General features: G+C 44.1%; 1 protein-coding gene across 3 annotated transcripts; it reads left to right on the forward strand.

The window, feature by feature from the left end:
• The first annotated feature begins 12,615 nt into the window (after positions 1-12,615).
• DNAJC10 (DnaJ heat shock protein family (Hsp40) member C10) lies at positions 12,616-52,378 on the forward strand. 3 transcript variants are annotated; one of them, XM_084815289.1, is made up of 23 exons: positions 12,979-13,348; positions 17,556-17,917; positions 19,192-19,357; positions 20,429-20,479; positions 23,450-23,532; positions 23,832-23,963; positions 24,823-24,916; positions 25,223-25,300; positions 26,581-26,624; positions 26,976-27,113; positions 28,861-28,950; positions 31,420-31,533; positions 32,996-33,110; positions 34,087-34,214; positions 34,878-34,994; positions 36,238-36,339; positions 40,338-40,493; positions 42,614-42,747; positions 44,030-44,083; positions 45,186-45,333; positions 45,476-45,595; positions 46,516-46,629; positions 47,526-52,378. In XM_084815289.1, exons 2-23 carry the CDS (start codon positions 17,711-17,713, stop codon positions 47,535-47,537), a joined length of 2,397 nt encoding a protein of 798 aa, XP_084671415.1. In that variant the 5' UTR covers positions 12,979-13,348; positions 17,556-17,710; the 3' UTR covers positions 47,538-52,378. The 3 variants fall into 3 exon arrangements, with proteins under 3 accessions (XP_084671406.1, XP_084671415.1, XP_084671398.1); XM_084815280.1 differs by lacking the exons at positions 12,979-13,348; positions 47,526-52,378 and adding an exon at positions 12,616-12,860 and having other exon boundaries at positions 46,516-46,695; XM_084815272.1 differs by lacking the exon at positions 47,526-52,378 and having other exon boundaries at positions 13,081-13,348; positions 46,516-46,695.
• Positions 52,379-72,089: the final 19,711 nt, after the last annotated feature.

A 72,089-nucleotide genomic window follows, 5' to 3' on the forward strand; every position in this document is an offset into this window, starting at 1 on the left:
CCCCTGGCTTAGCAAGAGAAGGGCTGTTATTAGGGAGAGGGTGAGCCAAGAACCAGTAGACAGTAGAAAAAGAAAAAAAGTGAGGTGAATTTTACTTCTCTAGTCGATCCAACCTCAAATCTTAGGCTGTGGAACTATCCCGCTGCCACCTCTGAATTTCCTTGATACTTTGAGATACCTGGTTCCAGATGGTTTTCACCCATGTGACATATGCTTCCTAGCATGATGACAACTGATCTTCCTAACAGCATTTCATGTGACACTTTAAACATAAGTAAAGATGGACAAAACTGTCATGTCTGATTCCACTCAGTTTCTCTTTTTTCCTACCATAGATTCATTCCATCCCATTTCCATACCAGTTTGCATTTTTTTTAAAGTCTGCACAAAAATTCATACTTCTGTATGCATTTTCCAAATATACAGACTTTTCTAAGCATACACATTTTTTTGCAATCAATATTCCCTAATATAATGTGGTTGTGTGCACTTTCTCCTATTGTATGTATTTTGTGTCCATTTCCCCCTATTATACACATTTTTGTGCACATTATTTGCAAGCTGCCTTGCAAAATTCAGGCAAGTGCAAATATCTTCATAGCACTGCATTTTGGATCATGCACAGGTTCAAGAAGTGTAAATTTGGTAAGCTCACATTAAAATGCGAACCTAACTAATTTCTCACCCATCCCTAAAAAGAGATTTAGGGTGCAATCCTATGCATGTTTAGACAGGAAAAGGCCCTACAACCGTCTGGGGAATGCTGGGAGTTGTATGACTTTTTTCTATCTAAACATGAATAGGATTGCAACTTTAACATGCATTCATAATCAAGTGTTCCCATAGTGTTTTAAAACATGTTCTGTTAACTACTCTTTTCAGGAAGAAAAATGTAGAGATTGCCATCCATATACTGCAACTCTTCAATTGCAATAAGATTTAGGTATAAACATGTACACACAAAAGTGCACTCCCTTACTACCTAGGCTAATCGATGTTACCAAATTACAAATAGAGAAACATGAAGGATTTTATCACAACTGTCTGATGGGAGGAACCTATTTGTCAATATCTCAAATGTATCCAATGCATTTGATGAAATTACTCATTCAGTCTGTACTTCATAAAAATGGTTTTCTTCTTCATTGGGGAAAAAAATGTGAATAGACCGCCCTCTTGTGTCTAAGCACTGACGCCATGTAATATAGAAGACTGTATTTCCCAGCAAGATGTCACAACTAAGATCAATTCTTATCTGCATATTTGTTTCAAAAAAATGCAGTGCAATTTGGTCTGGAGTTGAAAAGCAGGAGAGACTCAGGCGTTGAGAAGGGAAGCTTGGACAGGGAACAAAGGAAGCTGCTTTAAACAGAGTTAGACTATTGGTCCATCTAGCTCCATATTGCCTACACTGATGAGCAGAAGATCTCCAAATGCATGTGTGTGTAATGCAGGAGTAAACAGAATTTAAAGTTTAACAGAATTTAAATTATACATATATGTGAAATAACTTTTTTGGAACAGGGAAGGCAAAAGAGAGCACGTTTATGCATCTATGCCAGGGATAGAAATGTTGGAGAAATCCATTTGGAAGGTAGAGTTCGACAAGTTTTCCAACCTCGATCCCCCCAGAGTTTGTTTCAGTTCCCACTGCAGTGCCCAACTTGATCTGCAGCAAGTCGGGTCAGTTTGTGGATTTTCCAGGAATTTTGCGTGGGGGGGGGGTTCTGCAATTTGCACAAATTTCTGAGCAATTTGCACAAATGACAGAAAAATTCATGCAAATTGTGCAAATGACAGTCAAATTTGGCAATTTGCACAGATTTGGCCATTTGTGCATGTATGCCTTTAATTTGCACAAATAGCTCAGAAAGTTGCACAAATTGCCGAAGCTTCAGAAAAGATGTGCAAAAAAGTTCCTGAAGTTCAGAGAACAGCCCACAGCTAACCTCGCAGACGCAAAATGGGCTGTACAAACCACGGAACTCCACTGAGCCAAAAAAAATAACCAGCTGTCCCTGCAATGGACATCCCTAGCCAGGGGTGGGGAACATTTTTCATCCCAAGGGCTGCATCAATTCCAGGGAAGCATGCTGGGGGTCATATGCCAGCTGACAGCAGGGTCAGAACCCTTCATACCACACACACACACACACACACACACACACACACAGAGAGAGAGAGTTCCCAACAGCTGACTGAGCTGGCTTAGCTCAACTCTCACTTTTCCTGTCAGGAAAGGCAAGGGGCAAGTGGAGCCTGCAAGAACTGCCACTTCAGACACCTTGCAGTGGTTGCTCCCAACTGAGTTGGCTTCAGAGAGAGGCAAGGGCCTCAGTGGGCCAGATCGGGGTGGGAAGACTGGCAGGCTGAATCCAGCCTACGGGCCAGAAGTTCCCCACTCTGATCTATGCCTTCTATGAGCAATAATAAACCTGTAACATTCTTTTGTTTAATGCAGGTGGTCTGAGTAATCCTGTAAAGACACACTGACTCTTTCATGCTTTGTTATTTATTTGTGTATTTATTTTTGTTTATTTAAAGCATTTATAGGCCACTTTTTAGAGCATAAAAGTGCACAAGGCGGCATACGATCAGAAAAAAATCGGGAAAACCCCATTTTTATTTTTGCAAATTTTCCATTAGTTCTTTCAGGGAGTGGGCGGGAGTTTCCCCTCCCTTTTTTCTTCCCACCCTCCCAATTTTCCCCCCAGGGCCTATACAACTCTAGTCGTGCTCAATGCCTTATTAGCTTAAGCAGCAGGGTAAGAGTTATGAGTACAGATGTCAAGTCCTCTCCAGGAGTGTGCATGGGAAAGTGTGCTTGGTGGCTGGAGAGAGGGCAGCTTTCCTCTGCTTTATTGCTTTGCCCAAACAGGAGTAGCTTGTTGTGCAAAGGAGAATTTTAGCCAAGTATCTCTTCCCAGTAGCGGCACTTACAGCAACAGACTGGGACACAGAATTCCTTCCCTGTTTCCCTCCCTTTCGCAGTTTACCTATTGAAGGCTGCTTCCTTCCTCTGGCTATACCACTTGGAAAGTGGGATAAGAAAAAGGCAGGGTGTGTGTTTTTGTTTTGTTTGCAAAAGTTTTGTTTGCTGCTCTGCAATGCCAGGTCTGTTACCCAGAAAACCTCCCTCATCCATGACATGATCCTGGATGAGGGTGCAGACCTGGCATGTATTACGGAGACCTGGCTGGCCGAGGCTGCTGCTCCAACCCTTGCAGCCATGTGTCCAGCTGGATTTTCGTATGCACAGCAGCCGAGGGCTGGGGATCGGGGAGGGGGAGTGGCTGTTATCTACCGAGAGTCCTTGGTCTTCACCAGACCCCCTCTCCGGGAGACCAAGGTTGCTGAGTGCATGTACTGGAGGTTGGGCCCGAAGGGCAGTCTGGGGATTCTGCTCGTGTACCGTCCACCCCGCTGCACGACTGACTCCCTGGCCGAGGTGCTTGAGGTGGTCTCTGATGTGTGTGTACAGTCCCCTAACTTACTGGTGTTGGGGGACTTCAACGTACATTCGGAGGCCATCCTCACAGGAGCACCTCGGGACTTCATGGAGACCATGGCCTCCTGGGAGCTGCACCATATTCTAACTGGGCCCACCCATGTAGCTGGTCATGCACTAGACCTTGTGTTTGTTTCTGGAGAAGCGGGGAGTGATCTGGAAGTCGGGGGTATATCCACCACCCCCTTATCATGGTCAGATCACTATCTGGTGACGTTGGACTTCTCGGTTCCACAACCCCTCCGCAGGGGTGGAGGACCCATTAAAATGGTCCGCCCCAGGCGTCTTATGGATCCAAATGGATTCCTGAATGCGCTTGGGGATTCTCTGGGGCATGCCAACGGCCACTCGGTCAAGACCCTGGTGGGTGGCTGGAATGCCGCAATCACTGGGGCATTAGATCGGGTGGCTCTGAAACGCCCTCTCCCCCTGAACAGGGCTCGGACTGCACCATGGCTCAATCCGCAGTTACGAGCTCTGAAACAGGAGGTGAGACAGCTAGAGCGCCGGTGGCGGAAGTCTTGCTCCAAAGACGATCAGACACAGGCTAGAGCTGTATCTTCAGCCTATCACGTGGCGGTGAAGGCAGCAAAAAAGGAATATTATGCTGCCTCCATCGCGTCTGCAGAGTGCTGCCCCAGGAGGCTGTTCCAAGTGGTCCGGAGCCTGGTCGGTCCTGTGGCTCCGGAACCACTGGAGCATTCTAAGGCCTCCTGTGAGGCTTTGGCAAGGCACTTTGCAGATAAAATTGATCAGATTAGGTGTGTTACTCTGCACACTGTGGATACAGTTAGTGAGCAAGAGGCGGCCTGTGGCAAACCAGTTTTGTGGGATCGGTTCCAGCTTCTTCCTCCTGATGAAGTGGACAAGGTGCTTTCATCTGTAAGGCCGACCACCTGCTTACTTGATCCTTGCCCATCTTGGCTCATTATGAGCTGCAGAGAGAGACTGGGTGAGGGGATCAAGGCGGTGGTGAACGCCTCCCTTGAGGAGGGAGTGATGCCATCAGCCCTCAAGGAGGCAGTGATAAGACTGCTCTTAAAGAAGCCCTCCTTGGATCCTCAAGTTCTGAACAACTTTCGCCCAGTCTCAAATCTGCCATTTTTGGGCAAGGTGATTGAGCGGGTGGTGGCGGTGCAGTTGAAGGCACACTTGGAAGAAACTGATTATCTAGACCCATTTCAGTCGGGCTTCAGGCCTGGGCATGGGACAGAATCGGCCTTGGTCGCTTTGGTGGATATGAGGAGGGCTCTGGATAGGGGTGAATGCTCCTTCCTTGTTCTCCTCGACCTCTCAGCAGCTTTTGATACCGTTGACCACGGTATCCTCCTGGACCGCCTGGAGGGGTTGGGCATTGGAGACACTGTATTGTGGTGGTTCCGGTCCTTCCTCTCCGGCAGGTACCAGAGGGTAGCACTGGGAGAGGAGGTTTCGGACCCGTGGCCACTTACTTGTGGGGTGCCACAGGGTTCCATCCTCTCCCCGATGCTATTTAACATCTATGTGAAGCCGCTGGGGGCTATCATCAGGAGGTTTGGGGTGCAGTGTCATCAATATGCGGATGACACGCAGCTCTACTTCTCATTCAAATCTTCACCAAGGTTGGCCGTAGAATCCCTGTCCAAATGTCTGGAGATGGTGAGTGGCTGGATGGGGAGGAATAAGCTGAAGCTGAACCCTGACAAGACCGAGGTACTTTTGGTGGGAGACAAGAGGAGGCTGGGGGATGTTGACCTGGTGTTGAATGGGGTACGGCTACCCTTGAAAGACCAGGTCCGCAGCCTGGGGGTCATTTTGGACTGTCCATGGAGGCTCAGGTGTCAGATGTGAGCCGGACAGCGCTGTATCAACTCCATCTGATACGGCGGCTGCGCCCCTTCCTTCCCAACCATCTGCTCCCATCGGTAGTACATGCCCTGGTCTCCTCTCGTTTAGACTACTGTAATGCGCTCTACGTGGGGTTACCCTTGAAGACGGTTCGGAAGCTGCAGCTGGTACAAAATGCGGCAGCTCGCCTGATTAAAGGCAGCCGCCGGCGAGATCACATCACTCCAGTGCTGAAGGAGTTGCACTGGTTACCAGTTGTTTTCCGGGCCAAATTCAAGGTGTTGGTTTTGACCTTTAAAACCCTATATGGTTCCGGCCCAGCCTATCTTAAGGAGCGACTCCAGCAACACCAGACAGGCCACTTAACAAGATCAGCCTCGGATGGCCTTCTCTCTGTCCCATCATCCAGGACAGCTAGACTGGTGGGGACGAGGGAGAGGGCCTTTTCTGTGGTGGCCCCCACTCTGTGGAACTCCCTCCCTAGGGAACTCCGTCATGCCCCCTCTTTAATGAGCTTCCGTCGTGCATTAAAAACGTGGTTGTTCAGGCAGGCATTTGGGGTGGGTTAGGGTATTTAAAAAAAAATGTTTATGGTAAAATTTTGTTTTAAATTGTTTTATGGTGGGTTGTACATCGCCCAGAGTGGCTGGGTGACCAGTCAGATGGGCGATTAATAAATTTAATAAATAAATAAAGGAAGGAATCCTCCAGCTATTTAAATTACATTAAGTGAGAGGGGCAGCTGATATTCCTGGGGTCACTGCTGCCTGAGCTGTGATGGCCATGGTAGCTAGCTGTGCCTCCCTTTCCTGGGGTGAAGAAATTTATGGCGCTACTGTGAAAGAAACGGGAGCAGCAGTGTCCCTAGGGTTGGACCCTGGGGCTGAAGTCCAGGGCCCCACAGCTCAGGGGGGGCCCAAATGACCCCGCAGAGAGCAGCAGGTGATGGGGACATGGGCTAACAGGCCCAGCATCAACACCTGTGCCACAAAGGGCCCTCTGGGACTTACACTATTTGCTATAGCATCCTTTCTTCTTATTTTTAAAAACATTTTTTAGTCAGAGGGAGGACGGCAAGGCACATCTATGGTTACATATGCTCATTTTATTTTCATTTAGAAGATACATCCTTTTCTACAACAAAATGGTGCTTATCCCCAAACAAGGGCATAATGCTATGCATGTCTGAACAGAAAAAAAAGTCCTACAAGTCTCAGAATGCCCCATCTAGCATGGCTGCCTGGGGAATGCCAGGAGTGATAGGACTTGTTTCTGTCCAAACATGCATAGGATTGCAGCCTAAATGTATTTAGCATCAGGGCAGCAGAAGCAAACTCCATTTTATTCCTGTAGACATTATAGTGCTATGATTTCAGTGAGATTAAAATGCAAAATTGCACATTCTCAAAGGATTTATTCTGTCAAGATTTTGACAAACAGTTTTGTTGCTGTTGTTTGCTCTTACATATAGAAGCAGTTGTAAAGAATGGGGGAGGGTGTCCCAGACTTTTAAGAAATAGCTGGTTTCACTTTATTGGACTTGCTGGGAAGGCTACTGAGAAATTGCTAATTCACCTCTCTTAATATTTAAGTGGCATAAAAAACCATTGTCAAGAGGATCTGGATGGTATCCAAAGAGAAAATGCTGAGGTAAAGCCTTTTTACTTGAGCCAAAGAGTTGAGTAATTAACAGATGTAAGCCTGTATTATTCCAGGGCTGTGTTTCCACCAGCGATTTACTCCAGCCTGGCTGCACGGTAAGGTCTCTTGTGTTTCCATAACATCATGGCCAGTCAGCACCAGCCCCACATTTTATCGCGGAAAAACCACTTCTTCTGAGACTAGCTATAGTCCGACTTTTCCAGCTTACTTCGGCTCCATGACTGACCTGTTTCCACAACCGCACTGGGTTCGCTATCATAATCCTGCCCGTGGGGCGTGTAGCCCAGCTCTTGTGAGTGTGTCGCTCACCTGCCCATGACCTCAGTGCCCCAATCCTTTCCCTCTGCCTGTTTTCCAGAAGTTTCATTGCCGTTTTGGAGCAGGATGCCGAGGGACCAATTTTTGAAACATCATTGAAAATAAGCACTAGAACACTAGCGTGTATAACCCTGCTATCACAGGAAAGCAAGTAACCCCACTACAGCCTGAAAATCAGGTTTATCTCGTCGTCTTCCATCAATATGCATACCCTCTATGTCAGTATCTTCCTATGACTCTATGATTCAATCACAAAATAGCACTAACATGCATTTGTGCTATCACACGATAGCGCAATTGTGCACTAGTGCATTTTCCGGAACAAGCCTCCTTGACCTCAACAGGAGTTAGCAAGCACCCCTGGACTAATGCGCTATTGCACAATAGCACAAATGCATGTTAGCGCTATTTCGCAATTGAGTGCTAGCAAGATACTGACATGGAGGGTATGCGTATTAGAGGGAAAGGAAAAAAATGGGTGGAATCTGGCATAAGTCCAGGAAGTCTACTCAGAAGTAACTCCTGTTGTGGTCAATGAGGCTTGTTCCCAAGATTGCCCTTAAGGGGGGTAGAGCCTGGAGGGGGCAGCCTCTCTGTTTGGTTGAGCAGCCCCTGCCAGTCTGATAACATTCACTTCTAATCCCCCCACCCCACCCGGAAGTATGTTGCTGTCAGCAACTTATAATGGTGCGGAGAAGTCGTAACTGGAGTGGCACACTACAGGAACAATGGGAAGGAGTTGTAGGGCTTTTTCCTGTCTAAACATGCATAGGATTGCATCCTTATAGACTTGAATTTAATTAGCAATTTCTCAAAGGTATGATTTAGAATTGATCTTATCTAGCCTGAAAGGTGCATGTATAAACCTTTTTGCTATGTATTATTTTTCAGGCAAGTTTAGTAACAATGAGATAATTAAGACTATGTGCCCTAATTTATTGTACGGTAGATAACATTTTATGAAAAGAAAATCCGATGCTGTAAAGAACAATATTGTTTAGGAACCTGGAATGTCAGATCAATGAATCAAGGTAAGCTGGAGGTGGTCAAACATGAGATGGCAAGATTGAACATCGACATCTTGGGAATCAGCGAACTAAAATGGACAGGCATGGGCGAATTTAATTCAGGTGACCATCATATCTACTATTGTGGGCAAGAATCCCTTAGAAGAAATGGAGTAGCACTCATAGTCAACAAAAGGGTGGGAAAAGCAGTACTGGGGTACAATCTTAAAAATGATAGAATGATCTCAGTACGAATCCAAGGCAAACCATTCAACATCACAGTAATTCAAGTCTATGCCCCAACCACTGAGGCCGAAGAAGCTGAGGTTGATCGGTTCTATGAAGACCTACAACACCTTCTAGAACTAACACCAAAAAAAGATGTCCCCTTCATTATAGGGGATTGGAATGCTAAAGTAGGAAGTCAAGAAATCACCGGGATAACAGGCAGGCATGGCCTTGGTGTACAAAATGAAGCAGGACAAAAGCTAATAGAGTTTTGCCAAGAGAACATGCTGATCATAGCAAACACTCTTTTCCAACAGCACAAGAGGCGACTCTACACATGGACGTCACCAGATGGTCAATATCGAAATCAGATTGATTATGTCCTTTGCAGCCAAAGATGGAGAAGCTCCATACAGTCAGTAAAAACAAGACCTGGAGTTGACTGTGGCTCAGATCATGAGCTTCTTCTTGCAAAATTTCGGCTTAAATTGAAGAACGTCGGGAAAACCACTAAACCGTTCAGGTATGACCTAAATCATATCCCTTATGAATATACAGTGGAGGTGAGGAATAGATTTCAGGGATTAGACCTGATGGACAGAGTGCCTGAGGAACTATGGACGGAAGTCCGTAACATTGTTCAGGAAGCAGCAACGAAATCCATCCCAAAGAAAAAGAAATGCAAGAAAGCAAAGTGGCTGTCTGATGAGGCTTTACAAGTAGCTCACGAAAGAAGGGAAGCGAAAAGCAAGGGAGAAAGGGGAAGATATACCCAACTGAATGCAGAGTTCCAGAGAATAGCAAGGAGAGACAAGAAGGCCTTCTTAAATGAACAATGCAAAGAAATTGAGGAAAACAACAGAATGGGAAAGACTAGAGATCTCTTCAAGAAAATTGGAGATCTCAAGGGAACGTTTTGTGCAAAGACGGGCATGATCAAGGACAAAGAAGGCAGGGACCTAACAGAAGCAGATGAGATTAAGAAGAGGTGGCAAGAATACACAGAAGAACTATACAGGAAAGATCTGAATGTCCCTGATAGCCATAATAGTGCGGTCACTGAACTTGAGCCGGACATCCTCGAGAGTGAAGTCAAGTGGGCCTTAGGAAGCATTAGTAACAACAAAGCTAGCGGAGATGACAGTATTCCAGCCGAGCTATTTAAAATCCTAAAAGATGATGCTGTTAAAGTGCTGCACTCAATATGCCAACAAATCTGGAACACTCAACAGTGGCCACAAGACTGGAAAAGGTCAGTTTACATTCCAATTCCAAAGAAGGGCAACGCCAAAGAGTGTTCAAACTACCGCACAATTGCGCTCATTTCACATGCCAGCAAGGTGATGCTCAAAATCCTACAAGCTAGGCTTCAGCAGTATGCGAACCGAGAACTACCGGAAGTACAAGCTGGGTTTCGAAGAGGCAGAGGAACTAGAGATCAAATCGCCAACATTCGCTGCATCATGGAGAAAGCAAGAGAATTCCAGAAAAACATCTATTTCTGCTTCATTGACTACGCTAAAGCCTTTGATTGTGTGGATCACAACAAACTGTGGCAAATTCTTAAAGTGATGGGAGTACCAGACCACCTTACCTGTCTCCTGAGAAACCTGTACGAGGATCAAGAAGCAACAGTAAGAACCAGACATGGAACAACCGATTGGTTCAAAATTGGGAAAGGAGTACGACAAGGCTGCATATTGTCACCCTGCTTATTTAACTTATATGCAGAGTACATCATGAGAAATGCCGGGTTGGATGAATCAGAGGTCGGAATTAAGATTGCTGGGAGAATTATCAACAACCTCCGATATGCAGACGATACCACCCTAATGGCAGAAAGCGAAGAGGATCTCAAGAGCCTCTTGTTGAGGGTGAAAGAGGAGAGTGCAAAAGCTGGTTTGAAACTCAACATTAAAAAAACGAAGATCATGGCATCTGGCCCCATCACTTCCTGGCATATAGAAGGGAAAGAAATGGAAGCAGTGACAGATTTTACTTTCTTGGGCTCCAAGATCACCGCAGACGGTGACTGTAGCCATGAAATTAAAAGACGCTTGCTCCTTGGGAGGGAAGCTATGGCCAACCTAGACAGCATAGTAAGAAGCAGAGACATCACCTTGCCGACAAAGGTCCGTCTAATCAAAGCTATGGTTTTCCCAGTAGTAATGTATGGCTGTGAGAGCTGGACTATAAGGAAGGCTGAGCGCCGAAGAATTGATGCTTTCGAACTGTGGTGCTGGAGAAGACTCTTACGAGTCCCCTGGACTGCAAGGAGGTCAAATCAGTCCATCCTAAAGGAAATCAACCCTGAGTGCTCATTGGAAGGACAGATAATGAAGCTGAAGCTCAAATATTTTGGCCACCTAATGTGAAGAGAAAACTCCCTGGAAAAGACCCTGATGCTGGGAAAGACTGAAGGCAAAAGGAGAAGGGGACGGCAGAGGATGAGATGGCTAGATAGCATCACGGATGCAATGAATATGAACTTGAGCACGCTCCGGGAGAGAGCGCAGGACAGGAAGGCCTGGCGTGCTATGGTCCATGGGGTCACGAAGAGTCGGACACGACTGAACGACTGAACAACAACAACAACAGATAACATTAGCTATGAGGAAATCTTTACAAAAAGCTATAAGCATGCACTGATTTTGGAGTAAGTAGCTCAGGGATGGGGAACCTGTGGCCTTTCACATGTTGGGGTAAAATTTTGTGGGGAGGGAATCGTGCAGAGAGAAGGTATAATCTTCCCCTCCCAGAGCACAGTGGTCCCAATCCAAATCAGGGCCACATGCATTTACACAAGAGTAAATAAAACTATCAGTCTCAGCTACATGCTGCGCACTCAGTGTAATGTGTAGCTTGACCCCAAGAAGGCGGTTCCAACTCTACTTCTAGATTATGCTTAGGGATGTCAGAGAATTCCACCATGGATCCAGTGAATTCAGACCCCCGGAATCCGTGGCGGAACGGAGCAACCCGCCCCACCACCCCGCGGAAGCCCCCCGGAACGGAGCCTACCTGGCGGTGGCGGCTCCAGCCACTGCCGGGCTGCAAATGGCAGCCGCTACACCGGCTGCCATTTGCGTCTCTTCACTGAGCCACGATAGGCTATGTAAACATTTACGTAGCCTATCACGGCAAAGAGCGGGGACGCAAATGGTGTCCACTACGCCATTTGCATCCCCGCTCTTTGCCATGATAGGCTACGTAAATATTTACGTAGCCTATCACAGCTCAGCGAAGGGATGCAAATGGCAGCCGCTACGCCGGCTGCCATTTGCATCCGCAGACCTGCCACAGCCAGATGTCTGGCTGCGGCTGCACCTGGCCGGTGGCTCTGTGGAGTTGCCGCGGAGCGGAGCCGGCTAGGGAGGATTCCGGGGGGAGGGACGGAGCGCCTCCCCCCACACTGCGGATGCCACTTAAGAAACAGGTAAGTGGTTTTGTACATCCCTAATTACGCTTTCACTGTGCAATGGCCTGCGTCATTCATGGAATTTTACAGCGGGCCCAGACATTCCTTCGTAACCCTCTCATGTTTCCCCACCACTTCTACCATCTTTTTTTTTAAAAAAACCATGAAAAAAGTCCGCTAAGGAGGGAAAGACGTTAGAGCTGATTGGCAGTGCATCGATCAAGCTGTCTGTCTGGAAGCACCCCAAGCGGATAAATCTGGCAGCCCTGCCAGCTTCTCTCCTTTGGGTGTGGGCGTGATGAACAGCTGTGTGGGACGTTAATGAGTGAGCTTGAGAAAACGACCAGAACTCTGCATCTCTCCCACCACTCTAACTTGACAGCATTGCTCTGGTAAATAATAGGGGGGGGGGGCCGACACTAAAATTTCAGCCCTTCTGTGTGCGTGTGTGACGCTCTCCCTCAGATCCATATGAGAACACCTGCTGTGGCCTGCAAACACAAACAGAAGGGACACACGCTTTCAGAGTTTCTTGCCAACGTTTAACGTAACAGCAATGCAAAAGCAAAAAAAAAAAGCAACAAGAACGCGAGAAAGGGGTGGCCAGCCGCAAAAGAGGAGACGGGGCTCTTGCCCCTTCGTCAGTTGTGGAGAAGAGGAGCAGCCACCTGCTGCACTTCCTTATCTATAGCTACACAGCTCCTGACGGAGCAGGAGCCGTGTCCTCTCTCGCATCTGGCCACTCCAAACAAAAGCAAATTCGGCCGCCAAATGCTCGTGGCATCACTAGCTTGGGCCCGTCCCGCATCGAGCTGCAGGCTTGCTTCGGAGTAAACCCCACTGGAGGCAACAGAAGTTACTTCGGCGTGAACGAACACACGATCGGGCTGTGGTGAGGCTCCAAGCTTACTGGGGACGAAACCCCATTGAAAGAGTGGGGCTTACTTCCGAGCACAGGAGCGACAGGGATCGGGGCGGGCGCGGGGGGCGCTCTGCCCCAGTCACCCCTTTCTGCCGCGGTATTTGCGGCGCAGGCGGCTTCGGCCAGGCCTCGGCAGGCGGGCGGGGAGGCGCAACGAAGGCCTCACGCCGCTGGCTGCCGAAGGCCGGCTGCCCTCAACAAGCTGCCTCCGCCCCAGCGAATTGCTGCGAGTCCCTCTCGGGCGACCCGGCTCCAGGAGCTGCGGCCACGTCAGCCTTCCCCCGAACCACGCCGCGACTCCGCCCGCCGCCGCCGCCGCCTACTCCGGTTCAGAGCCGGATCCGCCGCGGCTCTTCCTCCCGTCGCCGCCCCATGCTCCTCCGCGCGCGCCGGCCCGGCCCGGCCCTGGCGGCCGCTCCTCCTCGCCGGCCACGCGCGGCGGGGATCCCGAACACCCGGTAAGGCTCGGCGTGCTGCCGCCGCCGCCGATTCCCCGCCCGAGCTGGAGCGGCCTGCGCCGGACGAGGAAGGCGGTAGCCAGGCAGGCGCCGCTCCCCGCCCCCTCTCCAAGCCTCCTCCCGCTCCTGGCGGCTCCCAGTTCCCCGGGCTGCTCTTCTGCCCCATAACGTGAGGGGCTTCCCTTCTCCCCCCCCCCCCAGCACCGCCACCACCACCACCACCAGCATCAGCTTTTCCGGGGTCAGCCCGCCTGAGCACCCGAGCTCGCACATGCTCGCTCCCCCGCCCCGCACGCATCTCTCTCTCCCTCTTTCTAAACCCCCCTCCGCGGTGTCGCCGCCCGCTCCCGCTCCTTCTTCCGCGCGGCCCTCGGCGCTCCCAGCCTCCCTCGCCTTGGCTGGCCGCGTTCCGCTCCCTCCCCGCTCCTCGCGTTCCGGGGCTAGCGAAAGCCGCCCTCGCAGCGTGTACAACGCTCTGCCGTTGTAGTGTCGTTCCGGCGGGGCTCAAGGGGAGAGGGGAAGGCCTCCCGGAGGCGGGGCCGTACCCGAAAAGTGCATTAAAAACGGGGCGTTCTGTGTGTGTGTCCCCCCCCCAGTTATTTTGAAAAACCAAAAAAAGGCTGTTGGGGGGGAAAACATGGGGGGTGCCCCCCAGCCCCAAGTTCTCCCATTTTTCCCCAGGCCTTCACATCCTGCCTATTGGGGGAGCCCCTCAACCCCTCTTGTGTGTTGAAAGAACCTGTGAGGGGCTGTGCGGCATGGCCCCTCCCTCAACAGCTAGGTGAGGAGGCCCTAAGTGCATTGTGCTCTTCCACATGGGGCAGCGGGGGGGGGGGGGTGTTGTCATGCTTGGGCCAGGATTCCCCATTTTGTGGAGGGGTCCTGCACGATTACATATGTGAAGGATTACATATGTGAAGGAGCTCATAGGGCTCCTTCACATGTGTGGCCGGGGGGGGGGGCAGAGCAGGGCAGCACAACGTGATCCCCTCACATATTCTTTCAGCGTGTGTCTGGGGGATTGAGTGAGCCCCACTCCTTTCATCTGGGTATGTTTAGCCTTGAGAAGAGGAAGGGAAATAAGACAGCACTTTTAAAGTACCTAAAGGGCTGCAACCTGTTCTCTATCATCCCAAGTCTAGGATGTGAAATAATGGGCTTAAGTTACAGGAAGGCAGATTTCGGTTGAACAGAGGAGTCGGGCAATGGAACCAACTGCCTAGGGGAGGTGGTGGGCTCTCCATCACTGGAGGTATTCAATCAAAGTCTGGACAGCCATCTGTCAGGGATGCTTTAAACTGGATTCCTGCAGTGAACATAGAGTGGACTTGATGGCCTAAACGGCTCCTTTCAACACTATGATCTTACATGTTGGGACATCTGCCCTATCTTCCATGTATTTATTTCATTCATTCTAAATTCCCTGATAGAATGTGGATTCTCAGATAATCTCCCATCCAGGCTTTGACTGGACTCAGATCTACTGAGCTTCAGCAAGGTGGTCTCATCATTTGCCTTCAGACCATGCCTTGGCACAGTGTTTTAATGTTGCTCCACTCTTCCACCTCCCTTGTCACAACTTATTCCACTATGTGCCCTAAGCTTTCTTTAGCACTTGTTCTTTTCACTTATGATACAAGTGAAATGATATTATGTTCTTTCACTTTCTTTAGTACTTATTCTTTTCACTTTTTCCTTATTCCACTGTGTGTCCTAAGCTTTCCTTGGTACTTATTGTTTTCATTCGTTCTACTGGTCCTTTTCTTACAGGACCAATTCTGTGCAAGTCTAACTGGTCACTTCCTGCAGCCAACACTTCATCCAGACTCACTCTTGTAGGATTGCCTACTGCCTTTGCTGCTTCCGTGTGTCCTTCAACAGACAGATCTTTCCTCCACAGCTGCATCTCCATGTTGGGAAATGCTTCAATTTTTTTTCTTTTTAATTTTTTTATTGACAACCAGCCCTTTCTTGAGGTCCTGTCTTGTGCCTCAAATCTTGCACCATACACCTGAGGCATTGCTACTATGTGTGTGTGAACTGCCCTGCATGTGTATTGAGTAAGATATACATTTATTACAGCAAACTGTGAATTTCTGTATTTTCTAGCTGGTAGGGGACAATATTTTGAAGTTAAGGTTTGTTTGTTTTTACAGTGTCAACAATCTTCCAGCCTTGCCCCACCTAAGAAGCAATTTATAACATAGGAACATAGGAAGCTGCCTTACATTGAGTCAGAATCTTGGTCAGACAATCTAACCCAATATTGTTGACAATGACTGCCAGCAGCTCGCCAGGCTTTCAGGCAGAAATTTTTCCATTCCTACGTGGAGATGCTGGGGTTTGAACCTGGAACCTTCTGCAGGCAAAGCAGGTGCTCTACCACTGAGCAGTGCTTCCCATATTTACTCTTTCTCTCTTTTTCCACTTTTGAAGCACTTTCTCACAATAGACAAGGACCCTTCTACTCAGGTGTGATAGTTAAAGACCCTGATTTCAAGAAGGGTGGAATACAAATATATTAAATAATATTTATTTATTACATTTCTATACCGCCCAATAGCCATAGCTCTCTGGACAGTTCACAGAAATTAAAACCACAAAGCGCAGCATAAAACAATATAAAATATGAAAGCTTAAAACCACAATATAACAGTATGACCAGAATAAAACCTAGCAGCAATGCAGAGATTTAAAATACAGATTTAAAACACCAAAGCTAAAAGACTAGGAAGCTAAAATACTGGGAGAATGTAATAATATATAAAATAATATATTTTGAAGACCATACAACTATTGTTATGAGAAGACCAGAAACGTTTAGCAGAGCATAGTGACATTTGAGAGAGTAGACATGTGACCACTGTGAGATTTTTTTTTTCCAGATAGTGTTCCTGTGCCTTTAACAGCAGTGCAAGAAATGAGTTGTTTTTTAAATGAGAGTAACCCAAATGTGTAAGTGAAAGCAGAAGATTGTACACCATAAAGGTAATAGGTCTAAATGCTGATTGGTAAAATTAGGGAGAAAAAGCCTATCCATTTGCAAAGAAAGGTAATAATTATTGGTGCTGAACTTGTATGAATAGGAAATAAAAATATTAGTTACAAAGGGTTGGATCCAGAATCTGTCTTTTGCAGGCTGGAGGGCTCCTTCTGTCTGTGGGAGGCTTCTGGTCCAGCAGAGGAATCCTGCTGGCAGAATAGAGGAGGCAGAGATCTTTGATTCCTCCTTGCTGTCCCATGTGCACCCCCCAAAATCTGCTCCAGAGAGTTGGGGGGGACACAAAAACAGTAGGGCAAGGATGCTGGGGGCTGCAGAGGGAGGGGAAAATTGGTAGAGATTGCCTCCCCCACCTTCCCTCCCACTCTCTTCTGCCATCCTTTTGGAATATTCTAGGAAATGCTTCCACAAGTGGAAAGGAAACTAGATCCAACCAAAAGTAAATTCAATTTTTTCTGTATGTATTATACATTTTTATTATTATTATTATTATTATTATTATTATTATTATTATTATTAACAGCTCTCATTCTTAATTCTGTTGTCCTGTGGATTGAAATGTTTTTTAAATGTTATTTTATACTATCTTGAGAATCAAACGTGATACAGAAAAGCTTTTAATTAAAAACATAATTATTAATATTTAGCTAATATCAATGGGCATAGCGCTGTATGAGAGGACAGGTCCCTGCCTGGAGGAGCTTAGCATTTATGACAGAGCAAGGGAGTGGTGGGAGAGGAAAATGGAGAACAAATATGTTCTTGTTTCACGGACATGTACTTGGCCTTGACTGCAAGCTTAGTTGCAGGGATTGGCAACTTGTGGCTCTCCAGATGCTTTGGCTTACAATTCCCATGATCCTTCACCATAGGCTGTGCTGGCTAAGGCTGATGGGAGTTGTAGGCCAAAACTTCAGTAGGGGCACAAGTTGTCCACCCCTGCAGCAGAGCATGGAAACCTGGGGGATGTGCCAATGGCTTCGCAGAAAAGGTAAGATTTCAGGAGGACTTTGGATGAAGTAAGAGAGGTAGCATCACCCAGGTATTCTGGGAGGCTGTTCCATAAGCATCAGCAGAGAAGAAAAGGTGGGGTTGTCTGAGGAAGCAAGTGACATTTGGGTAGCAGAGGAGGAGTGTGTCGTGGCTAACGCCATGCAGTTACTGTATAGCACAGAGAATCTGAAAGCTTTTGTCTTTTTTTTATAGGCTCTGTCTCCTTGAGAAACACAAGTGACTATCTCTGGATTATGCCCCCCCAAGTCCTACAAGAAGCCTCTTCAGAAATATATGCAGTTCCTTTGATTACAACATTGTGAAACCTATTGGTCTGCTCTTAAGTGTGCTTGACTCAGACACTTGTAATGGAGCCCTCCTTACCCAAAGGAAAATGTATCAGGGACTCTAAGAGAATCGTCTTGTTGTGTTTAGTTTTAATGTGTCTGGTAGTATTTGTTTTCCCTGATCAAAACTACTACAGTTTACTTGGAATATCCAAAGAAGCAACAAGTAGAGAAATAAGGCAGGCTTTCAAAAAATTGGCATTAAAGTTGCATCCTGATAAGAATCAGGTAAGTAGCCCTGTCAGTAATGCTTTTTCCAATTAAATAAGAACCAGGTTTGCTTTTCTTTTTTCCCTTTTAAATGTAAATTTGCTTTTCTAAAGGCTTGCAGGTTCTAAATTCTTTTAATTTCTAAAAAATGTTACATTAATGTGTCATGGACTATATAGCGATAAATAGACTTAATGAGTCATTGGTAGAATTGTTTAGAAAAGCAGCATTTATTTCATTTCATGTGTGAAATCTGTTAATGTTTACAACTCTGTTTTAACTGTCACTTCTTCTGCAATTAGTGTTGTTGTTTTCTAGGAAAGCATGTATATAATTGGGTTGTATAATAGTAGATCCATCACATTTAGTGCAGCCTGCCAGAGAGATTCTTGACTACCCCTTGTTTTTACAGGCCAAAGCAGGCAGCATTAACAGGTGGTTGTTGAATGTACACACCCCACAGGCAATTCTATATGACGGGCAGCCCATGTTCAGCTTGGCAGGTCACACATTCAGGCCCTGCTCTATATTGTGACAGCCCTAACTTACACGATAGTCCAACACTGGGGTGTATCTATCTTAGAACTGCATGGATTATAATAGCTTCTGCTCTTAGGCTTGGATCCTGAGATGTGCTGGTGGAAGGCAGCGGGCAAAACCGCTTAGAGATATTTTGAAATATGGTAAGTGGTATATAAATGAATTAAATAAAAATAAAACATTAATAGCCTGCCCCTCCTCTCCTGGCACACACTCCCCCCAAGCCCTGTGAAAAGCCTCTCCCGAGGGTTTGGGGGAACCCTCCAGAATGGCTTGGGCTATGGTACAGGGCACTTAGGGGAAGAGGTAGAATTGCTGAAAATCAAATGGAGGCACCTTCCATGAGTGGAACTTCTGCTCAGAGAAGGTGCCTCCACCCAATTTTCAGTGATCCCCCACACCACAGCCTCTCCTTCTTAGAAGGGTCCCCCAGCCCCCAGAAGAGGCTTTTGGGGTGACTGCCATCAGGAGGATGGGGGAAAGCCCCCTTCCGCCCACCCCCTTCCATCACTTCTTAGGATCCATGCTATTGACTTCATACATGGCTATGAAGTCAGCAAAGATGTGGGAGGTTTCTGACAACTTTTAAAACTGATCTGGCCACAAGGGCCCAAATGTATATGAATAGTTAAAACAGAAGTTAACGGAATGGGAGGGACACTCTTAAACATCTTCAGGATTGACATGAGTTGGGTTACAATATTTTCACCTATCAATATTCCGTTAACACCAGGAGTTTCTCTCTGCTTCAGAACAATCCAGAAGCACATGAAAACTTCTTGAAAATAAACAGAGCATATGAAGTATTAAAAGATGAAGATCTGCGGAAGAAATATGACAAATACGGTGAGAAAGGTCTGGAGGATCACCAGGAAGGAGGTCGATATGAAAGCTGGCATTACTATCGCTATGATTTTGGTAAGATCCATGCTTGTGAGTGGAGTGGAATTATTATGTTCTGTTCCCCTCAGTACAGGGGACTTGTATACCTTAGATAGTAGCTTCAGAGGAACACAGTGCCCACAATCAACACAGTTAAAGGGGTTTAGGAGCCCTTAACTCTATGTTGGACTGTGGCTATGTTGGACTTGGCTATCTTAATTACTCTTAATTCTTGGGAACAGAACATCCTTGATTCCATTATATTAACTGAATGTCTGTTTGCAATCAGTGTTATAGTCCTGGTTCTTGGACCCTCTCCTGAATGAGTTGCTTTTAATACCTGTATAATGGTGTCTTCCCAGATGGTTTCCAGATCAGGAAACCATAACTAGCTTTCTCATTCAAACTGTCTTTTTAATGTTTTGAGGCAGGGGTGGCCAACTGGCAGCCCATTGGCACTAGTCAGCCTGCAAGATTTTCTCTGGACCACGAGAATCCTTATAATAGGGCAGGGTTCACAGCCCTGGGTTCTGTGGAGTCGAGCAGGGGAGGTCCACACCCTACAAGTTCCTGTTCCAACACCAAGCCTGCCTGTCTCCTTGCATAACACAGGTGTGTTAAACTCACTCCATTTTATTTATTTATTTTTTATCCTGCCCTTCCTCACAAAGAGCCCAAGTCAGCTAACAACCTACCTAAAGCACAGTACAACACATAAGCAACACCATTAAGACCATAACTCTAAAATCACAAAATTACAATAAAATACAATAAAACTCTTGGCTCAATCGATAACAACAAAACAAATAAACCACTTGCCTATTATTCCAAAAGCTTGCACAAGTAAATACATTTTCAGCTGGCACCTAAATGACAGCAGTGTGGAGGATTCTCTACCAAAAAGAAGTTCCTCAGCTGAGGTGCCACCACTGAGAGTTCCCTGCCACATGTGGTAGCCCCAGGGGCCACATTCCTCTGTAAGGATTAATGTGTTTTACCATATTTACACACAATGAAGTAGTAACTGCTTTTGAAACATTTTGAATTCAAATGTTATACGGATGTTTTTATTTGTTTTTAAATGTTGTTTGGCTATTTCTTTGCCAGGTATTTATGATGACGATCCTGAAATCATAACACTAGACAGAGGAGAATTTGGTAAGTCATTGCAGTCACATGGTTTCCTGGTGCCTCTACTTTAATTTATTCAAAGTGCAGCGTAGTTGTGTTACATAATCTCTTCCTGGGAGAAGGTGTTACACAGATTGAAAACATGTCAACCAGAATGAATACAAGCCGAGTGTTAAAGAGAGTACCTTATTTGTTCCCTGTGAGTCATCTGACTATAAAAACTTTAGCGCAATTGTCTCTTCAGCCTCAGTGGAAAGCTAGCGACACCTTCAAGAAGGGAAAATAAAATGCTGTCTTAAATCCTGCTTTTCCAAAGTTTCATTTTGCAGACTTGGGTCTCTTTGTCCTGCCTGCTAACAGAAATCTCCCATGCGAAGAATTAGTCATCTAAATAAAATACTGGAATTATTTCCACTTACTGATTATTTTGCTTTTCAAAACTGATTATTTTGAGTAAGTTTTTTCTGTAGAACCCAAGTTCGGAGGGAAAAAGTTTAGTTCTGGTCCTAAATTGTGATCCTACCGTGATATTTTTAGGAAAAGGAAACTATGTTTACCTTAGCTCTCCTCATAGGGGAAACAGCTCACACAGGTATTATGTGTTGGTATGTGTTTGCATTTGCTGTTCATATTTAACCTGGGTATTTACAGAACATAACGTGTTTACCATGCATGATAACAGCTTGCCTGTGGATACAGCAAGGGTCCTCCCACCACTGGCATTTGAAAAGGTGATAGCTTTTATACTTTTTACAATGCCAACATTTTATGGTAGTCATATGCAGCATCTGCTATCGCATAAATAATAATGTTTAAACTGAAACCACCCTATTGTAATGATAAGAATTTGTTGCTAAAGTATTTTTGGCTGACTTCTTTTTCTTTCATTCATTTATTACAATGTTCTCCTGCTCTTCCTCCAAGGAGATGAGGTAGCATAGTTGTGCCCCCTCCATTTTGTCGTTACAACAACCCTTTGAGCTAACGTTAAGAGGGAGTGATGGGCCCAATGAGCCTCATGGCTGAAAGGGGATTCGAACCCCCACCACTACCACCTTGACAACCAAATATGATATGCATTTGAAATTGTTTTTAAGATACAAGTGCATATGCATTCAAAATATTGGTTATGTTGGTATGATGATATGTGTTGGCATGAGCTGGGATGCAGAACCGTTCCCTGCTGCTGGGCGACGAGAAACTGAGACGGCAGTCATTCCCTGTATACAACTTACTCAGGTCTCTGGATCTAGGCCAGTCTTTTCCAACCTGGTGTGCTCTGGATGTGTTGGACTGCAACCCCCATAATGCCCAGCCAGCATGGCCAATGGTTGAGGTGATCAAAGCTGTAGTCCAACACATCTGGTGGGCACCATGTTGGGGAAGGCCGATTTATGCAGCTATAGCAGCAAGGACCAGAATTCCCCATACTCCCAAAAGTCCTCCAGTTGTCCTCCACAGCCAGTCTTGTTGATGCTGCTTCTATAAAGCAGGGGTGTCCAGAAGGTCGATTCAGATCTCCTGGTAGACCTCTGGGTGATTTGCCAAGGGCTTTTGGCTCCCAATTGTTTAGCAATAGCAACACCACAAAGGCCTCATGTGCGCACATGCGCAGCTCTGGAGGAAAACCAGGAGTGGATTTTTGAACTGTGAGTTCAGTTCTGGTACTGAAAACAAATCCCTGGGCTGAGCACATACTCAGGCATCCTTGTTCCTCAATTCTAACAGTGTGTTTCCCTCCTCCCCACTATTCTGCACCCTGCTCCAGTTGGTGGATCTCAGGGTTCTAATAAAAAACAAAGTTGATTCTGCAAGTCTGAAGTCTGCCCAGCTGTGATTTAGAGGATGATGAGAGGAAAGGAGCCTCTTCTGTGATGGCTCCTCCTTGGAAATGTTGGGTGTCTTGCCTTTTCTTTTGAGATGATAATATCAGACACAGTGTTCAGCTGGCATTCTACTTACGTAAAATCATAAGAATCACTTACTGGACCACATAAAATCATAAAAATCACTTACTGGACCACACCAAGATCCATCTAGTCGAGCTTTCTGTCTCCCAACAGTGGCAAGCCAGATGTCACTTTGGGCCCTCACAAGTAGGGCTTAAAGATGATGTCCTTTATCTGTTGCTTGTCACCAGCCTCTCTAGAATCCTGCCTCTGTTCTGGGAAGTTTCGTTCTGCTGCTATGGCCATTGATAGGCCCGTCTTCCATGCCCAACCCTTTTTTAAAAGCAGGGATGGAGAACATGTGGCCCTCCAGAGGCTGTTGGTCTTCAACTCCCATCGGCCCCAGCCAGCGTGACCAGTAATTGGGGACATGGGAGTTATAATCCAGCAAGATCTGGAGGGCCACATTTTCCACATTCCTATTTTAAAGCCATCAGAGTGAATGGTCATCACCATATGTTGCAGTAGTGAATTGCTAATGTTATTTATGCATTGCCAGAAGCGAATAAAACAACCTAGTGATGAGACACAGGGATTTTACTTGTCCATAACAGTTCCTAACAAACGCTGGACCTGTTCCTTAGAGAAGAGGACTCGTGACTTCTATAATTCTATATAACTCTGTGGTATCCTGTTGTTTCAAGGGAAGATGGGAAATGTAAAGGGGAAAACTATGGGAAGCAGTATAGATCTACAACAGTGCCTTGTCTTGCCAGCTGAAGTGCAACAGGAAGTACCTTACTGAAGTGCTTCCTGTTTGATGGGTTTTGAATTGTCACTGTTTGGGAACTATAGTAGCTCTCCTCTGCCAGTCCTGCCAGATGTTTTGGCTAGTAGCAATTGGCTTGGGCCTGGCTGCACCTTGAAAATGTGATTTATAGTTCAAATGCCTTCAAGATGTGTTTGTGTGGAGGCATCCTTTATTGACACAAAACAGAAAAAATTGGCTGTTAATAGCTAATCAATGGGCTCTCCTCCAATTATATTTGAGTGGGTCTTGATGAATTGTAAAAATCACAGTATAATTTTTATTCTTTTTTTTTAATAGATGCTGCTGTTACTTCTGGGGAATTGTGGTTTATCAACTTCTATTCCCCTCGATGTTCACATTGCCATGACTTGGCCCCAACAGTAGGTATAGCTATAGGATGGATGCTGCCAATTAAATCTCTTCTCAGTGAGCTCTGCAAGCAGTTGGGCCAAAAGTTCCTCCTCCATTTTGGGATCATAAGAGTGGATAATGGGGTCGTGCAGGGGTGATGAGAGTGGTGGGCGAGACAGGATTATCCTTCTACCAACCTATGTATATAAAGTTGAATTCTTAACAGTTGTGTAAATCTGGCTAACAAGCCTTTAAAAATTCTCTATAAAGCATTTCCAAATGCCAAATTTTTGGTATTAAAATAACCTTTTCTTTTTCCTTTTTTAAGTGGAGAGAATTTGCTAAGGAAATGGATGGATTAATACGTATTGGAGCTGTAAACTGTGGTGATAACAGAATGCTTTGCCGAATTAAGGGAATTAATAGTTACCCGAGCCTGTATGTGTTTAAAACTGGAATGGTAAGTAAGCAAATACTTTTCCTAGTCCAGCATCCCCTTAGGGTCCCAGGGTAAGCCATCTAAAGAGTCCCCATGCATTCAGAGAGCTTTTGCATGAGGCAGGGCTTCCCCCATTTATTTGAGACTTGGGGACAATGCTCATCCTCTTAGCATCCAGGAGGCCAAATAGTGTTGCAAGGGGACAACCCTAGAAACAAGTGTTGCATACGGAAATGTTTGTTAAAAGAATTTAGTGCAGAAATGGCTTGAGACACATGCAAGGGGTGTCTCCACATGCATTGTTCCCGCCCTGTCACTCCCCAACCTTCCTGTGTTTAGTGGAGAGGTTTTCAGGGGATTTCTATACACATCCAAGCAAATGCAAGTTGAAGCCTCCATGTCACGAGCACTGATGAAGTAGGCTCCCTGATTACATGGAGGATTCTTCTTGTATTCAAGCAAACAAGAGTAGAATCCCCCTGGAGGCCTCCCCACTCAAAATGGGAAGGTTGGGGACTGATTGGATGGAGACAGTGGGGGCACAGAGCCAGCAAGCACAACCAAGTGTCCCTTACATTACTGTACCCCCATTCCAGCATAACGCCTAAACAAGGCTAGTGTGATTTCTGAATACTTCTAATTTATATTATCTCTCTGTTATGGGAAAAATGCTGCAAGTTTATTAGACACATTTTTAAGATGAAGCACTTACAGACTAGGGTTACATTCCTAGATTTCTAAAGTCTAGAACGAAGGCTGTTTGGAATTTAAAAGCTCAGATTCGAAAGATGGCTAGATGATATAAATCTATTTGATAAATATTGCCTAATACATGTGAACCAAAAGTATTATGTCAAAATAATATTTTTTTCCCTTGTAGAATCCAGTGAAATATTATGGGGACAGGTCAAAGGAGAGTTTAATGAGTTTTGCCATGCAGTTTGTCACAAGCACAGTGACAGAATTATGGGCAGGTAAAGAGTAATTATTTAGTGTCATTTTATCGTTCAATGTGTGCATATTTCAAACGCCGCAATCAAATAGTGGGCAACATGTAAACTAATTGAAATGCCTCATGCCCGAATCATACTAAAAGTGTATAAAAGTTAAAATTACTGTCAGAGCTGTATTTATTTAATACATTTATATAATGCTTACCATATTTAAATCATATCTCTAAGCTGTTCATCAAGTAATTTATGCTAAGTAAAGTTTCTGAATAAATTAAAACAAGTAGGTGCAGATCCCTAAATGTGGACCGTTTGTTTTCTATTTTTTAGGAAATTTTGTTAATTCGATTGAAACTGCATTTGCTTCTGGTGTTGGCTGGTTAATTACCTTTTGCACAGAACATGGAGGTAAATATGTTTTGAGCAATTAACATTAAAGAGGTAATTTAAATACTCTGACATCCAAGTGTCAAAGCAAAGAAATTGACAATATAATAGGAAAATGTTATTATACTTCTGTTGTTAGAATTGTGTCAAAGATAAGAGGGGCCATCAGTTTTTTTTATTCATACACTAAATGTTTCAGGTATCAGAAATTATGGTTAACTCCCAGCATACTATGCTGTTACCTCCTGAGATAGTTAAAACACTTCTATTCTGTCTGTGCTAATCAATATGGGTTATATTTTGGAAGCACAGAGACTTTCCTGGGTGCCACTGAAAATGGCCCCATCTTATCCCCTAGTCTAACAGGGCCAGCCCTACCATTAGGCAGAGTGAGGTACCCAGCAGATGCTGGAGGGCAGAGAGCAGTGGCAAATTACTGGAGGACAGAGTGGTGCATGCCACATGGCCTGTCCTGCATCCCTAAGTAGCCTGTTGCCCTCAGTTGCAGTGGAAGATGCTGCCTTATCACCAGTGTTGAAGCAAGAGTCATCTGCCAGACCTGTTGGCTTTTGTGCATGGAACAGGAGGGCATGCCATCTTGTCCTTTGTCTCAGGGAGCCAAATGTCTTGGACCAGCTGTGAAATATCTTCATACAGTGCATAGTTAAACAATGGAATTCACTACTACAAGATGGTCACCAGTTTGGATGGTCTTAAAAGGGGATTAGACAAATTCATGGAGGAGAAGGCTACCAATGGCTACTAATCCTGATTGGCTATATGTTTCCTCCAATATGCCTCTGAATACCAGTTGCTGAAGAACCCAAGGGGGATGCTGCTATTACTCATGTCCTACTTGTAGGTTTCCCACAGGCAGCTGGTTGGCCACTGTGAACAGAATGCTGGACTAGAAGGGCCTTGGTCTGATCCAGCCTGGCTCTTCTTGTATTCTTATGTACTTAATCTGAAGATTTTTTTAAGCCTGCCATTTTCAGACTTCCACTGCAAATAATTCTTCCTCCCCACCACCACCTTATCTGATGATGTGGACATGAAACTCCTAATCTTAGTAAACCTCGTGTTTCCCATTCTTGTTTCCCAAGAGAGAAACAAATACTCTTTCCAGACCTTTCTAGTAATCCATGTATTTTTGATTGCAAGTGTTCCAAATTGAATTGCTTGACTTGTGGAAATACCTCCATCGTTTTTGCCATGACACTTCCATATGCACACGTGTAGATTAGTGTAAACCTGATGATAAAGCTTGTTTCTCAGTAATGTCTATATTGTCATTTTTCTAGATTGTTTGACTTCTCGAACGCGCCTTAAATTGGCCGGCATGTTGGTAAGCAATGTTTGATTTAATGAATTTTAAAACAGCACGTATGATCCTGCAAAGTTAAGAAATTTTAAGTCCCACTGACTTCAGAGGGAGAGAGATAAACGCAGGCTTAATTCTTCCAATGAAACTTGAAAGTGAACTTTGAATCATGCCCATTATTTTTAAATCCTTTCTGGGGCAGGATTGCTTTATAGGACATGTGAAGCATACATTGAAGTGTTAGAATATGTCTGTATTTCGATGCTAGCCTCAAACCCTCTGGGTGAATGTGTGTGTGTATGATGTGTATTTGTACAAGGTATCCTTTCTCAGTCTGGTTTCATTTTTTCACTTGTTGTTCTTTATTTTGTACAGGAAGGCCTTGTTAATGTAGGCTGGATGGACTGTGCCACCCAGGGTGAGCTTTGTGATAATTTGGATATCTCATCTAGCAGTACAGCATACTTTCCACCTGGAGCCACCTTAACTAATAAAGAGAAAGGAGGTGTTTTGGTATGATTACTTTACAATTGGTTTGCATATACATACAGTGATGTGGTGGTGGTGAAGGAAGAAGTGCTTTTGTAAATATTTGTCTCTTCTTCGTAGATTTTGTCTGCTCAGTTAATTTGTATTTTAATTCCTGACATATTGCTGGCACTCAAAGACAGATTGAGTTATGTGTCTTAGAAAACATCCATACTTTATATCGCTAGACATCACACACTGGATTGTGCTTTTCCTGTATTACCATATCAACTAAACATTCTGGGTAGTATCCAGTGCGACACAAGCACTAAAGTAAATAATGTTGCACTAGCATAAGGGACTAATAGCGCAACGCCAATAGTGTTAGCTGACACAATGGGCTTTCCGGGGAATTCTGTTGTGCCAGCAAACACTTATTGCCATTGTATTAGGGGTCCCTTACACTAGTGCAGCATAATTTATGTTAGCTCTTTTGTTGCATTGGATACTGCCCCCCGGTGCTTAACTGTCCTGAAGGTACCCAATTGCTTATTTTTTTATCTATACATTTCTTAAAGGTATTAGTCACCCTATAACAAATTGTTGTCAGATAAAACACAGTTTTAAAAAATCCAATAAATTAAATTGAATTAGTGCGACATATTTGTTGCTAATACTGGAGAAAATTGAACTATCTCCATATACAGCACTGGCTAAAACTACTGGTGTTGCTATTCACCTCTTCAGTTAGACAAATAATGTACCAAATAATCTAGTCTTATACAAGAAACACAAGAAGGTTATGACAAAAGTGTACCTTCTTGTCACTTAAAAAAATGAATCTAAAAAGAAAGGACCTGATTGAACCAGCGTTAAGTACTTTTAAGTCTCTGATCCAAACCAGTAAGAATGGAGCACTTTAAACGCTGGTTGGATTGCCCCCAAAGTGAATAAGCACTAGGCTCCTGCCTGCTCAGAGTTCCGAATTGCTGCTCCTCTTTCTTTCCTACAAGGACGGGTATTATATGATGCACTTTGTCAAATATTCCTGCCATCACGAAGAGATGGATTCTGGCTTGTCTCTTTACTGTTAGAAAACAGAGGAAGTAGTGTATTTAAGGATTAGGGAGAAACGTAGAATAAACCCAGTCAAGCAATACTGAATGTTGCCTCCAAGAGTACAGCTGTTACAAACACTGATGCACCCTCAGAGAGTGTACATTTTCAGGACAGTGGGTGTAGAGCTGGGGGTTCCAGTGCATTAGGCCCACAGCAATAGAATGACTCTTTTTCCTCCTTCTAGATAAATGTTTGGCATCTCCAGGCTATTGCACAAGATTGCTCCAAATTAGCAAAGAGGCTCTGAATAACAAAAGTGAATTCATAAAATAAAGTGGGAAAATATCCATGTGCTTGCACCAGGGGTCAGCAACTGGATCCCCCAGGCCAACCCTTGGTTGCTGTGACTGTTTACCAACTTGTCCTTCCCTCTGTCTATTCACAAAAGCTTGACAGGGCCTAATTAAGAAGGTGGAGCAGAAGTTCTCTCATTTCTACACTACACTCCTACCCAAGTTTGTTTCAGGCAGCACCTGAAATGCTCTGAAGGATGAAAGAGGAACAGAAAGAGAATGCATGAGCTCAACAAGGAAATAGTCCTCCTTGCTTACAAGTTCCTTTCTTCTTCTCTTCCATCCCCCAAAGCTATTCAAAGTAGTGCAGAGGTTGCCTCCTGAAATGCTTTAGTGGCTGTGTGTACATAACTCAAAACAATGATTTTTTTCCTCTCCAGTTCCTGAACTCTTTAGATGCCAGAGAGATATATTTGGAAGTCATGCAGCATCTTCCAGACTTCGAAATGATCTCTGTATCAACATTAAAGGTAAAGAGGATTCTAATCTTGACTCTCAAGGGACACCTTCAGGGGAATATTTTTACTCCTTTCTATTTACTAAATATTTTGTTTTTCTTGATAGATCATTGCAAAACTCTTGGCTACAGCTGATGTGTGGCCATATTAAATTGTTCATTAGATATTTCCTTTAGAGATGTAGGGTTTCATTGAATCCTACATTTTGAACTGGAAACTCAGATTCTGTCATGAAAACCAAAATGAGATGAATTTGCCTAATAGATTTATAAGCTTTCTTTGCTTCTTTAGTTGCACATTTAAGCTTATGCGTCTTTACTATTCTCCCCCACTCACCCCACACACACCCCTACAAGACTGCCTGACTTGGGGCCCTGGGTGGTGATCAGTTTCTGGGAAGTGGTATCTATAGAAAGTGGTAGCTGTCAGGGTGGAAACTGAGCCCATAGAGCCCCAGAGCAGTTCTGATACTGAGGAGGAACAGCAATCCGTGGGAAAGGAGCGTGCTCATCTCTCACAGGCACAGCAGCTGGCAGAGATTCCTCCTGCCAGCATTCCTGGGATAGATAGTGACCCTGGCAGCGAGAGAGCGCTGGAGGGGGGCTTGCTGGACTCTCAGCGCAGATGCAGGGAGCAGCGGCAGATGGAGGGTGCCGAAAGGAGGCGCTCCACTTGTTTGGCGCGCAAACAACGGTCGCGTCCCGAGGACCCAAGGGTAAGAGGGAGGATCTCTCCCTAGCCCATAAGTTCAGAGTCCTCCCGTGGTTCCCCTTCAAACGGGGACCAAGCTGTCAGGAGTGCCCTAGCTGCCTCTTGCAGTCCCCTCCAATAGCCAACTCAAGACACAGACGAAAAGGATTCTTTCCAAGGCTTTATTCCTTTATTACTTTATGACTCTTTCAGATACTAATCACTAGCGACTAAGCAAGGAACAGCACTGGGGAAAGATAGCAGAGTAGCCTAAGCTCCAGGTAAGGCAGTTGGTCCCTGTTTGAAGGAGAACCACGGGAAGACTCTGAACGTATGGGCTATGGAGAGGTCCTCCCTCTTACCCTTGGGTCCTCGGGACGCGACCATTGTTTTAGTGCCAAGCGAGCAGAGCTCCTCTCGGCGCCCTCCATCTGGCGCTGCTCCCTGCGTCTGCGCCGAGCGTCCAGCAAGGCCCCCTCCCCCGCTCTCTCACTGCCAGGGTCACCATCTCTCTCAGGAATGCAGGCAGGGGGAATCTCTCCCTGCCGCTGTGCCTGTGAGCGATGAGCGAGCTCCTCTCCCACAGGTTGTTGCTCTTCCTCAGAATCAGAACTGCTCTGGGGCTCTATGGGCTCAGTTTCCACCCTGACAGTAGCTTCCAACTGCAGTGGTAGGAGATATTCATGATACCAGCCCTCTAGTTTGGAAGAAAATGAATGTTGTAGGTAATGCACATGCTGCCAAAGCTCAGGAGCTTGAATTGAATGTACTCTCAGCCCTATGATTCTGTGATATTTTCTTTAAAGAAACAGTTCTACAATTACTGTTCTGATACAAATCCCATTGAAATGAATTACATGTTTCCATTGCTTTTTGTCCGAAATTCTATGCTTACTGTATTGAGTGTTTTTTGTATGGTTTTGATGTATTTTTCAAGGGTGGGTGGGTTGGAAATAATACTGCAATGCATTTGAGCTTTTTATACTGTATGCCATATGCAGGACTCTCCCTCCCATGCAAGGCCAACTTGGCTTTGGCTCTTGTAAGCTTCCAGAGAAAGGCAAACACCATCATCATCACAACCACCCCACAAACATTATAGTGCAAGATAAGATGTAATTTGAATTAATTTTATGCTGTTTTGGGGCAGTTGGTGATTTTATTATATATTGTAACCTCCTTGGGTTCAATGTTAAAGTATATATACAGGAGCATTGTTTGATGGGGTACTTCTGCTGAAGGGGATAGAAGATTGACTGTTAAAGTCCAGCAAAGCAAGAACTTCTTCCCAGCTAGGAAGAAATTCTGATTTTATTGATATTAACAGTAAAGTTTCTATCACTTTCAACAGGAATACTTCTGTATATGTCAGGAAGTTATACGAAGAATGCAATCCTGCATACCCTTACTTGGAAGTAAGCTTCATTGAACACATTGGGACAACTTCAGAGTAATTATGCATAGGATTACACTGTGAATCAGGAAATTATACCTTTTTATGCCTGTGTGGATATGTGCATATCATATATATAGCTATATATAGATGCTATAGGTATCAGCACAGACATTTGGATCATACTCTTTGCAAAACATCTATGCTATCCAAGAATTCTAAAGTTCAGCAACTTGCATTTGGACAAAGTCAAAAATCCATTTGATTTTTCACATACCACAACTTCCGGTTTGATCCTGAGTAGAAGACAATTCTGTAAAACTCTGAGAAATATGATACTTTGTTTTTCTCATTGTGAGTAAAAAGCAACATTTATCTTTATTTTTCCCCTTTATAAGGATCACCTGGCTCATCATCGGTGGTTGATATTCTTTCAGTTTGGCAAGAGTAGCAAGTCAGAGGCCCATGACCTTAAAAAGCTACGTTTTCTCCTTAAAGTGGAAAATGTTCAGGTAAGAACAAGAGAGCCTATGAAAATGCATAAAAATTTGTGGGTGTTGAGGGTGAAGGGGTTTACTTGCCTGATTGCAAGGGAGAGCAGATTCTGCAGCTGCACAAAGCTGCAAAAGAATGTCTTTTTCAAAGATGAAGAGGCTCATCATTTTCAAGCCTTCCTGCTACACCTATACATCCGTGCCTTTCTCACACATACATCCCACTTCCTGAAATTGGGACAACTGGAAGAAGCCCTAACTCAGCCATCTTTTCCCATGCTGCCACCCAATGGCTGCTTAACTCCCCACTGTGGGGTTGGGGCATGTCCATGCACTGAGCTATCAAGTCAGCATATCCAGGGGGGTGTTTCCACCAGCAATTTACTCCAAGCCGGCTGCATGTTGAGGTCGTTAGGGATGACATTGTGGCCATCCAGTAGCCACCCCGGGGCTTATCGTGGAAAACCAGATTTCCTGAGACTGCTTAAATTACGATTCTTTTCCTTAAGTCGGGTTCTCCCCGGTATAGTTGTTGTGCGCCCCAACCCCCGCATTGACCTCGGGTCTGCGAGCCCTGCCCCGGGGTGTGCCTTTCACTATGACCCCAGTCAAGGGGTGTTTCCTGTCTCCCATCCCTGTGTTTCCCGGCACAAACCAAGTAGTGTCTACTCAGAAGTAACACCCATTGTGTTCAATGAGGCTTGGGGCTTGTTGGGAAGCTTGTCTTACACATACACACATCAGGAGTGTTTCGTCCCTCTGTTACTTCGATCGAGTGCAGCAACGGGTTACGAAAGGGGATCGTTGGGAGGCTTGTCTTACAAATGTGCAGAAGGGGAAGTAACTACTTCGCACTTTCCTTATGGAGCCTGGAGGGTAGGGAACCCTCTCTTATTTGCTGAGCAGTCCCTGCCACTCAAATGACGTTCACTCCAACCCCTCCCTCCCCAAAGTAAGTTATGGGAAGGCACTTAAACTGGTGTGATGTACACCCTCGTGGTACCTTGCCTGGACCAAAAGAGGTTCCTACAAAATGCAGGTGAGCTGCTCCTCCTTTTTCCTTCCATTGTCATAGAGACAGGGCCATGGAGGGTGACTTGTTTTTTTCCCCACCTTGAGGTGGATCCAGAGACATGCACTGTAGTGTTAAATTTATTTAATTGTTTCCTCCAGTTATCAGACCTAAAGTGTTAAATCTGTATCGGCTGTTATACATTTTGCCTTCCTCCCCCAGCACACATTAATTTTGATGTTTTAAAGTCTTTGAGATATTCCTGCAGAACTGTATAATCTGTCATTTCACTTAAGCCCACATTCAGCTGTCTAAAAGAAATATTACATTTGCACCAATATTGGTTTTTTCTAGTGAAATTAAAAACACTTAAATAGGGTTTAAGCTCCCACAGCAAGTCTACATTTGTAGCATTTTAGGGATAATTATCCCAGGATCATAATGAACAAACAGATGCTTCTGTCACAGGTTGGCAAGTTTGACTGCCTTACTGCACCAAGCGTCTGTAACGATCTGTATGTTTACGAACCACGTGTAGCAGTCTTTAAAGGGAGGGGAATGGAAGACTATGAAATCCATCATGGTAAGCAGGTTTTGCATAGGATCATCAATCATCATCATCTTCTGATGCTTGTGAATGGTCCTTCCTTACATGTTACAAATATCTTCATGTAATAAAACGCACATTTAAAAAATACTAAAAATAAAAAGGAGCCTTGGGTCCTGCCATTGGGAGCAAAGGAATGGGAGGCGGAGTGCTCAGCCTTTCCCCTGACAGTCATTTTTTCCACTCAAAATTACACACACCCAAGCCGTTTTACCACAAACAATGTGGAAAGCAGTTTGGAGGGTGGCATTTTCAGTGTGGAAAATGGCCAGCAGGGTTAAGAATTCCTCTCCTCCAACTCTGGACACTCCTATTCAAGATGGTGATCTCTCAAGGCTGCTTTTCCTTAATGAAGGAGGGAGGGTGGATTGTGGTATACACCTGCTTGTGCCACTTAGATTCATCTTTAGTTTAGGCTATGTTGACTTTCACAGCACTAATTAATCAAACAAGTTGCCTTGCTTGCCCTCTGCTAAGCTGTTGAAGTTTACTGTCTTTTCTGTATGTTTTCTGGACCCAGAATGTTTCCCTCTTCCTATATAAAGAGCACCGATTTTATCTTTAAGTAAAAAAAACTAGAATTCAGTGAAGAACATCTAATGGAATTGTTCTTCAGGATGAAGAGAAGGAAAGAAGACTTCCCAGAACGTATCATTAACCTGTAGAATACTTTGCGAAAGGATAGCACGATGATCCTCTGCATTTGAATGAATGACTGATTAACTTTCATGACTGGCTGCTGCTTAAAGTACCAAACTTCATTTTGGGAGGCAAAGAACCTTGCAAAGTTAATTAGTCTTCTTTGATATGTATATTCTTTGTTGCCTAGACAGAAAAACCCTAACGCTTTTTCCCCTTCACCCCATCCCTACCCCATCTTTTCATCTTGTTTTGCTGAGCAAATAATAGGTCGCTATCCACATCAGGTCTTTATTTTGTTTTCCTTTTGAAGGGAAGAAGATTCTGTATGACATAGTGGCTTTTGCCAAGGAGAGTGTGAATTCCCATGTCATCACTCTTGGACCTCAGAATTTTCCTGGCAAAGAGAAGGAGCCATGGCTTGTTGACTTCTTTGCACCCGTAACTACTGTTTAAATATAGCCCTATGAGTGGTTTTGTAGCAATTCTAGACTGGCATATAGAGATGTTTTGATCCATGGTTTTACTGTGTGTTCACTGCACTGTGTAATCCATTCTAAAATATTTTTTTCCATCGAGACCCACATTCCTTCAGGGGTAATGTGTCAGGGGCTGTACACTGGCAATGAGCAAGACTAAAGTCACCTTTGTGTGTGTGTGTGTGTGTGTGTGTCTGTCTGTCTGTCTCTCTCTCTCTCTCTTAACATCATCACCCAATGCTCTTGGGACCAGAGGGAGAGGGCAAGTGAATAGGCAGTCAGGATGGAACTGAGGAGGAGGTGAACCCACTCAGGAGAGGGACCTACTGAGAGCATCTTGCCCATGGCTCCCGAAAACCTGGAGCCAGCACTGCAGGAAAGATGCAGGGGAGGGAGCAAGCAGTGGGTGCTGCTGCCTAAAACTACTGCACAGGTTCCTTTCAGCAGCAGAGCCCAAACAGGGTGTGCGCCCTCCTCTCCCTCCCACCCGCCTGACTTTCCCAAGGGATATGGGAATAGGGGTCTGGTGACTACAGTTTTTGGCTTGGCCAGCAAGCCCAGCCAAAAGTGGTGGCCCCCTGACATTTGGTGAGATATTTATATTTGTTTATCTCTTTTTTGTTAGTGGTGTCCTCCCTGCCGAGCTTTATTGCCAGAACTAAGGAAAGCATCAAAGCAATTGTATGGCCAACTGAAAGTCGGTACATTAGATTGCACAGTTCATGAAGGGATTTGCAACATGGTAAACTGCAAGTATAACTATTTTTTCCTTATGCATATATCTTTGTTCCAGTTTAACTGTCCTTGAAAAACAGTATCTTCGTATTATAGATACTGTACAGACCTTATTCATGTAAAAACCCAGATTTGTGTGTCATCTTGCACACGTATAAATCAAGTTAACTTTTGCTTCAGTTACCCTCTGCTGCCTGTTACATGATAGATCAGCCTTCCCCAACCTGGTGCTTTCCAGATATATTGGACTACAACTCTAGTCATCCCCAGCCAGGGAGTTTTAGTCCAACACATCTTGAGGACACCAGGTTGGGGAAGGCTGTACTAGATCCTTCTATGATCTTGCAGGATTAAAACTTCATGAACTTGGAGTCTTGCAAATAAAAGTTAATAAAGTGCATAGGAAATAGGGACAGAATTTGAACTAATTTAAAGAATGATGAGTTACTAGTGGGCATGTATAAAAGGACACACTGTATGAAAGGAGCTAGATTTCCAGATGGCAGATTCTGTGTACAAACCTGCAAGTCTGGCTCTGTGTGTTTTAATAAAAACCTGAAAACTCAGTTGAATTTGAGGCTTAATAAGCTCAAAGGATTCCTCATATACTTAATTCACATTCCATCTCTCCGAAAGAAGCTGAAGGCACTTCATAAGAATTAAAACTAATCTCTGGGCAGTAGCCAAGCGAGCCATTGTGCAAACGGGGGCACTGTCAATTCCATTCCACAAGCAGCACCCACCACTCACGCAACGGGGATTTAGCGCTTCCTCTAGGAACTGGAAACAAGTGGAAATTGTCATTTCTGGAATGGGGCAGGTCAGCAGAGCTTGCATAAGGGAGCCCCCCAAACTGTCCTAATCCATTTCGGGCCTTCCTAAAGGAAGCACGAAATCCCCATTGCGCAAGCAGTGGGTGCCACGTGCGGAAGGAAAGTGAATCCCATTGGAGAGAATCTCATTGAATTCAGTGGGGCTTACTTCTGAGTACACATATATTCCTTGCACTGTTAAGCTCTTGTTAAAATGAATTAGCACATTTTTTAATGTTGCACTGAAATGTTTCTTGGGCTTTCTCTGTATTTAACTTCCCCGCTCCTGAATTATTGTGATGATAGAAGTTCCTTTCTAGTTTTCAAAACTAAGAGCTACCTGTGCCCAGAGTACTGGCTAAAATGGCAGAAATCTGCAGAAGCTTGAAAACAGGTCTCTGCTATTTCTGAAGATGTTTTCATTTTAATATTCCATAGCACAACGTTAGAGCTTACCCAACAACGGTGGTTTTCAACCAGTCTAACACTCATGAATATGAAGGACATCAATCTGCTGAGCAGATCTTGGAGTTTATCGAGGTAATTGTACCAGATGTTGTATAATTTTGCAAACTCTCTGTTGCCCGACTCGGGATGTTATTTAGGAGTGAGTTCAAAATGAAGTTTGTGGAAAGCTACCCCATTCTATCCCCTTCACGGATCACTGCCTTGTTGTGGCGAAGGGGCTTGCGTAACTCAGTGAAGCCATAAGCTATGCCGTGCAGGGCCACCCAAGATGGACAGGTCATGGCGGAGAGTTCTGACAAAATGTGGTCCACTGGAGAAGGAAATGGCAACCCATTCCAGTATTCTTGCCAAGAAAACCCCATGGAACGTATCTGTCAGGGTGGACACTGAGCCCATAGAATCCCAGAGTAGTTCTGATTCGGAGGAAGAGCAGTCGCTCCTGGGAGAGGAGCGCGCCCCTTTTTCCCAGGACCCGCAGCTGACAGAGATTCCTCCCACCAACATTCCTAGATTAGAAAGTAGTCCAGGGAGTGACCCAGCACCGATAGCAGACTGGTTGGATGCGCGGCGCAGACGCAGAGAGCGGCACCAAATGGAGAGCGCGGAAAGGAGGCGTAGCACCCGTTTGGCGCTCAAAGAACGGTTGCATCCAGAGGATCCAAGGGAAAAGGAGAGGGATTCTCCCTAGTCCTTATATTCAGGGGTCTGCCAGTAATTGCCTTTCAAACGGGGACCAACTGTTCCAACTTAGGGCATAGGGATGCTGCTTCTCAGTTCTAGTTGCTACCTGTAGAGTTGTTAAGTTGTAGAAGAAGAATAAAGCTTTGAAAAGAATCCCTTTGTCTGTGTCTGGACTTGGCTACTGGATTAGACTGAGAGAGCCCTCCAAGGAGCCCTTGACAGTATCACAAGGCTAAAAGATATGATGCTGGAAGAAGAGCCCCTCAGGTCGGAAGGTGTCCAATATACTACTGGGGAAGAGCAGAGGGTATTTCCAAGTAGCGCCAGAAAGAGTGAAGCGGTTGGGCCAAAGCCGAAAGGACACTCAGCTGTGGATGTGTCTGGTGGTGAAAAGAAAATCCGATGCTGTAAAGAACAATATTGTTTAGGAACCTGGAATGTCAGATCAATGAATCAAGGTAAGCTGGAGGTGGTCAAAAATGAGATGGCAAGATTGAACATAGACATCTTGGGAATCAGCGAACTAAAATGGACAAGCGTGGGCAAATTTAATTCAGGTGACCATTATATCTACTCCTGTGGGCAAGAATCCCTTAGAAGAAATGGAGTAGCACTCATAGTCAACAAAAGGATGGGAAAAGCAGTACTGGGGTACAATCTCAAAAATGACAGAATGATCTTAGTACGAATCCAAGGCAAACCATTCAATATCACAGTAATTCAAGTCTATGCCCCAACCACTGATGCTGAAGAAGCTGAGGTTGATTGGTTCTATGAAGACCTACAACACCTTCTAGAACTAACACCAAAAAAAGATGTCCTCTTCATCATAGGGGATTGGAATGCTAAAGTAGGAAGTCAAGAAATCACCGGGATAACAGGCAAGCATGGCCTTGGTGTACAAAATGAAGCAGGACAAAGGCTAATAGAGTTTTGCCAAGAGAACACAATGATCATAGCAAACACTCTTTTCCAACAGCACAAGAGGCGACTCTACACGTGGACATCACCAGATGGTCAGTATCGAAATCAGATTGATTATGTCCTTTGCAGCCAAAGATGGAGAAGCTCTATACAGTCAGTAAAAACAAGACCTGGAGCTGACTGTGGCTCAGATCATGAGCTTCTTGTTGCAAAACTTCGGCTTAAATTGAAGAACGTCGGGAAAACCACTAAACCATTCAGGTATGACCTAAATCATATCCCTTATGAATATACAGTGGAGGTGAGGAAAAGATTTAAGGGATCAGACCTGATAGACAGAGTGCCTGAGGAACTATGGACAGAGGTCCGTAACATTGTTCAGGAGGCAGCAACTCAATCCATCCCAAAGAAAAAGAAATGCAAGAAAGCAAAGTGGCTGTCTGATGAGGCTTTACAAGTAGCTGAGGAAACAAGGGAAGCGAAAAGCAAGGGAGAAAGGGGAAGATATACCCAACTGAATGCAGAGTTCCAGAGAATAGCAAGGAGAGACAAGAAGGCCTTCTTAAATGAACAATGCAAAGAAATCGAAGAAAACAATAGAATGGGAAAGACTAGAGATCTCTTCAAGAAAATCGGAGATCTCAAGGGAACGTTTTGTGCAAGAGAATTCCAGAAAAATGTCTATTTCTGCTTCATTGACTACGCTAAAGCCTTTGATTGTGTGGATCACAACAAACTCTGGCAAATCCTTAAAGAGATGGGAGTACCAGACCACCTTACCTGTCTCCTGAGAAACCTGTACGAGGGTCAAGAAGCAACAGTAAGAACCGGACATGGAACAACCGATTAGTTCAAAATTGGGAAAGGAGTACGACAAGGCTGTATATTGTCGCCCTGCTTATTTAATTTATATGCAGAGTACATCATGAGAAACTCCGGGTTGGATGAATCACAGGTCAGAAGTAAGATTGCCGGGAGAATTATCAACAACCTCAGATATGCAGACAATACCACCCTAATGGCAGAAAGCAAAGAGGATCTAAAGAGCCTCTTGTTGAGGGTGAACGTGGAGAGTGCAAAAGCTGGTTTGAAACTCAACATTAAAAAAACGAAGATCATGGCATCTGGCCCCATCACTTCCTGGCATATAGAAGGGGAAGAAATGGAAGCAGTGACAGATTTTATTTTCTTGGGCTCCAAGATCACCGCAGACGGTGACCGTAGCCATTAAATTAAAAGACGCTTGCTCCTTGGGAGGAAAGCGATGGCACACCTAGACAGCACAGTAAGAAATAGAGATATCACCTTGCCGACAAAGGTCTGTCTAATCAAAGCTATGGTTCTCCCAGTAGTAACGTATGGCTGTGAGAGCTGGACTATAAGGAAGGCTGAGCGCCAAAGAATTGATGCTTTCGAACTGTGGTGCTGGAGAAGACTCTTACGAGTCCCCTGGACTGCAAGGAGGTCAAATCAGTCCATCCTAAAGGAAATCAACCCTGAGTGCTCATTGGAAGGACAGATACTGGAGCTGAAGCTCCAATATTTTGGCCACCTAATGCGAAGAGAAAACTCTCTGGAAAAGACCCTGATGCTAGGAAAAATTGAAGGCAAAAGGAGAAGGGGACGGCAGAGGATGAGATGGCTAGAAAGCATCACCGATGCAATGAATATGGACTTGAGCACACTCCGGGAGAGAGTGCAGGACAGGAAGGCCTGGCGTGCTATGGTCCATGGGGTCACGAAGAGTCAGACACGACTGAACAACAACAACCCCATACTATCCCCTGACTGTCTTAAATAAAAGATGATGACATGTTTAGCTGTGATCGTGTATGTGTTTATATACATTTAATTGAAACAGATGTAATGTGTTTTGGACTGTATTCTAGTAGTCCATTCTGCCTAATATTATTTTGTTTTATATTTTGTAAATTAAATTAAAACCACACAAAATAGATGTATACAGCCAATGAATCTCCACTTCATTAATTTAAGGATAACAAATTATTACAATGAAATAAATATGTATATTATAACACAAACACTTATAATTTGCTTTTCTCCATTATAAATAACAATCTTTACATTGTTGTCTTCTGTTTACCACCTGTATTATGATACACAAAAAGAAAGGGTGATAAACTTATCGTTCCAGAATTGCTTTAACCATTTGTAATCTTGTTCAAACCTAGTACAAGTACATTTTCCCCAGCTGGCTCAAATAGCACAAGTCAGTTTGTTCAAAATAGACACATCCCATAATTTTACAAACCATTCTCTAAGTCTTTGCAGCTTATTTGTTTTCCAGTGCTGCCACAACCAACTTTTATAAAGTACCATCAGCAAATTGCACATGATTATGCATTTGACACTTTATGCAACTTCGTTCATCCTTTTTTTAATGTTCAAACAAGATTATAGATTTGAAAGCAATTAAGTTATTTCTTCTCCATTCTGTGCCTTAGGATCTTATGAACCCGTCGGTAGTTTCTCTGACACCCGAGACCTTCAGTGAGCTAGTGAAGAGAAGGAAGGATAATGAAATCTGGGTGGTTGATTTCTATGCTCCGTGGTGCGGTCCGTGCCAAGCTTTAATGCCGGAATGGAAGAGGATGGCCAGGGTAAAACCAAATATATTTTATATCCATATACAATATAGAACTTGGCAATGTTTAGAACTCACGCCTTTATTTGTGCAGAGCTTTCTCTAATACCATCCTATGATGTCAGACATCCATGGAAACCCCCCAGAGTGTATCTGAACAACTTTTCTGAACAACTTTTGTGTGTGCGTACATTTTTCTTCTGAAAAAGCGGGGGGCGGGGGATGTTCTTTCTCCCCTTGCTTACACAGTAGCTTGTGTATCCAGCCACCAATCCTGGAAAGTTCAACTCTAATTGTACATTTTTTTATTTTTTTATTACAATTCTATACCGGCCAATAGCCAAAGCTCTCTAGCCCCCATACAAAAGCTGCAAAGTACTGAAAGGGCCAAACTAGACATGACACTGAATGTATCTGCATTTAACCTGCAGGTTTCTGCATGTGTGGAGGGGGAATTTAACCCTTTCCTCCCCTGCTTCAATCCTGAAGAAAATTGTTCATCTGAAGCATTGGGAGAAAATCCCCCATTGGTACCAAGGGATTTCTTCCACCACCACCACCACAACCAACAGCAAATAGTTGCTTCTGAGGACTGATTTTACCCACAACTGGGACCCAAACAGGGGAGGATATGGTAAAATTCCCCCTCCACATCTGCTGTGATCCCAGTAATTAGCAGCCCACTCAGCTGATGCTGTTTACATGAAATGCAAAGACACATTGAAAGGCATGTGCCCAAAGTGACAAGCTTTCTCCCCACCTCAGTAGCAAGTCAGTGTCTTCACTTAAAGGTGAAACTAACAACAGTAATAATGATCCATGTCAATTTCATAATGAAGGGACTTAGGATGATTCTTTGCAGAACAAAACATGCATCCAACTACATCTGGATTTTTTTTCTCTCTAAGCAATATGCACAAGAGTTTGCACATCAGACCACCAGTACATTTTTTTCGCACTGGATATTACATTAAATAGAATCTGACACGTGGAGGGTCTGGGTTACTTGCCTGCACTAGGGGAACTACACCACTGGAAATGGAACCTGGCAGATTAACATAGCATCCTTAATAAAATTGTTGTATTAACTAACTTGAAGTAGATACTGTAACAGATTTAAAAATGTGCTGGAAACAGGCAGAACTCATGGCAGTCTTATTATTCTGAATTTGTTTTAAAAATGTAGAAATCATTTGGGTTTTGCTTCTGTTTCATCACCATGGTCTGTTTAAATTTCAAGTAGACATCTTTGAATCTTGCATGACTTTATTATTGATTATGAATTGTGTCAAGTCTGGAGTGAGAATAAGTTATTTTAGACATTTTAAAAACAGATAAATCCACTTTCTTAGGCATCATTGTGTACAATCCAAAGGCATAAGCACTATCTGTTGGTGCGGGGGATCTATTTCAAGGAAAGTCTCATGCTCATCTGATTTATTAGTTGCTAAAGTCTTTGGTTTTCATTATGAGACCTTAGAACTTTTTTTTATTCCAGGGGTGGGCAGCCTGTGGCCCTAAGACTAAAATGTGGCTCTTGGCCCAATTTCAAAAGCCCTCTGCAAGTGATGAGTTCAGACCTCGGGCAAGAATGCTATGTCCCTTCCTGGCAGCTTGCTCAGTTGGGGAGTAGACAAGCGAGAGGGAGGAAAGAAGGAAGCTGGGAAGGGAGAAGGAATGGGGTGGTCATGCCCACTTTTGCTCTGGCCTGCCCACCACTGGCATGTGGCCCCCAACAGAGGAATATGGCCCTTGACAGAAAAAAAAAAGGTCACCCAACCCTGGTTTACACATTCAACACACACGCATCAGTTATCTGTATAGGATGTTGGAGCTCAGATTTCAGTGACGCTACAAGGAGAAGCCTTTGCGATCAATGGAACCTGCATGCATTTGTATGGAGGAAGCAGATAGATGTGTGCATTCCTTATGTGCACAGATCTGCTCTCTTCACTGATTTAAAACAGAAGTGGGTGCACTTGAGAGATGTGTGAGCCAGTCTGAGCAGACACTGATGTCTTTATTAGGATGACAGGCTATTAAAAGAGGAAAATCTGAAAGGTTTTTTTAAATCTTTGAATTTTAGTTGCAGGCGTTTTTGCAACTCAAACTGAATAAATTATTCCTTTGTTCCAGTTGGTGAATAGTCTGATTGCGGTTGGCAGCGTGGACTGTCAAAAATATTTCTCTCTGTGTCACCAAGAGAACATTCAAGGCTATCCAGAAATAAGACTCTTCCCGCAAAAATCAGTTTCATCCTATCAATATTAGTGAGTAACGCAACTGCTTGGATTGTATTCTTGGCTTGTAACAGTATTGTGTTGAAAGACTTACATTCCATTGAAGCTCTGGGAAAGCAAGCTTTAAATAGTCCAGTCAGAGACAGTAACCGCAGTTTACAGATGGCCATTCAGTGATGCAGGCTAAACCCTGTCATCTCACTGGATTTGTGGTGATTGGATCACACTGTTTTTAAATTCTTACTGAAAAGCAAGCATATTACTTGATTTATTTTCATTATTAGAATAGGAAGTCATTATTAGTGTTCTGGATTTGACCATCAGAATTAACTAAATTAGCAAATAAATATAAATCAGCAAATCAGCCCTGTTGGAGCATGTTGCGTGGTATATTGAGGTATATTTCAGCCTTATAGTGAGTCAGACCCTGGGTCCATCTATCCCGGTATTGTCGACACTGACTGGCAGCGGCTCTCCGGGGTTTCAGGCAGGATTCCTTCCTAGCCCTACCTGGAGATGCCGGGGATCGAACCTGGGACCGTCTGCACGCCAAGCAGGTGCTCTGCCACTGAGCTGCGGCCCCTCTCTCCCCCACTCTTCCTTGAGCAGTAGGCAGGCGCTGTGTTGCCTCTTCACATCTGGTAGACTACTTATAACACTGTGTCTGCTAACTTAATGACAATTCTATTGCGTGAAACTATTTATTTGTGAAATTTGCTGCCATAACATATATTGATGGCAACTAGCTTACGGTGTTTTAAAAGGGGGTTAGATAAATTTGTGTTGGATAAGTATATTAGTGGCCATTAGGTACGGTGGCTATATGGAACTCCAGGTATAGAGGCAATATGCCGCTGAATTACAGGTTGCTGTGGCGGATTGTTGGCTTCCAAAGACATCTGTTTAGTTATTGGGGGAGCGTAGATCTAACGCAGCCCAGCTCCTTTTATGTTCTTGTCATTTTCATCCAAAACAAGAGTTGCCCACCATAATCTCTGGGCCCATGATGTTACTTTCTTTGGGTTGCAGTGTGTCATTTCCTTTCACATGGCATGTTTCAAAATTACTCCTACAGAGGAAAGCATGTGGAAAATGCTAAAATTGAAAGTCTGTGTGAATATTTCTCAGGGAAGATCCATCAGCAGGTACTGTGATAGGAATCCAGTATCCAGCTCTAGATCGTGATCTTTCCTGAGGGAAATCCACAACACTGTGAATTCAGTGAAAAGAAAGTCAACACCATTTGTGCATCTCATCTCAAAAGTTGCCTCTTTCAGTATATTTTACTCTTTGCTTTTATATCTTCTAACAGTAGCTACAATGGCTGGCACAGAGATGCCTATTCACTGAGACGATGGGCGCTAGGGTGAGTTATTACATCAAGATTTGCTCACCATTTAGTCAAATAGTGTTATTTGTTAGAAATTATAGATGTATATTTTGGGGCAATGACTTGCGTAGGAGCCATTCACACATCGTACCAGACAAGTATGTAACAAACACATCAGCACACAGGAGAAATTCTGGCCAGTCTCAGTTCTTTCTCGTGAAAGTAATATCACTATATGCAATGTTTGTTTGTTTGTTTGTTTGTTTGTTTAAGCATTTTGGTTTGCTGATGTGTGAAGGATTCACCTCTCCATTTTAAGTGCCTCAAATTCAAAGTTTTACAGCTACAGGCCTTGGTAAAAGTAATTTGAGGGAATTCCTGACTTCCTGATGAAGTCAAGTTGTTTTTTTTTCCTGAAACCCATATCAAAAATATGGTGTTTTTGAAATTTCAGTATGTCCTGTCCTCATCCTTGATACTGGGAAAAATAGAAGTTCAAAACTGATATTTGGAGAAAGCAATCCTATGGTCCCTGGGCAAGCACCCTAGGGATGATAGGATGGCTCAGAAAACCCCTTCCAGGGTTGGAGAGAGCACTCCAGCCTTCAAAGGGAGAGTCAGAGATCTGACCCTCACAGCCGGTGTGAAGAGAACCATGGTGGCAGCCTCTCCGAGGTAGGAAAATCAATCTTGGAGAAGCGGGGAAAGGGGGCATTCTGGTGGGAGATGAGGAGATTATTTATCATGAACCTCCTCCAGCCTCCTTCCTTCCCCCTTCAGCCTCCTTCCTTCTCCCTCCGAAGTGCCCTTGCTGGATTTTTGCATTAGCAAAAATATAGGAAATTGGAGAACGGGGAGGCAAAGATTGCCTCCACTGCTCCTCCCATCCTGCTACCTTCAGCCTGGCCAGGTATAGAAATCTCAGAAGCCTCTAAGTTTGGGGGTTTGCGAGCAGCAAGGGCACAGTCCATAGGATTGTGCCCTTAAGGGTCCTAAACCCTAAAAAATCTGAGTTTCTTCAAGAGTGAGAACTGCTCTTGACCACATATACATGGAAGTGGTCACTGTTGTTGATGTATCACTAATATTTAGAAGCTGTTTAATTAAAATCCTAAGATCCTTTTTCTTTTTGATAAAGATATTTACCTCAGGTGTCCTTGGATCTGACACCCCAGAGCTTCACTGACAAAGTTCTTAATGGGAAAGAACACTGGGTCATCGACTTTTATGCTCCTTGGTGTGGCCCTTGCCAAAATTTTGCTCCAGAATTTGAGATCCTTGCTAAGGTAATTGTATTTTTTTTTCTAGCACCAGCAAGCCATTTGTCCAGAGAAGTAGACATGGACCCTTCTTGAGCAATGGACTTTAATGCCTCTCTCTCTCTCTCTCTCTCTCTCCCCCCCCCCCCGCCCCATCCCTCTTTTAAAGACTGTTAAAGGAAAAGTGAAAGCTGGAAAAGTTGACTGCCAAGCTTATGCTCAAACTTGTCAATCTGCTGGCATCAGAGCATATCCAACAGTTAAATTTTATCTTTATCAAGGAACAAAGGTAAAAAAAACCCCAACAATACCCAAATCTGCATACTGTCAATTATGAGGAAGGGGCATATCTCCCTTGGTAGAGCTCCTGTTTTGCATGCGGAAGGTCCCAGGTTCAATCCCCGGCGTCTCCAGCGGGGGCTGAGAGAGACTTCTGTTTCCATTGCCAGTCAGGGTAGATAGTACTGAGCTAGATGGACAGATGGTCTAGTTCAGTGTAAGGCTTCTTCCTAATTAATAGGTAGGCTATAATGAGAGAGTGAAACATTAAATACTGTTTTCAACAACTGTGTCATTTTATTTTAGTGTTCAGTAATGCAAATGAGTACCGCTTCTTCCCAAAAAAAGCTTTCCTTTTTTTTTTTTTTTTTTTTAGAGTAAACTAGCTGAAATGTTCTTTGAGCACATGCATAACACGACTCAGTGGCTATAGACTGTCTGTCTGGTAGTGTTGCAGACCAGGAAAGGGAGGAACTTCCTTCTGCCTACTGACCACTCTGCAACTTGGGACCATGCTAAGGTGTTCCTTTCCCAGATATGTCCCTTTATTCTGCCAAAGGGCAGGAATCCACAATCTACAGATAGGCCTCAATCATACCTCAGATAGGCCAACTTCAGCATGCTGACATGGCACTTGGGAAGGTCCTTGGGCATATCAGCTAATTACTATAGCTGCACTATGCAGTATCAAATTTTGGTATCTAATCCTAATAACAAGATAAAAATAGGGTTGACTTAATACTACAGAAAAACTAACAAGTACTTTTCATTAAGATGACCTTTAAGGTATCTGATCACTTGGTGTTAAACCTTGTAACTTCCCCTCTGAATGGCAATTATTTCATCCCAGTGGTGGCAATTCCATTTTTCTTCAAACACTTAAATGTGTTTGATCAGAGATGATAACTCTCTTTTTCTCTATATTTAAAGAAAAATGCATTTGGGGAACAGATAGACAGCCACGATGCGAAAGCCATAGCTGAACTACTGATGGAGAAAGTAGAAGACATAAAAAACAAGAGAAAAATATCTTCCAGAAACAAGGTGGGCAATTTGTTGTGAGGTCCATTTACACAGATACTTTAACATCTTTATCCTGTGGTGTTTGTGTCTGTGATTATAGCCAGTGGTCTTTGTGCTAGCTTCCATCTAGCCAGTGGTGGATTCCCATTTGTGCAAGTCAGGGTGCCTAATTTTTTCCAATCCTGCTACCTACTGTAGCCCACTGTGCCCTCAAAAAGCTCCTTCTGAAGTATGTAATGCAGTTGAGAAGGAATCCGTTGAACTGCGGAACTACTGCATGGCTAAATTCTGATATTGGTCTACTGTACAGGATCATTGCGGGCTACTCTCATACCTTCCATGCTGTGACTGGCAAAGTAGTATCAAGCCACAACATCTTGAGGGAGCAGGGAGACAGTGGGTGCTCCAGATGGGAGGGCCCCTAGCACTAACAATCCAAAGTCAGTTCTTCCGGCCTTTTCTCTTTAATAGATTTTCTGTGGTAAGAGAAAAGACAGAAAAAGCAGTGGGGAAACACGGGATGGGTTCAAACTGAAGACGATGATGTCCTGTTAAATTCCGTGAATGAGGCAGGGGGATGGCATGATAAAAGCCTTGTCCGGAAGCACCCAGTATCATATGGTTGGAACCAAAAGAGGAAGGGAACCTTTGGATCCAACCTGTACTAGACAACTAGTGAATGGTGTAATTTTTTAACTTTTGTTGTACATGGTAAAGAACAGCTCAGAAAGTACGATTTCCTTTATATTAGACATAGTATAACTGGCATTTTTCATAGCAGTGCAAGTAAATGAATCTAGTGTTTGCAAACCCATCCTTCACAAGAACATGAAATCAGCATTTCTCATTATTTTACTGTGTTTTATCTATTTTTATCTCTTGTCTCCCCCCATAACCCAACTCTCCATAACAATCAGGATGAACTCTGAGTCATGGAATGAATTCAAAGCGTTCTGCAGTGATGGCGATGAAAATATTAGGTCATCTTCCTCAAGAAGAAAAAGAAATGCATCGGGATTCATGGACACACGGATTATCCCCATGAATGCTACAGAACGTGCTCTCAATCATCCAGTGTCCATTTGTAATGGAGGGATAGACTCTAGCAACCACTGTGGACTCCATGCTAACTGCATACCAAGGCGGCTTTTATTTTTCTGATTATGGACTTAAGACTTGGTCAGTAGTGGGAGAACCATAAGGGCTTTTTTCCTTCGGTCCTCACAGTCTCTCTCTTCTGCTGAAAAGCAAGCCTGTCTCCAGTTGTAAAACTGCAGGTGGACAGACTACTCTATATTACAGAACGCTCTCTTTCTCTCTCCTTCCTATGGGAAGAGGGAGAATGGTCTGAACAACTGTTTTACCTCGATATTGTAGTTAGTGAATTTTATCCAGGATCCACTGCATAAACTAAAGTATACATTTGGAGAAGTTCAGCCCACCTGTGCTATAGAATGTTAACTTCTGTACTGATCTCTAAGCTGTTTGGAAGAGCACTCAAATCGTCATAAGTGTGCATGATGATTTCAGTGCATGGTGGCTAAGGGGAAAAGCCTTGCCTGTGTTGGCTCTCTGCGTCTTTAGCCTGTGTTGAGCCAGCTGTGTGCATAAGCTGATATATGCAGGTTTGGGCATTTAGAATACCACTGCAAATGCTCAAAGAACAATATAGTCTTTTTTTTTAGTGGCATACAGACAGCTGGATCCAGTAGGTGGCAGCACATGCATGATTGCAAAGGGCTGAAGCAGCTGAGAACCAGAACTAGCAAGTCTTTTCAGTGGCCACCTGTTTGTTTCAATAGGACTTGCTTTCCAGGTAAGCAACATTCAAAACACAGCCTACGCTTTCCCACATCAAAGCGGATACACATTAGAAAACAAACCCATAACTGAGTTGCATTTTTGTGATTTGCCATAGTCTTCAAAGTGCAGAACATTGTGTGTGTGTGTCATAGCAAATTTGTTCCAGTTTTAAATTGGGATACTGAAGTCACTGTTGGAGGCATATATTTAATCTGTTTTGACAGATCCCTGCTCCCACATCTTAAAAAGCAGAACTGTTAAAAAGAGAAAGACAGCATTTATATTTTCTTGGGGGGGCGGCGGGGGGGGGAGCATTTAAAGTGCCTTCTGAATGTTTGCTGCTCAGTAGTGGTCACTTTTGCAGGAGTTTGTGCTACTGGAGGTTTGAGGTCTTTTCATCAGACTGTCACTCGGGGTGCAGTTGGGGGGGCAGCATCATTCATACGTACAAATATAATGTAATTTTTTTCTGATGTAGAATTGACACTTGCTAAAGTTTTAAATAATTTCTAAGTATTAAAAACAAAGATAGTTGGGCAATACCTTTATTACTGTCACTTTAAAACATTGATATCGTACGTATTGTAAGCCACCTAGAAATCGTTGGACAACAAGTAAATATTTAAGAATTAAAAAACAAAATGCCAACAAAGACCTTGCAAGGTTTCAAGTTCTCCAGAACTCTTCACCAGTTTAATGAAGTGCACAGGAGCCCTGCAGCAACATAAGTAGGGATCAGGAGATCACAATTTCACTTCATTACACTGATGAAGAGTTCTAGAGAACTCCAAAGGTTGCACAATTTTTTCTGGTATTTTGGTTAGACCTACTAAAGGCATTGTCCAATTGTGGATTTTCAAGCAGGGTTCCATACATATTAGTCGTAGTATCTGTAGTGTACATATTCATACAACATCCATTTGAAAATCTTACACTGGAAATTTGAAATAATAATCTTCCTCGCCCTAAAAATGGAATGTTGGGTACCTAGATATTGGCAGCCCTACCCTAGAACAGTGGTATTCGACCACTTTTTAAGAAGGTAAATTCAATCCTTTTGCATGTATTAGTAGTTACAGGCTTCATGTGTGCATAAACATTATTCTGCACATGCAAAGATCAGGGTAGTGGTGTGTGTTTTTTCCAAAAGAGACATTTCCACAATCCATAATTATTTTGCGAAGCAAACACACGTACGTGTGTGCAGTAATAGCTCACCTGTAAATACACTCTTCTTATGAAATCACCAACTGTTTTTCCTCGAAGAGTGAGATACTTCTGCTTACATTGCACCCTTGATTATCCCATCAGAATTATGGTTAGTGATATGGGGAGTTAGATCACTTTCTGCTTCTCTCCATTAACAAAACACAAGAACAGATACCATTTAACCACAGTGTTCTTTTTGAGGGTATTATAGATGTTTATGCTGCATCAGTTTCTAGTGCAGTCCACCTATCACTTGAACTTAATAATAAATGGTTCCATCCAGTGTATATCCTTCCAGCTTTCATGTTGCCATTTCTGGGTTCAAGCCCTGTAAGTTCAGATTTCATAACCTCCACTCTAAAGGAGGCAACTAGCACACCCTGAAGAAACAGTATTGGATGGTGTCTCCCAGTGTTTTAATAATATATTTGTGCGGTCTTGTCAAGTGTAGGAAGGTTCCTTTTTTAAGCTAATTGTATAAATCAGCCTTCCTGAACCTGGTGCCCACTGGTTATGCTAGATTATGTCCTCAGCCAGCATGGCCTAATGGTCAAGGCTGATGGGAGTTGTAGTCCAACACATCTGGAGGGCACCAAGTTCGGGAAGGCTGGCATAAACTCTTATAGAAGGGGGTAGGGAGAGAAAGTTGGTATTCCATGGAATACCTTCTTAGATTTACACTTGGAAAAATGACCTGTGAGTCATATAGCATTGCTATATATTTGAGAAAGTTTGGTATACTAACAGCAGAATCTAACACAGAGTCACCCGTGATCCTGTTGAATCCAGTGGGCTTACATCTGCCTAGGTTTGTGCGCCTAGGTTCAGTGGCCCACAGAATCTGAGCTAGAAACCTCTGGGTGTGAAGTTCTCTTACATTTTTGGATATACATGCACACTTTCTGGCACTGCCAGAGGTTATCTTGTATTCCTTGTCATCTGCTAAAACAGTTACTAAGACAGCAGTTCGAAAACTTAATAACAAGTAAAGCTTTTCAATACAAAGCCTGCAGTAATTCCAGTTTTGCTAATGTTAAAAATGTTTAAAGATTTATAGTCAATGTTCTCAACCAGCAGATTTAATGGCTATGATCCAAAGCGGGGACTATGTGCGGAGGAGAGAATCAAACTTGCAGCCAAAGCGTTTCTTTCCATTCCCATTACTGAAGAGTCACATCACTTTTAAATTGAGCAGTAGTCTGTTCAGCAGTGGTGAATTCCTGCAGCAAAACATTATTCATTGCATAACTCATACCCTGCCTTTCCTGTATGCAAGGGTGGGGGTGCTTGCAATAATCAACCACATTATACTGTTATGCTTGCCACGCTTCTTCAAGCAATGAGATGTTCCAGGGGGTTGGTTTCTTTTTGGAAGGAGATCACTGGACACTTAGGGTGTTTTTGTAATATTTGAGATGATGTGCAAATAAGTTGAGAATAGGTGGAGGCATATAAAATAAACATTAAAGAGATCTGTTCAAGAGCTCTTCATTGACAGATCTTGAGCCAGTGACTGAAGGCAAAATTACGTATTATCATTGTCACTGAACTTATTCCTCTCCCATGTCTCTCGGGCAACATGAAACTGAAAAATACATATGCTGTGATGTCACTGCTTCTCTGCTCCATTTCATTGTCTGCTGCTTACAGGGGGCAGAGAAACAAATGTAACTGCGTATTACTAAAGAGATGCACGTCAGTGGTTCGTGTGCATCTTCCCTGAATTTGTCTAAGGCGTGCTTGAGTTGCAGGCACTCTTTATGCACACTCCAATAGAAGTGGGTCATACTACAGGTAATTGGCTGTGGCATCTTAATTGTGAAATATCCTAGACTCATTTGAGATTTTCAAACAAGGTTAAATCTGAAATACCTACATAGAACTTATATTGGTGAGAACATACATTTATGATCTATTCTGTATCTATCCTCTGTTAATAGTGTTCATGCATGGCGCAAAGAGTTCAAGAGAGTCTCAAAGAGTGCAGAACAGATGTATATAATGTCATTTTGCCTGCAGTGGAAATGCACTCACTTAATTTCTGATAGTTGTACGCCTTGCCTGTCTTCTGCTCAGGGGTGATCGGTTTTCTCTTTCAGCAGAAGCCAGATTTGCACAGTGTTGATTTGCAGCACCCTTTGTCAACAACGAAGCAACTTCCCCCTTGTCTGGCAACAGGGCCGTGCACAGCGCTGACTGGCTAGCCCTTGTGTCATTTACAAAGCCACATCTCTGCCTCAGAGCAGATTTCAACAGGGGGGCGGGGGCACACTTTAAAAAAGTCAAAATAAAGCTCCAAACAAACACTTGATCAGATAATCATGCAGGCACTTGAAAAGCAAGGCCAAGACTGGATAGCCTAACTCAAGGAGACTTCTGAGTGAGGGTCAGGTATGTGTGTCTGTATAGGAGCTAAAACGGGAAAAATAGCTCACCCCAACACAAACCCATTTGTGCCTGTGCCTATTTCTGTGTACTTCTATATGCCGCCAAGGGAGCTTTTTAAATGTCTGGTGTGAGAATTTGGTTTGTGCTAGGGGTATTTGCGGGTTTAACAAAGTAAATACATCAAGAAGAAAGCACTAGAAATGGTCTGAACAGTGATTTTGGCACTGGAAATCGTAAACTATGTTTGGACCTTTTAAGCAGGTCATGTTTAGTGATCCAAAGCTGTAACCAGCAAGAATTCTTGTCACACTCCATGACTGTTTTAGTTGTAAGCCAAAGTTTATAATAAATTCGATTTTAATATTTCTGGACTCTTGAGATGCGTTCTTTTCTTTCAGTCAGTTTTCTTCTCCTTTGTTTACTGCCTTGCTTCTTTCAATAACCGCATGCTTAGCTTTAAAAGGTTTTAGCTTTCATGCGTTGGGAGCAGCTGAGATAGTAAACCCATTTCTGAGCTGTAACACTTCTGACAGCAGGCACAGGCTCGTGGTTGAATGCATGTGGGTGGCTTTGCGCGGCGCACACTAACTCAAGGCTCGGCTGGCACTGGGAGGGGTAGCTGCTCCTGCCAGCACTAGCCAAGGCATAGAGAAAGGCAAAGAAGGCAGAGCAATGGCATGAGTGGGTGTGGCCACACCCACTGATGCCCTCTGGCCTGCAGACCCAGTGGGGTGCAATTTGGCTGCCCGCACATTTTTAGTTCTATATTGCTGGGATAGGCAGATGGGGAATGCATCATCAGAGGCTGCTCCAGGCCACCTTCGAGGAGAGGTCCGGCCCTCATAAGAACGTAAGAAGAGCCCTGCTGGATCAGAGCAAGGGTCCATCTAGTCCAGCATTCTGTTCACACAGTGGCCAACTAGCTCTCGACCAGGAACCCACAAGCAGGGCACAAGTGCAACAGCACCCTCCCACCCATGTTCCCCAGCAACTGGTGTGCATAGGCTCACTGCCTCTGGTACTGGAGGTAGCACATAGCCATCAGGACTAGTGGCCATTGATAGCTTTTTCCCCCAGGAATTTGTCTAGCCCCCTTTTAAAGCCATCCAAACTGGTGGCCATCACTATATCATGTGGTAGCGAATTCCATAGTTTATGTGCTGTGTGAAGAAGTCCTTTTATCTGTCCTGAATCTCAATCACAGAAGCTGATGGGTCATTTCGAGGCCAATGACCTTCCGCTGTTGAAAAGCAAGGCTCTCATTATCCAGCCATAGCAGGCCTCAGAGAGATCAATCACCGCTGGTCAGGGATTGTCATTATCTGGTCTGCATTCCTCCCCGGACCAGTTTGGCAGATGGAAAGCAGTCACCCTAGATATAGTGAAAAGGATATTGGAAACAGCCATGGCTAAGGCAGGGCCATTTCCATGAAGAGGCAAAGTGGGCAGTCGCCTAGGGGGCCAAGAGATCCAGGGTGCCAAACAAGTCCCAGCCAGCAGCACCAATAGTGGCAAGGCTTTGGACCCCATAAAGCTCTATTGGCCAGTCCAAGCTGCAGCTGGGTGCCATCTGAAATCACAATCTGTTCCCTAGTGTGAGAGCCAGCTATGTTGCAGGTTGGGAAGCAGAGGTGGGTGCTGGGTCTGGACAGTTTGAAGACCACTGGTTTAAAGGCTGTACATACTATGTTCCAAACCAATATTTAAAGCACCTTTTGGTACAGTGACACAGATAAACGTTTCCATGTTCAAGAAAGAAATTAAAAATAGAAGATACCAAGATAGAATACTTTTTTTTTCTCCTCCTCTCAAAATACTAGAACCTGGGGTCATGCTATGAAGCTGATTGGTGGGAGATTCAGGACAGATAAAAGGACGTACTTCTTCACACAGCACATGGTTAAACTATGGAACTCGCTACCACAGGATGTAGTGATGGCCACCAATTTGGATGGCTTTAAAGGGGGGCTGGACAAATTCCTGGAGAAGGCTATCGATGGCTACTAGTCTTTATGGCTATGTGCTACCTTCAGTACCAGAGGCAGTGAGCCCATGTACACCGGTTGCTGAGGGTGGGAGGGTGCTGTTGCACTCATGCCTTGTTTGTGGGTCCCTGGCCAACAGCTGGTTGGCCACTGTGTGAACAGAATGCTGGACTAGATGGACCCTTAATCTGATCCAGCAGGGCTCTTATGTTCTTAATATCTCAGGAAGGTCATGTTTTTCTACCTATGAACCCATTTTATGCTGTTCAGGAACTAACAGCGATAGCATGAGGAGTGGGGCAGCAAATCTGTACCTCGTCTAAGGTGCCAAAATAGCTTGAGATGGCCCTGGGTTAAGGCGCTGGGTTGTTTCCTGGTGCATCCAGTTATCCAGTAAGAGCAGAAGAAGCTATGCAAGGATGACGGAATTTATCTACCTGCAGAAGGCATTTCTTGGACATTTTCGTGGAGGACCTGCAGTGGGGCCTTGACAGAGCCAGGTGGGGGAAAGGACTAAGCTGAGCCCTATGCTTACCAGAAGTACAAGCTGGGTTTCGAAGAGGCAGGGGAACTAGAGATCAAATCGCCAACATTCGCTGGATCATGGAGAAAGCAAGAGAATTCCAGAAAAACGTCTATTTCTGCTTCATTGACTACGCTAAAGCCTTTGATTGTGTGGATCACAACAAACTGTGGCAAATGCGTAAAGTGATGGGAGTACCAGACCACCTTACCTGTCTCCTGAGAAACCTGTACGAGGGTCAAGAAGCAACAGGAAGAATCGGGCATGGAACAACCGAGTGGTTCAAAATTGGGAAAGGAGTACAACAAGGCTGCATATTGTCACCCTGCTTATTTAACTTATATGCAGAGTACATCATGAGAAATGCCGGGTTGGATGAATCAGAGGTCGGAATTAAGATTGCTGGGAGAATTATCAACAACCTCCGATATGCAGACGATACCACCCTTATGGCAGAAAGTGAAGAGGATCTCAAGAGCCTCTTGTTGAGGGTGAAAGTGGGGAGTGCAAAAGCTGGTTTGAAACTCAACATTAAAAAAACTAAGATCATGGCATCTGGCCCCATCACTTCCTGGCATATAGAAGGGGAAGAAATGGAAGCAGTGACAGATTTTACTTTCTTGGGCTCCAAGATCACGGCAGACGGTGACTGTAGCCATGAAATTAAAAGACGCTTGCTCCTTGGGAGGAAAGCTATGGCCAACCTAGACAGCATAGTAAGAAGCAGAGACATCACCTTGCTGACAAAGGTCCGTCTAATCAAAGCTATGGTTTTCCCAGTAGTAATGTATGGCTGTGAGAGCTGGACTATAAGAAAGGCTGAGCACCGAAGAATTGATGCTTTCGAACTGTGGTGCTGGAGAAGACTCTTACGAGTCCCCTGGACTGCAAGGAGGTCAAATCAGTCCATACTAAAGGAAATCAACCCTGAGAGCTCATTGGAAGGACAGATACTGAAGCTGAAGCTGAAATATTTTGGCCACCTAATGCGAAGAGAAAACTCTCTGGAAAAGACCCTGATGCTGGGAAAGACTGAAGGCAAAAGGAGAAGGGGACGGCAGAGGATGAGATGGCTAGATAGCATCACCGATGCAATGAATATGAACTTGAGCACACTCCGGGAGAGAGCGCAGGACAGGAAGGCTATGGTCCATGGGGTCACGAAGAGTCGGACACGACTGAACAACTGAACAACAACAACAAGTGCGGGATGGAGAGCAGCGTGCAGTCCCTGGTGAACACCTCAAGGCACTTTTATGGTGAAGAGGGATTCCCTAGTCTTGCCCTTTGGCTGTGGGACCCAGGGATGGGTAAAGGAAACTTCTGAGGCCTGCTCAGAGCACACAAGCAAAGCCATGGTATTTGGAGTGGGGGTGAGTTGGGAGGGCCTCCCTCACCCAACAGGGGGCCAGTCAGACACAAGCTGGAGACATTCTCTTTGTGCCAGGTCAGGGGTGGGCTTGGCCGAAATCTTATGAAGAGCAGGTCCCAGCATGGCCCCTGCCTCATTCCATTCCTGCACTGCTGGTTTGCCGTGCTGCAAATCTTGTAAATAATTGGGCCCTAGTTCACCCAACACCCATGTCTGGCCTCTTTCTCCCAGGTGGGTGCACAAAAGGTCCCAGGTTCAAACCCTAATATCATATAAGCACCTAATTCTGTTGCTATTAGTGGCAGCAAAGATGGAAATAGCTCAGTATTGGAAAACAAGTCGAGGATATACAGTGGATAGGTGGTTTTCCAGAATTTGAACAGTAGCTTTAGCTGAAAAGTTAAGAGCACAATCGATCAGTCAGAGGAACAACTGAAAAAGGACAGGTTAATGGAAACGTGGCTTCCCTTTATAACTTTTGTTAATTCAGGCTCCACAGACCAGCATTCACCAAATAGTCATATTTCTGGAAGGGGATAATAGCCAAGAAGACTAGAAATTGAAACAGGAATCTTATTGGTAGCAATAGAAGTTGTACCTCACTATACAGTTATATATCCCATCTCAAAAGTCTGTATCTGACAAACAATGGAAGATAAGCTGCATGTGTTTGAGCTTTTCTACAGAGGCTTGTAATCCACTGTTTCTACTTTCAGTTTCATCACAGAATTGAGTTCTCAGAACTACACAAAGACCATTTCCTTTCCGCCTTTTCTGCTACATAACCTCTAGGTGGCACTGCAATATAGTGGGATAGCACAATTACACAAGTGGAGAAAGTGTTTTCTTTCACTTTCACAAATAATGCCACATTTTCCCTGCTCTAAAAAAGACTCACAGGAAGTGCTGTTTAAAAAGAGAAGCAAAACTAGAGGGTCACAACTTCATCTAAAGAACCCGTAAACACACGTGAGTAGGGAATGATGCACACACATAAATGCCTTGTGTAGAAAAGCTTTTTCTGTTGTTATGATTATATGTTAAAATCGTTATGTACCTTAGAACAGAAATGAAATTATATACATACATATAGATACAGATGTATAAATCAAACCTGGGAACTCCCGGTAAGGCTAGGAAAAAAATCTAGCCTGAAATACTGCAGATCTGCTACCAGTCAGAGTAGGCAACGCTGAACTAGATGGACCAATAGTCTAAGGCAGCTTCATATGTGAGCTGGAACACAGTGCTCAAAGGGGGAGGAGGGTTGGATGCCATCTTGCCACCCCACTTCTTTTCAGCTAGACAGAACTGAGTAGTGGTTAGTCACAAGCCTAACTGTCCCACCTCCTTTTCCCCCTCCCACTTTGAAAAGTACCCCACTAACTTGAAAACCAGCCCACTTCTCCCCCCACCCCTTCAGATATTCTGCATACACCACCTACATACAGTGACCCACCAGGGGTGTGATGCATTTTCTGGTTTTTCTCCCTGCCTGGGAATGCAAAAAATGGAGGCAGTTAAGCCCCTTGGCAGACCATAATACATAGCTGGTGGGCTACATCCACCTTAGTGTGTCACATAAGTTATTCAGACCTGAAATGTATTCTAGTTCAGTTGGAAGCAAAAAAAGTAAACACCACGAGTTGGATCCATGACTAACTTAAGTCCCATCAATTTCAGTGAGCCTACTCTGACTAAGTCTGGATCCAACCTGATAAATGCATGATTTGTCAGAAATGTTCAGGTAATAAGGAAGAGGAAGAATTTAAACCCCAAAGGGGGCGGGGGGAGTGTGATCTTTTTTCTAGCTGTCCAAAATTCTATAATTGTTGTCTTAAGGCACAGGTCTTTTGCAACAAAATCCAGGAATAAGTACTGTCTGACAGGCGTTCTAGATAGATAGATAGATAGATAGATAGAGGTCTTCCTTCTGTGCAAAAACAAATGCTCTTAAAAGCCAAACTCCTGGGGCAGGCATTGCACGCAGATGTGCTGCTGAAGCAAGGCATTTGATGCATTTCCAGCACAAGCAGATATAGTAGGACAGTTTTTATTATAGTTGCTCAGCGCATTTTGCCTTGGTCATAATAACACAGTGCAAGGGTGAATTTGCATTGGTTTGTAAGTATCCAGAGCTACCCCATTGCGTTTTTAAAGAGCACACACAGCTGTAGATGTGTTTTGCCTGTGACAATTAGCAGGTTTCAATTCCTCATTAAATTCCCCCGCTCCTGAAAATGAGAATGAGTAAAATTAGTATCATAATCAATGCTTGATCATTGATGTAAATGTTTATGACAATGCTGTTATTTTTCTCACTCAAAGTGTTGGGCCTCTTGCAAACCACAGTGCAAATAAATGGTGGGTCTCCTTCATTACTCAGTTCCCCCGCCCCCAAGATGAGTGAAATCAGTATCTAAGCGTGTGTGTAAGTGCAATAAAAGGTGCTTCCAGTAATACTTTGGGTCCATAGAGATCTCTGGCTCTCGCAAGCAGTAATGAAGTACACCCACCATTTACTTGCACTGTGGTTTGCAAGAGGCCCGACACTTTGAGTGAGAAAGATCATAGCATTGTCATAAACATTTACATCAATGATCAAGCATTGATTATGATACTAATTTTACTCATTCTCATTTTTAATGTGTCATTGCTTCCTTACTTCTTTCCCTTTATAGACTGTGTCTATAATCTGGAATGCAGGGAATATCACCCAGCCAACGCGTTGTGAACCCTCCCCACCAAGTGAGTTCCTCCCCAAGGCATGCATAGAGCTGCTGGGGTTGCTGCTGGAATTCCAGCACCCCTACCCAGTTCCTTAGCTTACTTTTCTGCCTGAGCCAACCCTGAAGGGCTACTCCACAAACACGATGACTTTCTTCAGCCCACATTGTCACAGCTAGAGCGCTGAACTGACTGGTATCATAGGTGCCAAGCTGTTTTTGACACCCACTACAGAGACAGCAGGGGAATATCTCAACATCTGGTGTTTTGATCAGATTTGGAATGTCAGTTTTGGTTTGTGTGTGTATAAAAAATACTCACCAATGACTTGATCCCAAGTACTTGACATGATTCCAAAGGACAAACATTTGTACAATAGCATTTTGTACAATTGCTCTTGCTCGCTCTCTCTTTCTCCAATTTTTGTTACATCTATAGTTGCTACAATTCCCATCAGCCTCAGCCTGCATGGTCAATGGTTAAGGATTGTGGGAGTTGCAGTTCAAAATATCTGGCAAGCACCAGATTAAGGCAGGCTGAATACAGGTGAATAACACCTGTAAAACTGCTATTTTTTAACTCCCCTCCTAACATAGGGAGTTTAAAAACTCATAACACCTTTGCGAGGGGGTGATTTTCTTTGGAAAAATGGCACTGAGGGGGCAGGAAGGGTTAAATGCCCCCCAAGCCTGATCCTGATCCAACTCTGCGATTTTCAATCTATATCTATTTGGGAAACTGATCACACGTTTAATGTGTTCTCTAGTTTGACCTTGAGAAGGAAGTGTTGAGAATCAGCAAGGTGTCAGCATGTCCCATACTGGGCTCGATGAAAGTATTTCTGCAGAACAAGGGGTTTCATATTTTAGACACCCGCTGCTTCACCAACGGAATTTTTTCAGACTTCCATTTTTATTTTTGCAAGCTCTACTACTGCTACCAGGGCCGGTGCCAGATTTCAGTGGGCCCTCGGCGTATTGCTGCCAGTTGCCCCCCCCCGTTGCAGCCCCCCTACAAACCCTTGCCACTCCCGCCTGCCACCAAAGAAGCCCCTCACCTGCCTGCTGCCACAGACAAAACCCTTTGCCCACCCACCTGCTGACGCTGGTGTCACTGCCGATAGTACCACTACTGCCAAAGGCCCTCACCCTCGCCTGCCCTGCTGCCACCGCTACCAACATCTCTTGCCACCCACCCATCCACCACTGCTGTCGCTGAAGCCCCCCACTCACCTGTCCATTTCTTTTAACTTGGCAGGAATCAACAGTAGTGGCTCCTCCTCCTCAGCTGGCCAACCCTGCCAAGTCCCTGCACAGGATTTTGAAAGGTTCTTCATAGTAAGCGGTGTGGCCTATCAGGGTGTGATGTGCAGAACCCGTGAATGCACTGAAACCTGTCCAGGAAATACTAAATAACACAAACATACCTCAAGAATACTGAAATACTACTTTGTAGCATATACTTCTGTTACAAGCAATTATAACTCTTAATTCGCCTGATTATATGTCTATAATTCAAAGGCCAATGGGCAGAACAGGCATTTGCAGACCGGAACAGTTGTTCACCTGTCTTTATATACTGCCATTTATTATTATGTATTTATATTGTGCCATCAATGCACATGGCCCTGTACAGAATAAGAATAAAACAGCAAGGCCCTCCCAGGAGGTGTACATTCTAATAAAATCATGAACTAAAACAAAAAAAAGGGGAAGGGAAGGGACCAAATGAGCACAAGATAAGCTATTTTGATTTTTTGTAGTATCTCAATTGTTGGACAAAAGTTCTTTGATTATGTGAATGGATGTCAAACTTAACATGAGCTAGGATGATCAAAATTCTAAACACCTATGCGAATGAAAGCGCCGTTGAAAACACCCCACTGTTTTTTCCCCGTCTTTGCACGTTTGTGGGTGTGTTTATGTATAATCTGCCAATGGACAATAACACTTCATGTATCTGACACATTGAGCCCTAGTCCATGAAAGCACGTCACAATACATCTGATTGGGTTGGATCTGGAATTCCATGAGCCAACCTCTGTTCACGATATATCCAGAGGGAGGAGGAAGGTGATTTTTTCCTGATTCCCCATTGCTCCTCAGTTTTGGGGTTTTTTTTAAGCTTAGGTTTAACTAGCAGCAATCAGAACAAATCAGACAATGACTTATGGGGGCATAGGAGTGATATGAAGACCACCCTGCCTCTGCCATCACTGGCAGGGCTCTCTCCACCCACCCCCACAAAAGGCAGCATCTGCTTGATTCAGATTTCCGCTTCTCAAAATGTATGTTTAAAAAAATATATTTTAAAATGGGGTGCTGCAAGACCTGCAGGCTCAGCCATAGCATGGGCCTTTCGGCGGGGTAGGCAAGGAAGAGGAAGGAGGAGGATGGTGGCAGCTGCAGTAGCAAGCTCGGGGGAAAGAATAGGGCCTTTCAAGCCCCTAGGACCTCAGCCGCAGGCTCGGGGGAAGGAATGGGGCCTTCTGAGCCCCTGGGGCCTTCTGAGCCCCTGGCCCTCAGCAGCAGCCTGCCTCACACTGGGCCTGACTGCTACTGTGAGAAGGAAAGCCAGTAAATCCTTATAGGTGGTGATCATCATTTCCATCTGTACATTTAAAAGGCAGACAAGACTATACCATCTATGGATGCAATCTTCCAAGTATTTACTATAGCAGGGGACCCAAAACCTTTTGAGTTGGTGGGAACATTGGGAATTTTGAGCGGGTGTTATGGGTGCTCTCACAAAATGGCTGCCATGGGAGGGCTTGCACATTCATAAAATAGCTGCCATGGTGGGCATGACCGGTCATAAAACACTCATTACCCAGGAGGCAAACTGGTGAGGCTAAAAGCAAAGCAACTTGCCCGAGAACTGAAGTACAAGGCAGAGGTGAGGGCTGAACTCAAAACACTAAGCCAGTATCTTGAAGCCAAATTCAGATAGTGCTGGAGGGCAGCCCTTCACTTTGCAGCATACCAGCCTCTCAGTTAAAAAATAATTAAATCTTTAAAAATCAAATAGAATCAGGAGGGACGGAGGGGCTGGCAGGTACCAAGAGAAAAGCCCATGGGCACCAGGTTAGAGATTCTGGTACTATGAATAACCTCTTCCTGCCATAACATAACCCATGGCGCTACTCCAGAGTGAGTAATTTTCGGAAATGGAAAACATTTGCAGATTGGTATAGTTAGAAGCTACAAGAAGGTATGTCTTTTGTATAGAGTCAAAAGGGATTACATAATTGTTAACCAATTCCTGAAGTCTTATTAAAAAGAAATACAAAAAAAGGCATTGACTATGACACAACGTTGAGGACATGTTTACAATTTAGAAAAATCCTTTTTTTTTATGGACTTTTAGCAGAGATTAAAACAGTTAACATGTGTTCCAAACATAACATGAAGCGCCGAACACACGGAACTTAATCAGTATGAACCATTATAATGTAAACTGATCTCTTAAATGCTCTTGCAGCCAGTAAATCCTACTCATGCCATGTTAGATAAATTTTACCCAAATTAACATGATTTCTGTGTGGTTTTAAGTTACCTTGGGGGGGCCTAGTAATTAGACTCAGCTGGTAGCACTTAATGTTACCCTGAACCGGGCAGCTGGCTCAGCCTTGTACAAGACCTTCATGAGCAGCAAGATTGGTGGTGCAGTTTCTGCTTGTGACCGATTTTCCTTCTCTCTTCTCCATCTGCAATTCCTGCTGGAATGTTTTTTGAATTAGAGGCTGTGATTGCCATCATGGCCTACAGAAAAGAGGCAGAGATACTAAAGTGAATATGCATTTTCATAATCCCCATAAGGTGGAACAGATCCTATGTTTCCAAGAAACCTAGATGTACAATTCAGAGGTGTTTAATTGTATTTATTATTAATACTTATATACTGCTTAATATAATAGTATATCTAATTGGGCTACATATAACAATATTAAAATCACAACTTAATACACAACTAAATACACAATCCCCTTCATGGATCACTGCCTTGTTGTGGCGAAGGGGCATGCGTAACTCAGTGAAGCCATAAGCTATGCCGTGCAGGGACAGGTCATGGCAGAGAGTTCTGACAAAATGTGGTCCACTGGAGAAGGAAATGGCAACCCACTCCAGTATCCTTGCCAAGAAAACCCCATGGAACGTATCACAAGGCTAAAAGAGATGATGCTGGAAGATGAGCCCCTCAGGTCGGAAGGTGTCCAATATACTACTGGGGAAGAGCAGAGGGTATTTCCAAGTAGCGCCAGAAAGAGTGAAGCGGCTGGGCCAAAGCCAAAAGGACACTCAGCTGTGGATGTGTCTGGTGGTGAAAAGAAAATCCGATGCTGTAAAGAACGATATTGTTTAGGAACCTGGAATATCAGATCAATGAATCAAGGTAAGCTGGAGGTGGTCAAACATGAGATGACAAGATTGAACATCGACATCTTGGGAATCAGCGAACTAAAATGGACAGGCACGGGCAAATTTAATTCAGTCTACTACTGTGGGCAAGAATCCCTTAGAAGAAATGGAGTAGCACTCATAGTCAACAAAAGGATGGGAAAAGCAATACTGGGGTACAATCTTAAAAATGATAGAATGATCTCAGTACGAATCCAAGGCAAACCATTCAACATCACAGTAATTCAAGTCTATGCCCCAACCACTGATGCTGAAGAAGCTGAGGTTGATCGGTTCTATGAAGACCTACAACACCTTCTAGAACTAACACCAAAAAAAGATGTCCTCTTCATCATAGGGGATTGGAATGCTAAAGTAGGAAGTCAAGAAATCACTGGGATAACAGGCAGGCATGGCCTTGGTGCACAAAATGAAGCAGGACAAAAGCTAATAGAGTTTTGCCAGGAGAACACGCTGATCATAGCAAACACTCTTTTCCAACAGCACAAGAGGCGACTCTACACATGGACATCACCAGATGGTCAATATTGAAATCAGATTTATTATGTCCTTTGCAGTCAAAGATGGAGAAGCTCTATACAGTCAGTAAAAACAAGACCTGGAGCTGACTGTGGCTCAGATTATGAGCTTCTTGTTGCAAAATTTCAGCTTAAATTGAAGAACGTCGGGAAAACCACTAAACCATTCAGGTATGACCTAAATCATATCCCTTATGAATATACAGTGGAGGTGAGGAATAGATTTAAGGGATTAGACCTGATAGACAGAGTGCCTGAGGAACTATGGACGGAGGTCCATAACATTGTTCAGGAGGCAGCAACTCAATCCATCCCAAAGAAAAAGAAATGCAAGAAAGCCAAGTGGCTGTCTGATGAGGCTTTACAAGTAGCTGAAGAAAGAAGGGAAGCGAAAAGCAAGGGAGAAAGGGGAAGATATATCCAACTGAATGCAGAGTTCCAGAAAATAGCAAGGAGAGACAAGAAGGCCTTCTTAAATGAACAATGCAAAGAAATCGAGGAAAACAACAGAATGGGAAAGACTAGAGATCTCTTCAAGAAAATTGGAGATCTCAAGGGAACGTTTTGTGCAAAGATGGGCATGATAAAGGACAAAGAAGGCAGGGACCTAACAGAAGCAGATGAGATTAAGAAGAGGTGGCAAGAATACACAGGAGAACTATACAGGAAAGATCTGAATGTCCCTGATAGCCATGATAGTGCGGCCACTGAACTTGAGCCGGACATCCTCGAGAGTGAAGTCAAGTGGGCCTTAGGAAGCATTAGTAACAACAAAGCTAGCAGAGATGACAGTATTCCAGCTGAGCTATTTAAAATCCTAAAAGATGATGCTGTTAAAGTGCTGCATTCAATATGCCAACAAATGTGGAACACTCAACAATGGCCACAAGACTGGAAAAGGTCAGTTTACATTCCAATTCCAAAGAAGGGCAACGCCAAAGAGTGTTCAAACTACCGCACAATTGCGCTCATTTCACATGCCAGCAAGGTGATGCTCAAAATCCTACAAGCTAGGCTTCAGCAGTATGTGAACCGAGAACTACCGGAAGTACAAGCTGGGTTTCGAAGAGGCAGAGGAACTAGAGATCAAATCGCCAACGTTCGCTGGATCATGGAGAAAGCAAGAGAATTCCAGAAAAACGTCTATTTCTGCTTCATTGACTATGCTAAAGCCTTTGATTGTGTGGATCACAACAAACTGTGGCAAATGCTTAAAGTGATGGGAGTACCAGACCACCTTACCTGTCTCCTGAGAAACCTGTACGAGGGTCAAGAAGCAACAGTAAGAACCAGACATGAAACAACCGAGTGGTTCAAAATTGGGAAAGGAGTACGACAAGGCTGCATATTGTCACCCTGCTTATTTAACTTATATGCAGAGTACATCATGAGAAATGCCGGGTTGGATGAATCACAGGTCAGAATTAAGATTGCTGGGAGAATTATCAACAACCTCCGATATGCAGACGATACCACCCTAATGGCAGAAAGCGAAGAGGATCTCAAGAGCCTCTTGTTGAGGGTGAAAGAGGAGAGTGCAAAAGCTGGTTTGAAACTCAACATTAAAAAAACGAAGATCATGGCATCTGGCCCCATCACTTCCTGGCATATAGAAGGGGAAGAAATGGAAGCAGTGACAGATTTTACTTTCTTGGGCTCCAAGATCACCGCAGACGGTGACTGTAGCCATGAAGTTAAAAGACGCTTGCTCCTTGGGAGGAAAGCTATGGCAAACCTAGACAGCATAGTAAGAAGCAGAGACATCACCTTGCTGACAAAAGGTCCATCTAATCAAAGCTATGGTTTTCCCAGTAGTAATGTATGGCTGTGAGAGCTGGACTATAAGGAAGGCTGAGCGCCAAAGAACTGATGCTTTCGAACTGTGGTGCTGGAGAAGACTCTTACGAGTCCCCTGGACTGCAAGGAGGTCAAATCAGTCAATCCTAAAGGAAATCAACCCTGAGTGCTCATTGGAAGGACAGATACTGAAGCTGAAGCTGAAATATTTTGGCCACCTAATGCGAAGAGAAAACTCTCTGGAAAAGACCCTGATGCTGGGAAAGACTGAAGGCAAAAGGAGAAGGGGACGGCAGAGGATGAGATGGCTAGATAGCATCACCGATGCAATGAATATGAACTTGAGCACACTCCGGGAGAGAGCGCAGGACAGGAAGGCCTGGCGTGCTATGGTCCATGAGGTCATGAAGAGTCGGACACGACTGAACGACTGAACAAAAATATGCAATTAAAATACATGCAAAAATATTTCAGCTACGCTATTGATAAAAGCAATACAAAATACACAACTAAATACGCAATTAAAATACATGCAAAAATATTTCAGCTACACTATCGATAAAAGCAATACAAAAAACAATAAAATGGAGAGGAATGGGATTTGGAAGGGCAGTACTATGGGCTAACTCGACATCACATGAGCAGATGTCCACTCATTCAATGGGGCTTCCCCTTGTCCTCCTCCTTACTATAGCCCCGCGGTACACACACACAAATCTGCTCCAGGGGATCTCCCAGCCTTCTGATATGGTCTTGGTAGCTGTGTAGGAGACTGCAGAGGGGAAGAGGAAACCATTCTTTCAGCAGATTCTGTTACACTGATGGAGGGACAGGATTAGATACAATCTTATATTTGTAGTAACATCTAGCATAATTAACAATAATAAACAATTGTTTAGTATTAATTGCCGCATCCATGTGGTATAATGGTTGGTTAGAGTATTTGGTGTAAACTTGAGAGACTGGGGTTCAAATACCTCTTTGGGCCATGAAGCTCACTTTGTAGGGTGGCCAGATGCGAAAAGAAGACAGCACTCCTGCACCTTTAATAGCTGTGCAGAAGAGGGAAGCTACATTTGCTGAAATGTCCTCTTCTACACAACTATTGAAGATGCCGGTGCTCTGTCTTCTTTTTGCATCTGGCCACCCTATAACGTGGTGACCTTGAGTCAGTCTGTTAAAGTCTCTGGCCAGTCTACCTCGCACTGTGCAGATAAAGGAGGATGGTGAACATCAGATCTGGGCAACCTGTGGCCCGCCAGATGTTTGGACCTACAACTCCTATGATCCCTCACCATAGGCTATGCCAGTGAGGGCAGTTGGGAGTTGTAGGTCAAACTATGTCAACTCATCCATGTATGCCAAGGTCCTCGGAGGAAGGGCGGGATATAAATGTGAGGAACACATCTATCTGGTGCTTCTTAAATGTCCAAGCCCTTTCATGCACATTGACCTGGTTCGCATGTAATGACAAGCCATTGGTTCAGCAACCCATAGGTTATCGTGCATGAGTGGGGACAAACAGGCACACTTCCTGCAGCGCACCCATCTCTTCCGCTTTTACTGCACAACCCACGATTGGTTCCTTCATAGGTTTGAAGCATGATGTGTGAACACAGACCACTGGGTTGTTTAGCCCCTAAACAACCCAGCTGTCTGGGTTCAGGTGTTGCACTCCACAATTATTTTTTGTTTTAATTCATTTCATTTCTATACCACCCAATAGCCAAAGCTCTCTGGGCAGTTCACAACCTATGAAGAAACCAACTGTGGGTTGTGCAGTAAAAGTGGAAGAAGTGGGCACCCTGCAAGCAGTGCACTCACTCTCTCCCGCTCATGCACAACAACCCATCAGTTGTTTTAAGTGACAGTTGTCATTACGTGTGAACAGCCCCATTACCTCGATCAGTGCCGACTCCAGATTTTTGAGGGCCCTTGGGCAAGACACCCTTCAGGGGGCTCTTGTCAGTGGGCCCCTGCTGGGGTGTGGATCCTTGGCAGGTGCCCAACCATGCCTACTCTTTACGCCAGCCCTGACCTTAATCATCCTTATAATGAATGACCCCCATTGCCCCTATATAGGAGATGGGCATCTGAAAGAGAGAGCACCAAATGAGGCCACCAAATGAGCTGAGTTCAAGCTGAGGAGAGATTTGAACTGGTCGCTTTGCAGCTGGTCACCATCTTTTTTGGCGGGGGTGGGGTATTGTATTCAATCACACAGCTACTGCGGTATAGAGATTTTTCTTGACTCTTGTGCAAAGTCCCAAGCCCTGTAGTCATCAGCAGCTGTTGCAGTAACATTGCATAGTTTCCAGTCCTGCCTGAGGGGAGATAAAGAGGTTGTACAACTGGTGGTAGGAGACATGAAGAAGAGCCTGCTCCTAAAAGGGAACACTCATCTTTCTAGCATCAGTAATATTCGGAGCATGGGAATCTCTCCCATAGCTGAAGCTTGCCATCCCACACCAACAGGTCTTGCTTGAGGACTTCCCAGAGACCAGTCAGGTTGCTGGACCAAAGAGGCCTTTGGTCTGATCCAGCAAAGTCTGACACTTTGGCTCAGGAATCAGTTTTGTTCCAGAAGGCAAGGGTCTGGTTGCTGCCAGAATTATGTCAAAGCCAACCATGCTGGCTGGGGAATGCTGAGAGTTTTAGAATTGTCTTCTGTCTACACATGCATAGGATTGTGACCTAACAGGTCAAAATACTTTCCCCCTTTTTAAAGGCTGCAGAAAATTAGCAATCTAACTCAGAGTTAGACAGAGGATCTTCTGGTAGATGTCTGGGTGATTTGTAGTAGATCAGCAAAGGTTTCCGACTCCCCATTGTTTGACAATAACAGAAACAAAACAACTTGCCCCTCTTCCCCAAGCTTGCCTGGACAGACTTAACTGAACCTGTTGTCAGTGTGGCTTTTGTACATGAGGCTGTTCATCTGCTGTATCTGCTTTCTGTTTCATAGCAGAACTGAAATCTGAGCACTACACAAAGAGCATTTCCTTTCCTGCTTTTCTATGCTATATAACCTCTAGGTGGCACTGTGGTGTGGTGGAATAGCGCAAGTACAGTACACAAGAGGAAATCACACTTTCTTTCACTTTCACAATTAAATGTAGCATTTTCCCTGCTCTAAAAAAACTTGCCAAAAGCGCTGATTAGGCAAGAAGAGAAGCTGGAGGGTCACAACACTGTCTAAATAACCCAACAGCCGTGAGTAGGGAATGATGAGCGCATGATAAATGCCTCTTGTGGAAAAGCCCCTATAGGCTACAGGCTAGATCTACACTAGTGTGTTTTATCAGTACTGAAGTGCACTGATAACTGTTGGGGCACATTACATATTCTATATACTGCTTTTCTAGCATTATTTCCTACTTTTTATTCTGTATTAGCCAAAATACAGATGTCACTGTGTGTGCTGCAAAGTATAACTGTGCAAGAGGGGATATAGCATCGCTGTGATGGGATCATATCAATATGACATGAGGTGTAGATATGGCCCAGCATTGCAATATGTGGTATGCAAAATGTTCCTTTTGATCCAGGACCAAAGCTATGTAAAGGAACAAACAGCAAGCTTCTTTGTTGGAGTTTGGCTGTACAGGTCTATAATTCTGGCATTATACCTGTGAAAGGGTGAGAAACCTCTGTTCACATCTGTTGCTATGTGCTGTTGTTTAAATATGTTTGTTTGCCGTTGTCCTAATGGCAGTCGTGTTTGTGATTATCTTCTGTTGTCGTGGGACACCAAATTCAGATGATTGTTTGAAAGGGCGGGGGCATGGAACAGAAGAATGAGTGGAGGAAATGATTGACAGTTGAGACCAGAATGGAATCTTGGGTGGAACTGGTGGAAGTTGGGGGAAAGTCAGTTAGAAGAAGGACAGGGCAGTTAGAAGAAATTAGGAAACGGAGGAGTGGAGTTAGAATAGAGAGATAATGAGAGGGGGCCAGAGTTAGTTAAATTAGGGTGCAAACCTGTGCATGTTTAGACAGAAAAACATCCTACAATTCCCAGCGTGACCCAGCCAACATGGCTGTAGTTGTAGGACATTGTAGGACATTGTTCTGCTAGGAGTTGTATGACATTTTTCTGCCTAAACATGCATAGGATTGCACCCTTAGCCAGTAAGCAGAGTTAGAGACAGGTTGTGAATGAGGAGAGAAGGAGAGAAGCTGCTGAAAGCAGAGATGTTAGGTTTTTAGAACGATGATGATGTCCCGGTTGTTGCTTGTTCTGAGTGTTGACCTGTTAAATAAATAAATGTATGATTATACCTTTATTTATTTATTACATTTATATCCCGCCTTTTTTCCTCTTTAAGGAACCCAAGGTGGCGTACATAGCCCTCCTCCTCCTCCATTTTATCCTCACAACAACAACCTGTGAGAGTCTGTGACTGGCCCAAAGTCACCCAGTGAGCTTCCATGGCCGAGTGGGGACTAGAACCTGGATCTCCTGACTCCCAGTCCAACACTGTCGCCACTACACCACACCGGCTCTCTGTTCTGGTCTGGGTGGAATTGAAGATTGGTATATCTCACCCCATGTGCTAAGGATATGAAAAAGAGTGTCCTACTACTCTCTGTGAATCAGTAGCTGGTGTTTTGGGGAGTCTTGGGAAAAATCTGGACGCAGTGACCTCTAGGGGACCCCTAGATCACTTCACCATTTCTGACTCCCAATTGTTTGACTAGTGGTAACAAAATAAACCCCCCCTGCCGCCGCCCAATTATAGGGCTGAAATAAAGAGGACAATGGAACCAGAAGTGGATTTGTGTCCGCAGAAGGACCATGGGCTCTGTTCAGTTCTGGTATGCAAAACAAATTCCTGGGCTCGGAGTTCTTTAATTCGAAGTGTATGCCTTTTGCAGTGGGCTGCAGTTGGTGGATCTGGGGTTTCTATAAAATAAAAAACAGCCATCACAAAGTAGATCTCACTAGCCTGACGTCTTTCCACCCCTGATCTAATTTACGCTTGTTCAAACCAACAATAGAAACACTGAGGGTTTAAAAAAACACACACCAACAGACTGCTCTCAAAATGACTAAGTCATAGTCTAAACATATTTAAAATCCAGATACTGTGGGTATGTATAACAACCTCCAACCCTGGAATAATCTCCATTATTAGAGTTCATGTTCTCCACTCAAGCATGCAGTTTAAAAAGAACTCTGGAGGTTTGGGGGACTAATTGGCTACTTTACAATGGATAGAAATTGACTGTACCAGGCATTGCAGAGGATATATCTCTGAATTACAAAAACTAGGAAGCTGCAGGAAACATCCAGTCTTACTGTGGACAGGGTGTTTTATTTGTTTTTTGCTTGGTGAAACAAAGGCGGCTCCTGTCCACAATGAAGGTACCCGCACTTGGAAGGACATAAATACTCTCTGTGAAACAAATCAGCCATTTTGTTCTTAAACTTGAAATGGTGTGAGAATTCTGTGTGTAGTAATGAAACGCTGGCTGAAGTGGTTATACCTTATAAAATCCTAGAGGCCTGCCTGCTGTACCCAGAATTTGTTTGGCCCTTTGCTGAATTCTTTTTATGAAACCGGTTTCGGTGTATTCCATCTGAATGCAATGCATGCCACCCAGAACTGGAATGAAATGGTTCTTCCAGTGGCACCATCATTCTTCTCAATGCAGTTTGACTTGGCTGAAACTTTCAAGGGTGGTGTTTATTAAGAAATGGATTCGTCCAGTGAAAAATATCCCACCACCTCCCATTGCAGTCTGTTGAATAGGTCTCTGTTAGGAAGTTTCTCCGAATGTTTAGCTGAAATATGCTTCCCTGCCGCTTCCAACCCTGTCCATAGGCAAACCTAGATCTCGCCAGATTGTGCACCATTAGCATTAATGTATTATTGTTAGAAGAAACCAACAAAGAGGGCTGCATCACTGGACTGCAAACTCAAGGGGGACTAATCCCACTTAAAAGACTTTTCTACAAAAATAGGCCATTGTTCATTCATTAAAATATTTGGCATATTTTGAGCCAAACGTACAAAGTAGTAGAATGTATTTGAGAGATGTGTTGCATTCTTCTTTCTTTCAGGCTTATTAGGTACTGTACCAGGAGACAACTGGCAAAGGCAGAAAGAGACTCGTGGCAGCAAGCCATGTGCTAAGTACATGTTATTGTAATTCTTCTATTCTTTGTAAGCTGCCCTGGGAACTTTTTGAAGGGTAGGATATAAATCCCCTAGATAGATTATAGATAGGCACATAGGTAGATAGATATTAAATTATTACAACCAGGGATAGGTTACTCTAGAGTAGCTGTTTTTGGCAGCGCCTTTCTATAAGCATGTCACCTGTTCGTTACTTCAAGGGACTGCTCCTTATTTAGTAATACTAAATAAGGAATCATTCCTTGAAATAAGGAACAGGAGGCAGGCATACCCCTGGCAAGTGTAATGTGTAAATCATCTCAAAGTCACAACTGGGGATGTTGGAGAATCTGCAATGGATTCAAATGACTTAGGGTTTCTAAGAATCCAACCTGCAGATTCCGCAGCAGACTGCCTTTTTCCAGGTCACATGGCTTCCACAGATTTGCAGACTGTTTTTTCACTTTTGGGGAGGATTTGAGCTGATCCGCGTTAGTCAATGCACGTTAACTTATGGGGATTTGCACATGTGTGCAAATGCACACTTGCACCAAGTAGAATGAAATTCTGGTTAAAAAAAATAAAAAAGAAGTCCTTTATTGAGCAGATGTCAGAATGA

Source organism: Heloderma suspectum, chromosome 1, assembly GCF_057233095.1.
Source record: "Heloderma suspectum isolate Gila_16-S chromosome 1, 16-S_ref, whole genome shotgun sequence".
In the NCBI taxonomy this organism is placed as follows: domain Eukaryota; kingdom Metazoa; phylum Chordata; class Lepidosauria; order Squamata; family Helodermatidae; genus Heloderma; species Heloderma suspectum.

What these genes read in the sequence shown, in the direction of transcription:
- DNAJC10 (XM_084815280.1), top strand. Translation starts at nt 17,711, where the DNA reads ATGGAGCCCTCCTTACCCAAAGGAAAATGTATCAGGGACTCTAAGAGA. An exon ending in TTAAATTGGCCGGCATGTTG is followed by an intron (nt 26,625 to 26,975) that starts GTAAGCAATGTT and finishes TATTTTGTACAG; the next exon opens with GAAGGCCTTGTTAATGTAGG. An exon ending in CTGAGACGATGGGCGCTAGG is followed by an intron (nt 44,084 to 45,185) that starts GTGAGTTATTAC and finishes TTTTTGATAAAG; the next exon opens with ATATTTACCTCAGGTGTCCT.